Consider the following 72089-nt stretch of genomic DNA (forward strand, 5'->3'; position numbering starts at 1 on the left):
TGCGATGTTTTGAGGTTAATTTTTTTTTTGCAGTTTTTATGAGAAGTTATTATATTTTTTATGTGAAGTAAACTAGGTATTTGCACAGTTTGTTGGTTCAAGTTTGAAAGAAATTTTACATATGTGCATTTCTAAAAAATTTTATGCATAGTAACTCAAGTATTTGCGAGGTTTTGAAATTTTTGCAGTTTTTATGCAGAGTTATTATATTTTTTATGTGAAGTAACTCGGGTATTTGCGCATTTTGTCAGTTCGAGTTTGAAAGAAATTTTACATATTTTTATGTGTATTTAAATTTTTTATGCAAAGTTATTATATTTTTTATACGAATTAACTTAGGTATGTATGCAGTTTGTTGGTTCAAGTTTAAAAGAAATTTTACACATTTTTTATGCAAATTTAAAAAAATTTAATTCGAAGTAACTCAGGTATTTGTAATGTTTAGATATTCAAGTTTAAAAAATGTTCATCAAACAGATCTGGATTAAGTATTTTTATAGGAATCTTCAATGCCCTAGGTAACGTGCACAAGGAGATAAGGCCAAGGCCTATAAAAGGGGGTTCTCATTGTTAGCATAAGATTGAAATGCTCGTCGTCTCTCTCTCTAGTTGGACGTCACCTGTATCCAAGTTTGTGAGGATGAAGGAGAAGCTTCTGTATGTTGGAGTGAAGGGCGGTAGTTAAATATTGAGAGTGATGCCCTTGTGAGGTGTTGTTGCCACCTTTGAACTTGCATAATAAAGTTTAGGGGAAGTTAAACTTGTGCCCTGTGACTTTTCTCATACACAGTTTGATTTTCATAGTACGTTAGAGCATATACTTCCCCAATTTTCAGAGCGAGTTGGTTTGAACTATGTAGGCAGTCTACGACGAAAGAAAAAAAGAAAAAAGTTAACAAAAAAAGTAATACATTAGACAGGAGCTAGTTTGAATAGTCAGTTTCATTACAACTATTCTCAAACCAACCCTTTGCCTGGAATGTGCTAGTGCTTTTTGGTTAACTTTTTTCTGTCACCATAAACCGTCTACACAGTTTAAAGCAACTCGCTCTAAAAATTGAAAAAGTATCCACTCTAAGGTACAATGAAAATCAGACTGTGTATGAGAAGAGTTACGGGACAATGCAAGTTTAAAGAAGGCGGCAACATCACCTCACTGGGTCCTTGGAATGAACAAAATCAATTTGATTCATTGACAAATTAACGAAAAGAATGATTGTATGATCATGCTCATTTGTTAATGAATGAAATCAATTTGATTCATTATAATTTTGATTCACTGTGACTTTTTTGATTCACTGTCATTTTTTATTCATTGTTAATTTGATTCACGAAATCAATTTGATTCATTATAATTTTGATTCACTGTGACTTTTTTTATTCACTGTCATTTTTTTATTCATTGTTAATTTGATTCACTGTTAATTCTATCCATTTGTAAATTGGATTCAATGTTATTTTTTTATTTGCATAAAAATTGCAAACCTACAAAGTCCGCATAAACTTATGATTTATGAAATTTGCATAAAAAATGTGTGAACTTTCTTTTAAACTCGTGTATCTTCACATAAAAAATGTAAGCACTTGCATAAAAAAATGGCAAACTTTATTTTAAGCTCGAACCTCAAAACTTCGCAAATACTTGAGTTACTTCACATAAAAAATTTACTAAATTGCATAAAGAATCTACAAACTTTCTTTTAAATTTGAACATCGAAACATCGCAAATACCTGAGTTACTTCACATAAAAAATTTACTAAATTCGCATAATAAATCTATGAACTTTCTTTTAAACTCGAACTAACAAACTGCATAAATACTTGAGTTACTTCGTATAAAAAATTCAAAAATGTGCATAAAAAACTATAAAATTTATTTTAAACTCGAACCTTTAAACGTCACAAATAGTTGAGTTACCCCGCATAAAAAATTTACTAAATTTGCTTAAAATATATATGAGCAAACTTTCTTTTAAACTCGAACCTCCAAACATCGCAAATACCTGACTTACTTCACATAAAATATTATAGTCAATTTGCATAAAAAGTATGTGAAGTGTCTTTTAAACTCGAATTGACTCTTGGGCTCCCCTCTATATTATATAAACAGTAGCGGCCAAGACATTGCATGTTCTAGGGCTCACATTCTAGCATTATTATCACATAATCTAGGGTTTTCTTTGTTGTTCCCACCAAAATAATTCAACAATTATTTTTGGTGTTCTGATGACTTTTTTAGATATTATGGCGACTAAGAACCCTATATTCGTGAACTACGTCGTCCTTCAACCATTGTATCATAAAGTATGTGAACATCTTGAAACTTATAGAGAGGGGGTCACACCCTCACCGTCTTTGCCTTAACAATATCTAAAATAGAGGTTTTTAAACGTTTACTACAAAAAATGCAAGCTAAAATTTCTACCACTCCGTATGAAGCAACTGCAAACACTAGCTGAAAAAATGGATGAAGGATTTTTGTCACAATAATGCCTCCTATTTCTGATGCATCTAAGGAAGGGGCTCAACGAAAGAGCATTTGTTTGAGACATGCGCTCACTAGGAGGTTGTTGAAGATGTACCTGAGCTGCCTCTCAGCAAGGGGAGAACCTAGTTGCACAAGGTTAGATGCTTCTCAGTTAGGGTTGGAGGCAGTTGTGTAAGGAGAAAACACTTCTCAACAAGGGGAGAAGGCAACTCAACAAGGGCCGGAGACATCGCAGCAAGGGGTGAATGCCGAGAAGAAAGTGCAAGCTTCAAGGATTTTCTTAAGGAGTGAAAGAAGGTCCAATGCTCCTGGACCAACGCCACAAGCCGATGACATCCGCATTGGTTCCAAGCACGACAATGGTTCCAAGCTCTCCTGGAGGACATGAAGAAAATTCTTGATGGTATGCATTTCTAAAGTTTTTTTGAGATTTCACCGTGGAAGATCAGTCACCCCTCTTAGAGGTTGTGGTAAAGTTTTGGATAAAAAAACCAACACCTTCTGATTTGAAGATATGGAGACGATTATCACGTTGGAGGACGTGACATGAATCACCAGATTGAACTGTCATAGGGTGAAAGTGAGTGCCCAACGATGGAGAAATCATAAGTAGTTGGCTACCATGGTTTTCACAAAGACGAATGGTGCCTTTGAAGGAGAAAGGCTAAAGTTAGCATGATTGAGGAATTACCATAACCTCATAGCAGTGAGAAGGATGAAGAACAAACTACAGTGTGCTGGAAGGAAGATCGATCATACCTGGGAGAAGGATCTAAGAGCATTCTTGCTCTACTTCTTCAACACATGCCAATTCATTGTCAATAATGAAAAGTCAATCCATAGTTTCTATGTTAATCTGGTGGCAATCTTGGATCACGTCGATGAATATGCATAGGGGGCAGTTGCGCTTGTACACCTTTATGCCTCTTTGAATAACGTGAAGGTTGAAAAAGTAAACTTGACTGACATGTTGGTCTTGTTGGAGGTAGTTACTCCTTTATTGTACTTAAACTGTTGATTTAAGCTAAAATATTTTTTATGTAATTTATCATGTTGGTCATATTTTGTATTTTTTTATGTAATTTAATGTGTTGTTATGTGTTAATCCTTGTATGAATCCCTGTAGGTTTGGTTATGGGAACACATATCTATTGGAAGGCCCTTGAGAAACCAGGTTGTTCATGAATTTTCATGTCTCACAATGTATATATGTAATATTAACAAAGATGCACCTCATGGAAGGAAGTCTCACAATTTTCATGTCTCGTCATCATATGGGTTGTGGCCAATACTTCAAGAAATTGTAAAAGCTAACCGGGGCAGATGTAAGTATATTTTTTTGTTAACATGTCATACATGTTTTTAAGTTATGCAATATAGAACTAACCATGAATGAAACTTCATTACGTAGGTAAACTGGTGCCCCTATGAAGATACAAGTGAGGAGGAGGAGAACTGGGATATCGTTGTGCAAGCAAAGGCTATGATGAGAAAGGACATTTGTTTACATATGATAATGGACAAGCATCTTCAAGCGAAAATATTATTATTTTTGTTTGATAAAGCATCTTCAAAGCACACACAGATCTTCAAAACAAACATATTATATTCATTAAAAAGTGCCCAAAACTGTATGTAAGGAGGAAATTTTAAGGTCCATAGGTTGGAGACCACAAAGAACTCACCTTTCGATCTAACAAGAGAAGTCAATAAAAAGAATATCGCAACCTCGTCAAAATCACAGGAAAAGTCGTTGGAGATAAGAAAAACTCAAAATTTGTATGGAGGGGATTTTGGGGATCACAGGTTGGAGACTAGGAAGAACCCTAGATTTTGTTAAAGAAGCAAAAATTTTGATATGCTAGTTCCGGGTCAAAAATAACCCTAAGCGAAAATAACCCCGATCCAGACACAGTACCAACATCTCAAACGCTGAAAAAAGGAGCCTGTTTTAAATTTTAAAAGACATTCGCAGATTTTTTATGTGACATTATTTCATTTTTTATGCAAAGTAACTCAAGTATTTGTGCAGTTTCTTGGTTCAAATTTAAAAGAAATTTCACAAATTTTTATGCAAAGACTCAGGTATTTGTGATGTTTGGAAGTTCGCGTTTACAAGAAAGTTCACTCACACATATTTTATGCGACATTACATTTTTTATGCGAGATAATTCAAGTATTTGTGAGGTTTGTCGGTTCGAGTTAAAAAAAAACTGGATATTTTTTATGTGAGGTAACTCAATTATTTGCGATGTTTATCGGTTAGAGTTAAAAAAAATATTTGCAGATTTTTTATGTGATGTTATTACATTTTTTATGTGAGGTAATTTAACTATTTGTTATGTTTGTTAGTTTGAGTTAAAAAAAATCGTAGATTTTTTATGCAATATTATTATATTTTTTATGTGAAGTAACTCAAGTATTTACGATGTTTGACTATTAGAGTTAAAAAATAAATCTTAGAATTTTTATGCGATGTTATTACATTTTTTATGCGAGGTAACTCAAGTATTCTCGATATTTGTTGGTTTGAATTAAAAAATTTCTATTTTTAATGCAAATTTAAGAACTTTTTATGCGAAGTAACTCAAATATTTGCGATATGTCGGTTCTAGTTTAAAAGAAAGTTTGCTCGCATTTATTTTACAAAAATTTGGTAAATTTTTAATGCACGGTAACTTAGGTATTTATGAGGTTGTAGTTTTGATGGAGACGAAGGAAATTTACACTGAAAATGATATGTATGAGGGTTAAAAATGTCATAAAAATAACAATAATTGCAATTTTGGATAGCAGACAAATTTGCTAAATTTAAAAGCATTTCATGAAACATGTCATTTTTGCCATACAGTATTATCATTTTACGAATAAAAATTAAGGAACACAAATATTTTTGTCTTGATTGAAGAAAATGGTGGCACTGAACCAAATCGTAGATTGAATCATTGAAAACTATCTCTGGCATAAGAAAATTAGTACCATTGCAAGTACATTTTTAGTGAGTAGGTGGTAGCTACCTACCGTTAGCTTATCAGGCTTTTGAAGGGTTTTTTTCTTCATATTTTTCTTAAATATGACCATACAGTTGTGTTCTATGTGCTTGATTTTATAGGAATCAACTCTTGGAGCGATTCATATAGATAGGTATGTTTTATAAGGTTTAAAAAATCAATAGTCTAAGAATTTTATAAATATTCAAAGCATAAAAAAACATGATCCAAATGTCGTTTCCTAGCTAGTCAACCATGCCGAACACATCCGCAGCTACCACTTTTTCCATTTTTAGTAAATTGAACTGTTATAAATAATAAGATTAATAAAAAGATCAATAAAAAGATCATTACATATCGATTATCACGGTTAATTTACTTTAAAACAACATGCTCTAAACCAATAAATTCAAACATTATAAGATTAATTGCACCAAAATGTAATTATAAAAAGCTTTTCACATGCAACATTGTCTCTCTCAGAGAGAGAGAGAGAGAGAGAGAGAGAGAGGTGCATGATCGCTTTTAAACATGACCAAAATGAACTCGTGCAGAGCATCCATCGTGCGCGTGATGGACACTCTTGCTTGTTTATGCCGAACAAGAGCTTTAGCGGCAACAAAAAGTCAAAGGTCTTAGACCTTTACTAGAGACTTTTTTGGCTGCTAAAAGTTTTGTATACGACCTTTAGCAGCGACAAAAAGTCGCCACTAAAGGTCTTCTTTGGCGGAACCATGCGCGAAGCGTCCATCACACGTGGGATGGATGCTCTGCGCGAGTTCGTTTGGGTCATGTTTGAAAGTGTTGATGAGTGTTCATGCACCTATGAGTTTTCGTGTGTGTATATATATACACAAGACCTTTAGACTTTTTGTCGCCGCTAAAGCTCTTGTTCAGCAGAAACAAGCATGAAGCGTCCATCACGCGTGCAAACGTGATGGATGCTCCGCTCGAGTTCATTTTCGTCATGTTCAAAAGCGATCACACACCTACTTGTTGCTCATATATATATATATATATATACTAAATGGAACATGTTAAATATATGCATGTGCAGTTGCATCTGGTGGCGAAAATCCACACTAACATGTTTTAAGCTTTTTAATAATAACCATGATGTAAATAAATGATGATTATTAGAGGTAACTATTAACAGATTTTTGTTCGGTCCAATAAAGTCCGGACCAAGTCCAAGCACACAAGCACTAAGCTAACCTCATTTTATCATTTGTATCTTAAGTCTCGTCAGAAGCCCAAAGGGACTCTGCACACCTGGCTAGGTGAGTCGGCTTAAGGCGTTTACGCTGAACATCGACTCAGGGTGTGTACCTCACCAAAGGGATGGAGACTTTTTTTTCCTTTTTTTAAAAGGCAAGACGGGGTTAGGCAGATTCCTACCAATTATACAACTTTACCATTGGGTTTTGAACCTGCAACGTCCCAACATAAGGTGAAGTGGATTAGCTGCTCCTAACAGACAAGCGGAGTCTCCGTTGGTGATGGATGGAGAGACTTTTCTAGTGAGTAGAGAGTGGGTACTTCAAGGAGTTTTACATTGCGAATACCGGAACATGACCGTAGTCAACGTCATGAACATTGATATCTTTGTTATTTTGAAAATATCGCCATAGTATTGGTATTTCAAGGTCAGTCAATATTTTTTCAAGATTTTCAAAATATCTTCAGAACCTAAACTATCATGATTTTTTGTTGAGATATTATCGAGATTTTCAAACAACAAATTTTTTTATATTTATTTTTTTAAAATAATTTCTTTATTTTTTGCAAGAAAAATATTATAAAACCTATTATTTTCTATCTTTCTTATTATTCATAGCTTTTGAGATTTTCTCGAGGAAAATAAAATTTTAAAAACATCTCTGAAAAAAACCCTCACCGAAAAGTTACCTTGCAGGATACAGGTGATTTATTCTTGTTAATAAAAAGAAAAAGGACTTATGAGAAGGCAGAGTAAACTCTCTTTAAATCTTTAGAATATATTATCATGACCTAGAAATTGTTCAATCAACCTTGATGTATCCCAATTTAGAACTTTGAGGCCCACCATGCATGCCCATAGACAGTCAAGGCCCACCCATATACATGTTTTTGTGCAAACTAAATAATGAAATGGGCTTGGTCCTACCAATCTTAGCCCATTACAATCTTAGCCCATTATTTAGTTTTTGTGTAAACTAAATAATGAAATGGGCTTAGGATTATGATGAATGAGGTTACCAACTTACCATGACCTCACCACAGAAGTGGTATCCCATGTGGTAAGCGGGGTCCTGTGTCAAGCTGAAGGCCCAGGATCGAATCCCTCTGCCACATGAAGCGGCTGTTGTTCTGATAGGGGTCGGCCTAACCTCAGCTTGTCTTTAAAAAGAAAATACCATGACCTCTCACTAGGTAGACCCAGTCAACCTAGGCATGGTCTTCAGGGACCAAGCCCCACAAGTAGGGATTTAAGTGGTTCTGATTCGGATTGTTTGTGAGCTAAGCAGATTCTAATTGGGATTCCGATTCAGATGAAGAAAAGCTCTTACCAGTTTGCCTTTTTTTTTTTACATGTGATTCAAATAGTCATCAAACTTCGATATTTGGTAGCAAAAAAAATCAAAATCATATCTGTATCCGGCTATAATCGGATATGGTTTTGGTTTACCAAATGCAACTAAACGGAATCGTAATTCAGTTAAAATCTGATCGATTGACCCACAAGGGATCAAATATGCATTAAAAAGGGAAAAAAGAAAATAGAAAAGCGTAAATAAATGTGATGTTGAAGTTGTCCAAGTGTAGAGATGACATTTAACATTGCTTTTAACTCAAAATCATTTATTAGTATTATAAATGTCCATAAAAAAGGTATATTTTCCCCTTCCTCCTCCTTTCCAACAACTCCTCGGATCTCTCACATTTCCATTTATTTATTAACATTTAAAATGAAAGCTAAACAACAAAAAATATCCAATCAATCAATAATAATTAAACTAATAAAAAGCAGACTCATTTCGAGGAAGATGTGTAGTTATCAGTTTTAGAAAATGACCAATATACCCTTCATGACTTCAGTGAAGCCTTAAACTGATAAATTCGTTGACCAGTGATGCCCTCTACAATACCAATTAAGACCACGTCCTGTTCTCATTCACCTTCAACTTTTGGTTTAGATGATTTTTTTGGGTCTTTGGTCATGTTTCATGCTATACCAAAGTGTCTTGATGCAGGTTGGTCTGGGTTGAGTTGTTGGGGCTGGCAGGCACACAGAGACAGAGAGAGAGAGAGAGAGCCCACTGGAGCCCATAACATTGGTGTGTATATGTCCAAGGCCCATTAAAGACATGGATCAGATCCCTGATCAACAAAAATGAAGAAAAACCAAATTGAACTCCATCCAGATCAAACATCTTCAATGGAACAATGGATCTCCAAATGCCCAACTAAAGAACAAAAGAAGGACAATATGGTCAGTTCACAAAATCCCCATAAACAGAATCTGACATTCTGCAAAATCGTGAGGGGGCAATCCCGTCAATATGAAGCCACCCCAGATCCCACCTCCCTTAAAACACACAGAAGCAGACGTCCGCCAGGATCTGCTCCCTCCTCTCCCAAATGAAATGAACTACCACTACGATACCACCACCACCACCAAGCCAGTCTGTAGCTCGGACCAGAATCCACCGAACCTACCCAGCGAGCCCACTCTAGCCCACACATGAGAGACGACACCTCCTGGTTCGCCCACTGGGAGGAGGAGCTCCCCTCCCAGGATGAGCTCATGCCCCTCTCCCAAACCCTAATCACCCCCGACCTCGCTGCTGCCTTCGACATCTCCACCACCTCCCCATCTCGGCCTCTGCCTTCTCCGGCGGCCGCGCCGGAGACCCAGCCGGACGACGACTTCGAATCTTCGTCCGGAGCCGGTGACGAGCCCGCCCGCACACTGAAGCGGCCGCGCCTCGTCTGGACTCCCCAGCTGCACAAGCGATTCGTCGACGCCGTCGCCCATCTGGGCATCAAGAACGCCGTTCCCAAGACCATCATGCAGCTGATGAACGTCGACGGCCTCACCAGGGAGAACGTCGCCAGCCACCTCCAGAAGTACCGCCTCTACCTCAAGAGGACGCAGGGGTTGTCCGGCAGGGACGCCGGAGGTGGCGGAGCCCCCGCCGGCCCACCCTCTGCCTGCGATCACCTCTTCGCCTCCACCCCGATTCCGCCCCACCACCTTGCCCCCTTCTTGCCCGTCGGAATCCACCCCTCTGCTGCTGCTGCTCACCACCACCACTTCATCGGAGGGCCGTTGACGCCACCTTCTGCCGGGTTCCCGGGGGGGTTCGATCATAGGTACTTGGCTCGGCACCAGGCTGTCCATAGGGTGGTGCCACCGGGGGCGGGGGCAGGGGCGGGGGTAGTGATGGGGAAGATGAGGGAGTTCGGGGGCGAGGTGGATGAATTTGGGTCGGATTCTACCACGGGGACGCCCGCGAGAAAGATGCTGACTTTGTTCCCAACGGGAGATGATTGACGCTCGTTGGTGGTGTTGGTACCTTGGTTTGTTGATTGTAGTGTAAATTGAGTTCTGGCTTTTCTATTTTCTTTTTCTTCCTCTGAATCGGAGAAGGGAGGGCATTGGGTGTTGATGATCGGAGAGGAATTGTATTGGGCATTCGATTGGGGGAGTTTGGTACCGATGATTATGGGCAAATTGAGTTGGGTTTTCAATTAGGAGGGTAGGGGATTGATGAACAAAGGGTGATTAATTTGGTCTTTTGTTTAGGGAATTGAGTACTGATCGTCAGGGTGAAAGAGAGTCGGGCTCTGAATCAGATTCATGATTTTTTTCTTTATCTTGTTGTTGTTGTAGTTGTTCATAGAATCGTCTATCCCTTTGTGGGTGGATTTGAAAGATACGAAGTTGCTGATTAGTTGTTCCTAGTGCTTCTCTCTCTCTTGATTTATAGTCATCTTCACTGGTAAACTTGTTAGTTTAGCACTAAAGTGTTTCTATCAATTGAAAGTCGGTTGGCTTAGAGTTCATTTTTTATCATGAGCTGAAGAGATGGAAGTTGACTGTATGATGCTTTGTTTCTTAACATTGATTGAAATACTACCTACTTTTTTGTTGAATCAATTCAAGAAATGACCTAAGTTTCTGTTTAAAATTGCTTTCGGGAATTATTTGGATGTTTTGCTTTTAACTAGGAGAGGTCTGTTGAATGTGGATTATGTAAACTCTCTTTTTCCCTCAATTTTGTCACTTATGCGATGTAGTGTGCTTATTTTTCCCTTTCTTATTTGAAATGGTAGAACACTTTCAAGTTATTTCTCCTTTATTTATCTCTTGTTCCTTTTTCCTCCTTTGTCATGCTTATTGAATGCAGAACAAGCGGACAGTCTTCCGTGGAGAAGAGAACTGGGAACTTGAACTACTAGAGAATACCCAGCCCATGCCCATTTTCTGCGGTTAGCTGGTACACGACATATATGGGCATAAAAATCTGTAATACCTGTTTGGATTTAGTCACATCATAAATTTTTGATATGGGAACATATCAGTTGCAACCGTTCTGAGTATATATTTTCATGTTTAGGACTTTTGATGTTGTACATATCGAGGTAAGGTCCTTCATGCCTAATGACTGATGTATATGTGTGCTGACATCTACATGCACTTAGCCACGCAATCTGTGCATGTGTAATAGATATGCAGATAGACTATGGTGGAAATATGCAGGCATTCTGTATGTATGCCTGTAGGCGTGCAACCATGTCCCTAGTAGAGGTTTCCAGTAGAAGGTGATGGTGCTTCCATGTTTGGCTTTACTCGAGCTATTATTTATAATGTATGTTTAGTTTTAGCATTATCTTGGAATGTTCAGTGCATGAGATTCTAGAGGTGAAGTTTTAGAGTTTCATGCGTGCTTTTACATGCATTTAGCTATTGTATATTGTACTTTCATAGGTTGCTGCTGCCAATTTCATGAATAGGTGTTCCATATCTCTTTCTAAAAGCTTGGTTTTCAGATATATGTTTGTGGCAATCTTATACTTGAAAAATGCTGTTGTATTTTGTCCTTGAATATACATTGCCCTTGGATACGAAACAATGATGTTTGTGTGGTTGTGGTGTAACGAACACAAACAATTACTTAGTTTTGAGATGCCTATGGATGCTAGTTGAGAAGTCGGGAGTTAATGAAGCACTATTGAAGTTAGCAGGCTGAGAAGTGGATCTTTTGTCAGGCATTTTGCAAGTTTTAAATCTAATTTTTTCTTATTGCAAGAGCTTATGGTAGTTGCAGGCCTGAAGAAGTTGCACATTTTTTATTAGTTGAGCCTCTAGATGTGATTTAGAAGATCCTAGGATGGGAGACAGACACAAGGGTAGTGGATATAGTTAACATCTAGCTAAATAGGTGTGTTGAATCTTATTTGTTACCATAAGCTGGCTGGAATTAAGAATTCACATGTAAAAATGTATGAGAGAAACCGATCATAAAGCAGTAAGTTATCCTTTTCTGGCAAATTTGTGACCAAGCACAATTGTTGCATCTGGCATCAGCTTCTTCATTGTTCCAGTGAATAGAAAGTGGTTGGATAGGGAATACCACCATTATGAAAATCTGCATATGGTTTTTAGTTTAAAGCTTGTGGTAGTAAAATAAAGGCAAGTAAAGCAGTATGGCCGCAGCTGTATTTTTGGGTCTTGGTGATGGAGAAAGTAGAACGATATTTTTGCATAACATAATGACTCTGCTTTTAGCTGCAACGAAAGCTGGAAAAAGAATACTCATTGTGTTGAACTATTTCAATCTGGATTCTGGAGATTCCAGACATCTGTTATATTAGTTCGGGAACATATTTTGATGATAGATCATTAATCATGTAAAAGTGTTATAAGTAGGAATGGATTAATTCGAGGATGACAAATATGCTCATGTTAGCCAGCACTATTTTGTATTTTATCCAGAATTTTCAGAAAAGGCAGTCTCTGCCATGAAATTTCAGGTAAAACTGTATCAATAAATTGATGGCGCAGTAGAAAGCGAGCAGTAACCGGGATTCACCTCAACAGCTACAATGATAGAAGATGGAGAGTAGAAGAGGGATATGAAGGTATATGCCTTCTGTAGGTTTGCTTCAAGAGTGTTGTGTATTATCTTGTATATCTTTGTATACGTGTTGGGCATATATGTATACACTCTTGGATCCCCTACTGCCCAGTCTTGGCAGTTAAGCCATTGAGAGAAAAGCGGCACATGATCTTTATTAAAACAATTTTATAAAACAAAAATTTGATTTTGAATTATCTTTTTGGAAAAGGTCCGCAAAACTCATAACCGTGAGCGGGCCCACCCACGATTATGAGATACAAGAAGGATATGGATCATGGCCATATACCAACATCTCCCACTTGGCCATGAGACTGCTGGTTTGCTCCCACTTTCATGGGCTTCCCAACAAAAATTACGGATTTTCCATATCATGGTTTTCATCGTAATCTATTCACAGATATCTTAGCCCCATATGGGCTACGTGCTTAGTAAACAGTTCCTCTGAGATTCCTTTAGTCAAAGGGTCAGCCACCATATCTAATGTCGGCAAATAGTCAACATTTATCTCACCTTTCTCAATCATTTCATGTACATAATGATATTTCACCATTATGTGTTTACTTTTTGAGCTATCTAACTCCACTTTTCATTAATGAGATTGCTGCCTGATTATCACAATATAATTGAACAAGTTCTTTCACAATTTCCAACTTTAGGTCTTTTAGAAACCTGTTAATTCAGACAACAAAGGTTGTGGCTATATTACAAACGATGTACTCAGCCTCTTGAGTGTGCTGAGCTACACATCCTTGTTTCTTGCATGACCAAGCAACAACTCCACCTCTAAACAAAAAGATATAGCCAGAGGTAGACTTGCTATCATCTTTGAATCCAGCAAAGTCAACATCAGAATATCTGACCAATTCTAGCTCATCAGTCTGGAAACACAATTGTAGTCCTTTCGACCCTTTTAAATATCAGAATATTCTTTTAATGGCTTGCCAGTGAGGCCACCCAGGATTTTTCTGATATCGACTGACAAGACCTACTGCAAAACTTATATCATGTCTTGTACACAGCATCACGTACATCAAGCTGCCAACAACTTGAGCATAAGTTACGTTCAGCTTCTGTTGTCCCTCACCTGGACAATCACTCTTACTCAAATTAACTCCTTTAGCTACAGGAGTTCCAATCGGTTTGGAGTCGTGCATCCGAAATTTCTTTAAAATATAATTAATATATTTTTCTTGACTAAGACTAAGGATCTTAGACTTTCTGTCATGGGTGATTTTAATTCCTAAAATGTAGGATCCTTCACCCATATCTTTCATTTCAAAATTGGTGTTCAACCAATGCTTAGTCTTAGTTATCATGTCATTGTCATTTCCTGTCAATAATATGTCATCAACATACAGAGACAATGCAAAAATGACTCCCACTTTTCCAAACATATACACAGTGGTCTAATTGATTGGCTACATATCCAATATTTGTGATAGCTTTGTGAAAAAACAAATACCACTGTCTTGGTGATTGTTTTAGCCCGTACAAGGATTTTTTTTAACTTGTACACTTGTCTTTATCAATAATATATCTCTCAGGTTGTTCCATATATATTATTTCTTTTAAGTCACCATTCAGGAAGGCAGTTTTTACATCCATTTGCCATACATCTAAATCATAGAAAGCCGCTATGGAAAGAATTATCCTGATGGAGGCAAACTTAGCTAATGATGAATAGGTTTTTGTATAGTCAATACCTTCTTTTTGTGAGAAACCTTTTGTTACCAGTCTTGCTTTGAATTTATCAATTGTTCCATCAACTTTATACTTTTTCTTTAGAACCCATTTACAACCAACTGGTTTTCTTCCTTCAGGAAGGCCTGTTAATTCCCAAACTTGGTTCTTTTTAATGGATTCAATTTCTTCATCCATGACTTCATTTCAATCTGACGATTCATGTGAATTTATTGCATCATTGTATGTCAGATTATCAATCATTTCATCCAGGTCTACATAATAACAAAGCTCCTCAGTCAAATAAACATAGTAATCATCCAAATAGGATGGGGGAGCTCTAGACCTTTTATGACCACCCCGATTTTGAGAAGTAGAGGCACCGAAATCAGTTGGTTCATTGCCTAATTGATCTACAGATGGTTCATTGACTAACTGTTCATTTAGATCATCAAGATCATCCAGTAAATCAAATTGATCTTTCACTGGATAAGTGGATTTATTATTGAGTTCTTCTAAGAACTCTACGTCTCTACTCTCAATTAGTCTCATATGTTGATGGTATAATCTATAGCCTTTGGATCCTTTTGGGTATCCAATAAATATGCATCTTACAGATCTATTATCCAATTTATCCATCTTTGGATCTAAGATCTTCACATGTGCTACAGATCCCCATCTTCTGAGATGACACAAATCTGATTTCGAACCAATCCATCTTTCATAAGGGGTAGTTGGGACTACTTTGAAGGGCACTCTGTTCAATGTATACATAGTTGTGTTTACAGTTTCACCCCAAAATACCTTGAGTAATTGTGCCAACATGAATCTCACCATGTTCAAGAGGGTTCGATTACACCTCTCAGCAACACCATTTTGTTGTGGTGTTCTAGGCATTGTTCTTTGTCTATTTATTTCAAGATCCTTACAATATTCACAAAATTCATTTGAGGTGTATTCACCTCCTCTATCGGACCTTATTACTTTAATATATCTTTTGAGTTGTTTTTCGACTTCAATTTTATATTCCTTGAATTTTTCAAAAACCTCAGACTTTTGTCTGATTAGATACAAATATCTATATCTTGAAAAATCATCAATAAAAGTTATAAAATATAACATGCCACTATGAGTTTGGACTCTGAACGATCCACAAATATCTGTATGGATAATTTCTAATAAATCAGTAGCACGTATCACATTGGATGGAAAAGGTTTTCTTGCCATCTTACCATAAATACAGGACTCACATTTTTTAAAGTGAGTTTCATTAAAGGCAGGTATTATTCCTTGCTGTGCTAATTTCTTCATTTTCTTTATACTTATATGTCCTAGCCTTTTATGCCAGACCTCAGCATTAAATGCACAGTCAATATAAGCAGAAACAAATCCTTTATTGTCACATAACTTGAACATACTATGTTCTTTTACAAAATTTTCTTCGAAAAGGACCTTGCCATGCTTTCTTACTGTAACCTTACCAGGGACAAACCTGACTTAAAAACCTTTACCGGTCAAAGCTAATACAGACTAGGTTCCTCCTCATGGAGGGTACATACAAAGCCTCATTTAATAAAATACTAGTGCCTCCCACATTGAGTCTATAAGACCCAATACCCATTACATCAAAGTAGGAATGATTTCCCATATACACTTTATGTTCACCAGGACCAAGCTCTTTATTATCTACTGCCCCTTCTGTGGTCTTGGATATATGTCAGGTAGCTTCAGAATCTACCCACCATCCAGACAACTCTTCATTTGCAAATAAGCATTCAAACACTACACAGATGACTTCTTTGTTGTCATTTCTGCTCCTGTTGTTGTTGTTTCTCTCATTGTACCCATAGTTTCCATGGTTCCCATTGTTGGAGAACTTTGTCTTGCAGTTTTTCTGGATATGTCCCAACTTTCCGCATTTGTAACACTTCACTTGAGAACCGTTGTTCCCTTGAGGCCTTCGAAAACCTGCATTTTGACCTCTGTTTAACTTGCTATTTTTACTACCCTTTCTTTTAAACTGGTTGGCTTTAAAGGGTACTCGGCTATTGGAGGGCTTGTCCTGGGCTATCATTAGCTCTGATTTCTTATCTTTCGCCATATATTCTTGTTCAATGGCCAACTGAAGGGGTAGTTTGGTCAGGTTAAGGCTTTTGGAGTTTAGCCTAAGAGCAGTGGTTACCATCTTCCAGGAAGCTGGCAAACTATTCAAAATAGTGGATACATTCATCCTATTTGGTATAACATTACCTGCTATGGCTAGGTCTTTAGCCATTACCAACATCCGGTTGACATGATCAACTATATTATCGGACTCCTTCATTCTATATGAGTTGTACTGTTCAAGGAGCAATTGGATATGGACTTCAGATGTTGTATCATATTTGGCAAATATGGCATCCATCATTTCTTTTGCAGTTTTATAATCCTCAAAGACTCTAATTAAATCATCATCCATATATGTTAACATGATAGCACTAGTCATAAGGTCATCCTTTTTAAATTTGTCATATTTGTCTTTTTCCTCTTTAGTGGCAGTCTCCTTAGGTTGAATCATAGTTTTCTGGAGAACATACTCCAGGCCTTCTAGAGTCAAGGCCAAGGGAATCCTATGCTTCCAAATGGGAAAGTTGGTCTCATTTAGTTTATTGGTCTTAGCAAGCTCTGACGCACACACCCTACTCACCATTTTCTGAATATTAAATTTGTATTATTATAACAAGTTTAACAGAACAAAAAAAAATTAAATTAGTTTTACTTGAAGAAACCAAGATGGTTGATACTTAATGAAGCAAAATAATTCTTGAAGAGTAAAAATAAATAAATTATTAATAAGCTTTAATTTGGAAGAATGGTCCACGGCTAAAAAGATAAAATAAAACGTTTTCTGCTAAATTCTGAAGTTCAGAGGTACTGAAATGGAATTTCTCTATAAGTTTCAGTTTTTACAAGAAATTTTCTGACGCAAACCTCTTTTTGTAAAAACTGAAAACATAAAAGGTGGCGGCTTAAATAAAAACACAATTGAACCCCCTTTTTTAAAAAAGACTAACAATTTTTGGGGAAAATTGAAATTTTCTAAAAAAAGATAAAAACTCAATTTTTTCCGTTTTCTTATGCATATTTTCCGCGTCTCTCTCTCTCTCTCTCTTCAGAGGCTTCTTCACAAAGCTTCTCTGCGTTTCTCGAGGCTTCTTCACGAAGCTTCTCTACGTTTCTCGAGGCTTCTTCACGAAGCTTCACTGCCTTTTCTTTGCGTTTTTTTTAGGGTTTTGCAAAAAAAAAGAAATCACGGCTTAAGGAGATCGATCGTCAGAGTGATCGACGGTCGACCGACAATACCGGAAAAAAAATGGAGCAGAAAACACCGGTCGGTGTTCGAACGACTGAAAATACCGTCAAAAAAATGTTGTTGGGCCGATGACAATGCTTGCAGAGGGTGTTTCTGGCCGCTGCTATTCCCAGGTGCGATGAATCTCCGTCATAAGGCTGAAACCACTGGTCACAGTCGGCAGTCACAGGAGACCACCGAGGAGCAGATGATGTTCCTTGATTTCTGCTGAGAAAAAAAAAACGAAGACAAAAAAAATGGCCAAATCTGCCTCAAGCCTTCTTCTGTTCCTTTTTTTTTTACTCTTCTCCAGAGACTTCCTGCGGAAGATTCTCGGCTTCCTTCACCGGATGCAATCTACGACATTGGGAAGACGACATCCGAAGGACCTGATGCTAGGAGGGAGTTGTTCGCTGTGGTTGAATGCAAAAAAAAAAAAAACTGAAGTTCCTCCTTCCTCCTTTTTTTTAAAAAGGTCGATGTGGTTTAACGTCTGTAGATGAGGCAGAAACTGGCCGGAAGCCCAGTCTTCAAAGAAGACCCTGGTTGTAGTGCCTCTTTTGGGATTTGAGACGAAAGAGTCTAATGACTCTGTTTCGATGGTCTCCTCCCCTGTTATTTTATTTTTTATTTTTTTATTTTAGGAACAGTAAGACTCAGGGAATCTCTTGGTTAAAAAAAAGAACCAGATAGCTACACAGCAGAATCCGTTAAGGTATTTGACTATGCTAGCAATTATTATTATTATTATTTTTTAACTGATAAAGTTAAAGACTTCATCAAGCCTCGGTTTGTAGAGGCAAAGAACAGAAAGAATAAAAATATGTGCGCGTGTTTGTTTATGCACTGCCAAATAAGGGGCTTCTCTATTGAGCCCTGGCTTACTTGTATACGCTTAATCTGGTTGCTGGTGACTTGTTGAAACGGGTAACTGTGATTCACAACCGAGATAAGCGTTTGGAGCCTGATCACCACATGTCGGGAAGAGTACCACCGATTGAAAAAAGTCCCCTGCACCAACCTTAGCTCTGATACCACTGATGGCGCAGGAGAAAGCGAGCAATAACAGGGATTCACCTCAGCTTCTACAATGATAGAAGATGGAGAGTAGAAGAGGGATATAAAGGTATATGCCTTCTGTAGGTTTGCTTCAAGAGTGTTGTATCTTGTATATCTTTGTATACGTGCTGGGCATATATGTATACACTCTTGCATTCCCTAGTGCCCAGTCTTGGCAGTTAAGCCATTGACAGAAAAGCGGCACATGATCTTTATTAAAACAGTTTTATAAAACAGAAATTTGATTTTGAATTATCTTTTTGGAAAAGGTCTGCAAAACTCATAACCGTGAGCTGGCCCACCCACGATTATGAGATACAAGAAGGATATGGATCATGGCCATATACCAACATAAATTACCTATTCATTTTTGCCCAAACCTCGGTCATACCTGGCCTATGCCAGCTGAGTTTTTACATGGCAGGTCAAGTTCTTATTAATGTGTGTCTCAACCTAAAAATGAACCAAGCCACCACCGGACAGAGCTTAGTAGGCTTTGGTCAAGGCAGGTTCGGATCTACCTAAGAGCGTCACAGTCATATGTCCACACCATGGGGCCATTCCCCTAGCCCACTGCATAGAAATAAGCCAGCATTCATTTATTATCAATGGGCACCATCCGAATCCACAAAATGTTTGTGGTACTCGCAACCCAATGGGATGTCAAAAATCTGAAAAAGTGACAACTTATTTTATTTTTGTCTTTTCATGTTGCTGCTGTATGTACAATATTGTTGGGAAATCGTAGATGCAAGTTGCATCCGCTCAGTCTGACCTCATGTGTTCAATATGTTTTGTTTGGTAGGAAATGTAATGAGATATTGCGGAAATATAAAGAGTGCATACAAGCACATACAACAATGGATAAAAGAGAAAATATCACAAGTCCACGAAGGGACAATACAAGCACAAGCCTTTAAGAAGGCAACAATATACAAAGCCTCTTATTGAAAAGAGAGAGGAGCTCTCCAAGATAAGAATACACAAGGGGATCACCCCTATTTATACAAGAGAAGGAGGAGGAAAAAGGAGGGCCAAAGGGCCTCAAAAGGAGAGCCAAAAGGGGGCTCCCATAGAGTCGTTGGGAGCCCCCAACGGTCACATTTGTGACCGTTGGGGGCTCCAACGACTTCTATGTTGGAGCCCCTTTAGGTCCTCAAAAATAATAAAAAAAGAAATGAAAAAATAAAAAATAAAAATTACATTTGTTCAAAAAGGAAAAATAGTTGTTTTCTAAAACAACTGTGTAATTACAAAAATACCCCTATCGGGTATTGATGTAATAAACAGAATATATATATATATATATATGTATATATATATATATATATATATATATATAATAGGTACATTTTAACAGGAAATACACCTTGGATCATATTTTTCTTAGAAAAATATATGACCTTTTGGTTCTTGAAAATTTGGTACATTGTGGACCGATGATTTTGAAGCCCCCTTATTAGTTTGTGAAAAATAGAAAAACCAGTGGTTATTGGCTCTAGGTCTAGGACTTCAACAATCCTCGAAAGTTACAACATTAATCAACTTGAGCTCTTAAAGACCAAACTGATAGTAATTCACATTGTGCTATTGCCATTCAATTTAGATAACCTGGTGATGTTGCAGAATCTGTCATACAGCAGTACTTGTTTAGAAAACAGGTTGTTCTGGATGAGTTTACAGGTATTACATTTTCATAAAAAATGAAACATATGGATTTTACCTGCTAATGTATATGAAATAGTTATTTATTCTTGTATTACTATGAGTGCATGATTGCTCTCCACCCCATATTTTGGTCAGCAATCTCCATATTCTTGTGTATGTAATGGTGCTCTTTATATATCTGCGATGTTTGTCTGTGCTTAATCCATGTTTGTTTGTTTCTTCTAGCCTACCTGCTGATCTAGGGTGGATGGTTATCCAATTGGTTTTCACTCCCTGATAGGGGCCCTTGTGGTAAAAGCCATGTGCCCTTGTGCTTGAAGCACTGTGTGACTATGCCTCATTAAGTTGAGACTACAAATCGGAAAGGATTATGAAACTCTCACATTCTCTCACTCTGATGTGCATATTTTCTGACAGAAATTTTCTGTGAACCGATCCCTTCCCTGTGAAAACAGAGTCTGCTGTTTACTAATTTGACACTGCAGGGCAAAGATAATTTTGAGCCATTAATACAGAAAACATGGCTCGATGGCTTGAACCATAGTTTTATGCACCTTGATTCCTCATCGAAGAATTTAGACAGTTGTGAAAATGCCTGCGTTTTAAGGAAATGTTGCTTCGTGGATTGGGTTCTACCAGTTCCATTTTTGAATTGTTTTTATGTATATTTTCTTCCTTTCATTGATCATTCACTTGCTTCTTTTTTCCTTTTTCTCCTTGGGTATCGGTCTCCCTGCATGATTCTGCTATCTCCATATTCAGGGGCGTAGCTAGGATTCATGTGAGGGGGGGAGGGGGGGAGGGGGGGAGGGGGGGGCAAACAGGGGTGTAGCAAAAAAAACTTTATTTGTGCGATAGTCGAGGGTTTGGGGGCAGCGCCCCCGAATTTTTTTTTTTGAGATAAAATAAAAAATGGCTACAATTATTAATAAAAATCTATTTCATATGGACAAATCAAACTATTTGCTGCAGTCAGGGCTGGGCTAGGACTGGGCTGGGCTACAAAAATGGATAAAAATCTATTTCATATGGAATCAGGGCTGTGCTAGGACTGCTTTTAAAAAAAAAAAAATTTAACTGTTTCGGGAGGCAGGACTGGGCTACTGCGCCCCCCCCCCCCCCTAGCTACGCCTTTGTCCATATTGTTTCTGAAGGACTGACAAGAACGTTGCTTCATCACGGAACATGAAGCTCACCGAATTCTGGACTGCTCATTTTGGTGGTTTGATAATCCTGGTATTGCTCTGTAGAGCAGTTTGCAATTTTGCACAATATGCTCCTCTGTTTTTTCCTGCCTTCTATTCTTTCTACGTGTGTGTGTCTATATATATATATATATATATATATATATATGAAAACCTACAAAATACAAAACCTACCGGATGAAACATGATAGTGGATTTCCGGTGTTTTTTTTCGAAATTCCGACCCCCATAGATGTGTTTGGTACGATTGATTTACTAGAAATAGACACTTGGGTCATGCCTTTTAAATGAAAAAAATGGTATTTGGAGCCTCAAACATTTATGAAAATTGTAGGCTGTTGATTTTTTAAACCTTATAAAAATCTGACCATGCATCATAATCAAATGTTTTAATAAGTGATTCTTATACAAACAATCATATAGATCATATCTGTACGGCCAAAATTTTGAAAAAAAAAACATCAAAAATGCATGAAAATCCAATAGTATATTTCATTTAGTAGGTTTTAATTCCAACCCCCCCCCCCCCCCCCACACACACACACATGCAACTGGGTGTAATAATGGACGCCCAATCAGCAGTGGTCAAACACTGGCTGGAAAAACCGCTTTTAGAGGTTGTCGAAAACCGTTTTTAGTGGTGGTCGAAAACCACCCCTAAAGAGTTTTCTTTGTTTAAATCATCATCCACTGCTGATGCGCGTCCATTAACAGTGGACAACACATCGTCGACTGTTATGCCCATCTCTCTCTCTCTATATATATATACACATGCAGAGAGAGAGAGAGAGAGAGTAGTAACCTGATGTCTTATAAAATCAAGTGTCCAACCATCTTGATGCCTGGTGCAAAGGGTAGAACACTTTTTTTTTCAAATAATCTGCTTCTTTTAACTAAATTCCAAGGTACCACCTAATCGTGTGGGAGTACAGGTGTGGTTTTTTTCACATCCAAAAAAATACTCATGGTTCACTACCTAAAAGCTTGAAAAGTGAATAATTTTTGTAAGGTGGGTAGCAGTTTCCCTTGAAATTTAAGGTTTAAGTAGATATTTGGTAGGACCATGATAACATTTGAAGCATTGCAGTTGAAACTGCATGTCCTTTTATATTCTTTATTTAATAAATATATAGGTTGTGGTCTTATGAAGGAAAACAATGATCAAATTTGATTCAATGCGAGCCCTTTTATAAGTAATTGCATGTTTCTTTAGGCCACAAACATAGGTTGAATGATTGCCTTAAATGCCCCAACAGTCTTTTAACAGGACATCGTGCATTACTAAATGAGAGAGAGAGTACAAATGTGCCATAATTGCTAAAAGAGTATACTGTGTTAGGTATTTGATCTTCTAATCTTCACAAATATTGATGAATCATGACATAAAAAGTGTTAATGCTTGCTCTTTTCAGGTACAAGATTTTTCTGCAGAGTCATCTGGTTCCAGTCTCTCTTTTTGTTCCTTCTCGTAAAAAAGGCTGTCAGAAACAAAAGAGGGCGAGACACCTTTTAAATAGCACATATTCCCCTTTTGTGATCCACTAATTACAGTTAAATTTTTTTTTTAAAGGCGATCAAGGGTTTTGGCAAACCCCTACCAGTTATACAACTATACCATTGGGTTTTTGAACCTGCAACGTCCCAACACAAGGTGACATGCACTAGCTGCTCCTACCAGACAAGCTGAGCCCCCCGTTGCAGTTCTGATGCAACAAATGAGAGGTCAGGTGCAATGTCATTGCACACTTTACTGTGCTGCTGCACCTAATCACCCACCATCTGCTGTTTGGCCCCACAGTTGACAGACTGTAAATTTGAGGTCCTCTAACTCAAATCTGATAACGTCAAGATCCTCCCATCCAATGGACGAATGGATTTAAATGCACCCTTAGGGTACGTTTACAATGCTTCAAAGGGGTTTTCTCTACACGAAACTATGAGGGAAGCCTCTCTTCCAGACGTAATGAAGAAAAATGTGATACTAGTCGGCTGTTGGACACCTCTCTGATTCAGACGTGGGTCTGGGCCCTACAAAAGTTGACTGCTTGCAGCATTTGGGCTGTCTGATTCATACCTGATCTTGACTCGTACTGGGTCTGACAGGATCTGAGTTTGGAATGAAAGAAGGTTCGACTACTAATTCAGGTCAGATCTATAAGGCTCAATTAGTGTACAGACCGTGTATGGTTTATGAGATTTCATACCAACTTGGATTTGACCCGGGTTCCCATTAAGATCAGCAAAATTTCAATGTAAAAAGAATATACAAAAATATAATTTTATTGGGTATAGGCTGGATTCGGTTTATCTAAACCTAATTGGACCTGGTATGGTTTTGCCTATGGTAAGTTCAGTCAGGCCCAGATTCAGATCCGATACCAATGCCTCTTAGTCAGATCCTAGACCATACCGGACCATTTTTGTTGGGGTCCGATCCTTTGACACCCCTAGTTAGCATGTTTAGTGGGGCCCATCTGCACGATTCTTGGACTAATTTTTCTGTGCACCAAATCCAACTCAAATTATTTCATGGACTAATTTTCCACCTCCTAGAGTCAAGTGTTGGATCCATAAGTCAAGGAGGCGGTCTTGTTGGGTCCACATTTCTCAAAACTGGACCCCAACATCTGATCCCAAAACCTAACTGGACCCATTAGCAAATCCAACTGAACAGTTACCACCGGCAAGACTAGTGATCTGGTGACAACAACATTACTCAAAAAATCAAGATGAGCATTTTTTTTTTAAAGGCAAGCTGGGGTTAGTCTGACCCAACCGGTTATTATTCAATCGTACCACTAGGTTTTGAATCTCCCACCACAAGGAGACGTGCACTGACAGCTCCTATCAACCAAGCTGAGCATCTTTACTGGAACTATTTTTTTAATTAAACAAGAAATGGACCACCAAAGTGGTTACCTAAGTGGTCAGCAGGATCCTGTGTCAAGCTGAAGGCCCAGGATCGAAACCAGTTGGCTCATAGAGGTTACCCTTGCTTTATCACAGTTGGGGCATGCAAGGCTAGGTGTCATGTCCTCCACTCAGAGTTTTACCTTGCAGGGAGGCGTGTGGTTCTTGTTGGGTGTTTTTCTTCATCATTAAAAAAAACTAAATGAAAAAGAATGAATTTTACTAAAAAAAAGACCTGTACATGTGGTTGAGTTCTCAAAAAAGACCTGTACATGTGGATGAGTTCTTCTGAGGACTTGATTGTAAAATGCAACTCGAGTCAAACGGCTCAAGCTACATCTAACCTCGATGGTCCGTCCCGATCAAAAAATGAGTAGGATTTTAGTTTTACGAAAAATAACCCTATTGTATGGTAAAAATGACACATTTTCTGAAAGACCTTGAAATTTTAGATTCATTTGTTGTCTAAAATCATAAATACTATTATTTTTAAGACCTTTTTAGTATTCATACCTATCCCTTGCAATGCAAATTTCCTTCGTCTCCACCGAAAACACCTTAGTCGATGACAGCCACCTTAGCCGATGCTTAATTTCCATCACCCCGTTAAAAATCAGTCTCTGATGGATCCCCTGTTAGTGCGGGTATGACGGATTCCGTCATGATTGGAGGAGCCACCACTTGGCAGCAGAAAATGACTTGAGTTTTTTGATGAAAACTCGAACCTCAAAATCTTGCAAATACCTTTATTATCATGCATTAAAAATTTACCAAATTCACATAGAATAAGTGTAAGCAAACTTTCTTTTAACCTTGAACAACCAAACATATCAGATACTTGAGTTACCTCGCATAAAAAATGTAATAGCATCACATAAAAAATCTGAGATTTTTTTTAACTCAAACCGACAAACCTCGCAAATACTTGAGTTACCTTGCATAAACAATTTACGAAATTCACATAAAATACTTGAGTTTCTTTTCGTCTGGTGTTTGCGACTGTTTTTTACAGAGTGACAAGAATTTTAGCTTGCATTTTCTGTGGTAAACGTCTAAAAATCTCTATTTCAACCACTATTGAGGCAAAAATGGTGAAGGTGTGACCTTCTCTCTCCAAGTTTCAAGACGTTCACATACTTCATTATACAATAAAATAAAAACGACGTAGTTCACAGACACATGGTTCTTAGTAGCCATAATATCATAAAAAGGTTGCCAGAACGCAAGAAATAGTTGTCGCATTATTTTGGGGACTACAAAGAAATCCCTATATTATGCGAGAATAGCACTAGAATGTGAGCCCTAGAATATCTGATGTCTTGGCCGCTACTATTTATATAACAACGGAGCCCAAGAGTCAGTTTGAGTTTAAAAGACACTTCACGTATTTTTTATGTAAATTGTCTATATTCTTTTATGCGAAGTAAGTCAAGTATTTACGATGTTTGGAGGTTCAAGTTTAAAAGAAATTTTGCTTGCACATTTTATATGAATTTAGTAAATTTTTATGTGAGGTAACTCAACTATTTGCGAGATTTAGATATTTGAGTTTAAAATAAATTTTATAACTTTTTTATATGTATTTCTTTTTTTTTTATCCGAAGTAACTCAGGTATTTGTCCAATTTGAAAGTTTGAGTTTAAAAATAAATCACAATTTTTTATGCGATGTTATTAAATTTTTTATGCAAAGTAACTCAGGTATTTATGTAGTTTATCGGTTCGAGTTTAAAAAAAAATATATATATTTTTTATGTCAATTTAGGATTTTTTATGCGAAGTTACATAAGTATTTGCGATGTTTAGAGGTTCGAGAGTTTAAAAGAATGTTCTCTCGCACTTATTTTATGTAGATTTCATAAATTGTTTATATGAGGTAACTATTTATGAGGTTTGTCGGTTCGAGTTAAAAAAATTATAGATTTTTTATGCGATGTTATTATATTTTTTACGTGAGGTAACTCAAGTATTTTCAAGGTTTGTCAGTTCGAGTTAAAAAAATCATAAATTTTTTATGCGACATTATTATATTTTTTTTATTTATTGTAACTCAAGTATTTGTGAGGCTTGTCGGTTTGAGATAAAAAAAATTATAGATTTTTTATGCGACATTATTATATTTTTTATGCAAGGTAACTTAAGTATTTTTGAGGTTTGTTGGTTCGAATTAAGAAAAAATCAGCTTGCATTTTTTGTGGTAAACATCTAAAAATCTTTGTTGAAGCAAAGACGATGATGGTGTGGCCCTCTCTCTCTCTCTCTCTCTCTCTCTCTCCAAGTTTCAAGACGTTTACATACTTTACGGTACAATGGAAGAAGAACAATGTACTCCATGAACACAAGGTTCTCAGTCGCCATAATGTTGAAGAAAGGTCATCGAAACATCAAAAATAACTCCCACATTATTTTGGGGACCACATAGAAAACGCTGAATTATGCGAGAATATCATGATAATGCGAGTCCTAGAATATGCGATGTCTTGGTTGCTACTATTTATAGCCCAAGAGTCAGTTCAAGTTTAAAAGACTGTTCATATACTTTTTATGCGAATTGTCTATATTTTTTATACAAATTTAGTCAGGTATTTATGATGTTTGGAGGTTTGAGTTTAAAAGAAAGTTCGTTCACACATATTTTATATGAATTTAGTAAATTTTTTATGTGAGATAACTCATCTATTTGTGAGATTTAGATCTTTGAGTTAAAAAAATTGTTCATAGCTTTTTTATTGGTATTTTTGATTTTTTTATATGAAGTAATTCAGGTATTTATGCAATTTGGAGGTTCGAGTTTGAAAAAGAATTTGTAGATTTTTTATGTGACCTTATTATATTTTTTTTGCAAAATAACTCAAGTATTTACATAGTTTGTCGATTCAAGTAAAAAAAAACACAAATTTTTTATGCCAACCATCAACAAATTTTTATGCAAAGTAACTTGGGTATTTGCGATGTTTGGGGGTTCAAGATTTTAAAAGAAAGTTCCCTCACACTTATTTTATGTAAATTTCGTAAATTGCATATGCGAGGTAACTCAAGTATTTGTGAAGTTTGTCAGTTCGAGTTAAGAAAAAATTTCGCAGATTTTTTATGCGATATTATTACATTTTTATACGAGGTTAACTCAAGTAGATGCGAGGTTTGTCGGTTTGAGTTAAAAAAAATGTGATTTTTTTATGTGACGTTATTATATTTTTTATACGAAATAACTTAAGTATTTACGATGTTTGTCAGTTCGAGTATAAAAGAAAGTTCACTTACACTTATTTTATGCAAATTTAATAAATTTTTAATGTACGATAACTCAAGTATTTGCGATGTTTTGAGGTTTAAGTTTTTATCATAAAACTCAGGCCATTCTTCGTCGTAGGTGGTGACTCTTCAAGTCACGACAAAATCCGCAATACCACACCACCAGGGGGATCTATCGAAGACTGGTTTTTGACCGGCTAAGACGTTTTTACTAAAAACGAAGAAAATTCGTATATGAAAGAAATTCACAAAAAAAAGATAGGGGCATACATTAAAAAGATCCTAAAAATAACAGTATTTACTATTTTAAAGAAAAGATGAATTTCTTAAATTTCTTTTAGAAAACATGTCATTTTTGCTTACAATATTTTTTTGTCAGTTTTAAGTAATAATATTTAAATAATTTCAATCAATCAATAAAAAATTATTATTATTATTATTATTAATATTATTATTATTATTATTATTATTATTATTATTATCACCTCGTGTGGCCGTCAAAGCGTCCTTCCGTTGGAAAAAAGAAGAGGAAGGGTCGTTATAACTAGAAAATGATAGGAAAATTTTAGGGGTTTAGGGTTTGTTCTCCTCCTCCCAATGGCGTCCGAGCCCCTGGAATTCCTTCTTTCCGATCGGGGCTTCCTTGCCGAGAACCCGCTGGATCTCGAGTTCACTGAGTCTACGGTGGGGGAGCTATGGCTCGAAGACGACGGCGGCTTGGATTTCGATCTGGATGACCTCCTTGTGACCCCAGAGGACGATGTAGGGCTCTCAGAGAACGGTTTCTCTTCATCGTGGTTGGATTCAGGCGATTCAAAGCCCTCTACGGACTCCAATCCGGCGGTTTCTGGCTCCGACGCGCGCGATTCTTCGCGATCGGAGGTTTCTGCGGTAGGGAGTCCTCATGCGCCGTCGGATCTCGGCGGATCGACGGTCTCTGTGGTTTTTAAGTCGGAGAGCGCCTCGCCGTCGCCGGAATCCAGGTGCTCGAGCGAAGGAAGCTTCACAACGGGTTTCGGCGATGCGTTGGATCATACGGATGTGAATTCCGGGAATTCTCCATCTTCTTCGCCAGAATTATCTGGTATTGGAGGCGATCGAAGGGTCTTTGACTCTGTGGAGTCTGTTCCTCTGTTGGAGAATGATCCCGATAAGAGTGTCGGGAAAAGGAAGAAGGAGAAAGGAGAGGATTTGGTTTTGAATCCTCGAGCTAAATTTCGGAGGCCGGATTGCTCTGTGGAGGTGGATTCTTCTACGGCTTTCCGGCAGGTGGACGAAGAGGAGGAGAAGAGGAAGGATAGGCTCGTGCGGAACAGAGAAAGCGCTCAGCTTTCACGGCAACGGAAGAAGCACTATGTGGAGGAGTTGGAAGACAAGGTGAGGTCTATGAGTTCTACCATTGCAGAGTTGAATAGTAGGATCGCTTGCATGACAGCCGAAAATGCTTGTTTACGGCAACAGTTGGGAAGTGTGTACTCACAACCGAATGTCCAGCCACCACCACAATTTGCTCCGTTGAGTTTCCCCTGGATTCCTTGCTCGCCTTATGCTTTGAATCCTCAGAATGGAATTGCATTTCCTCCCGGATCCAAAGCTCCGTTAGTTCCAATCCCAAGGTTGAAGACACAGCAACCAATATCAGCACCAAAGGCAAGGAAATCGTCCTCAAAGGTGAATTCTAGCAAAATTGCTGAGAAGTCCGGGAAAGTCAGTAAGAAAGTCGCAAGCGTGACCTTGCTTTGTTTTTTCATTTTCTTGATGTATTCAGGCGGTCTGTTTTCAGTTTTCAGTTTCATGTATGGAAGAAACAAGGACACTATTCCTGGTAGATTAGATTACGTTGATTCTGAGTTTGAAAGTAGATTGAAAGGAAGAATCCTCACAGGTATTGAACATGTGAATGGAACAGAAGGTGGAGATGGTATGAATTACTTGAGAGAGGTATATATAAACAGATGTATGAGGACGGGGAGAGAGAATAGGCTAGATTTATCAGGACATTGTAAGAAGTGCAGTTCACTGCCGTTCTCTGGTTCTAATGGACATGTCCATCATGGGAATACTAATGACTCTCTGGTTGCTTCACTATATGTCCCACGGAATGACAAGCTTGTCCAGATTGATGGGCAGCTGATAATTCAATCTGTTCTTGCCAGTGAGAGATCCTTGGAGTCCTTAAAATCCACGTCCAGGGAAACTGTTGGCAAGGGCCCCATGCCTGTTGATGCAGAATCTGGAAAGAATGGTGTGGCAATCACCAGTGACATGCCACCAGCATTGCCTGTTCCAGTATCAGGAAAGGATAACGATGGACTTTCTAAACTTTATAGGAGTCCAGCTGAGCATCAGAGAGCTCTGGCTTCTAGTGCCGGTGATGATTATGTGGATAGCCAAAATACAGCTTCATCATTTGATGGACCACTCCAACAATGGTTCCGTGAAGGAATTGCAGGTACCGACAATTATCTTGTTGCAGTTGTTTCTACTTTATCTGTTTTCAAACAATATCGTTTTAATCTAGAGCTTCTCACCCCCAACCCCCCTTCTCCAAGCGACACACGCATGCACACACACATGCACACCCATCGAGAGAGAGAGAGAGAGAGAGAGAGAGAGAGAGAGAGAGAGAGAGAGAGAGAGAGGAGTATTTTAGGTTATTTTATGTAGTTTTCTTTTTATTATTTTGTATTTTTTTGTAGATTGAAATGCCCATTAGGGGCATTTCTGTCATTGTTTCTCTAGCCCTTAGCTAGGTCTAACGGCTAGTGGAGCCCTTCAGCTCTCTTCCTCTTGTATATATAGCCTCTTGTATATACAGGGGACTTCTCTTCTCCATTTTAGATTCTTTTCTTAAGCATTAAATCAATAAAATATTTATTTATTTTTTACTTGTATTTTCTTGCCCCTTTAGTGGCTGTGACTGTGCTGCTTGTTGTGATCTTGTATCAGCCCTTAGTGGCTCTTTTGTATTGCCTTAAGTGGCTTTGTGTTTGTGTGCTCTCTCTTGTAAGTGTGTAAGTGTAACCCTTGGTGGTCTTTATATTGAGCACACTCTTGTATTTGATTACATAGGTGGCACTGGCCACGGCATTGGGATAGTTCCCGTCAAAGGGATAGCCTTTTCTCCATCAGGGAAATTATCCATTGTATGCATAACAAAAATAATGTTTCTCCCAATATATGCCACAATTGTAGTATTCATTGTTATGCAAACTTGTAGAGGTTTTTCTGGTCCAGATTGTTCCTTTTACTTAACGTTATCTTGAGTTTTTTTTTTAAGAGAACGTAAAACAGATGTTAACTTGAGCTTAGTGAGGATCCCATTCAAGTTAAGAAGTTGCTAGTGCATGACAACACAAAATATCTGCCCACTTGTAGGACAGGGTGAAATCCAAATTGTTCACTAAATAATTTAATAAATTATATATATATATATATATATATAAAATCTGTTTGGCAACCAACTTTGAGTTTCATTTCCAGACTTGCAATAAAAACTTTTAGGCTGACTTTTAAGTTTGAATGAGATTTTTTTTTCAGTCATAGCTTCTGTTTTGCTTAAATGAGATCATTTTTCTATTTGCTCAATTAATGAAATGCAATTGGGGTTTCCTATGCGTCTCTTCCTATTTCATATGGTTCTCATGGTTTATTATGCTTCTCTACTTATCTTATATGATGGTTCTTTCTGTACTTTGTAAATAGTTGTGCATTTTGTATTAGTAAAATATGTCTTAGAATTTTGCTTTTTCTAGTAACTAAGCTCATTAGTGTGAAGCTAAACCCAATTGTATGTCTGCTACATTGATTTCTAATAGTTACAACTTTAAATTTCTATTAGTATTATGAAGCGCCTAGTCACATGTAACAAGCTTGATATAACCCATGAATCATATTAACCTTTTGTGTGATCTTATATCCTGCAAGTGCTGCAAAATGCACAATCCAGGCCTCCTTGATCTTTTGCCACATCAGCCCTGTGATAGTTTGGTTGAAATTTTTAAAAATTCTTTGTATATAGGAAGCAAGGGTTTTGATCCTTGAACTGGGAAGGTATAAATACATTTAATTAGTAGATCCACTTCTGACATGCATCAAGTGTGAAGATAATGACCTCTTGCTGACTTACGAATTAAGTTCATCTAGATATCCTTTCTCTTGAGCCTTTGTTCTTTTGGGTTTCTTTAAATTGGGGGGTGGCATGTATATAATTCATGATTGTGTTGTGATTATAGTCACCTATATTCTTTCGTAAAAAAAAAGGTGATCTCTATCAGTCTCAACAATATCTAAGAAAATGTTTTGCTTGGGGATCTGAAGCTGATCCAATAGCTTCCATGTAATCCGTGCATCTTAATCTGAAGATTTAGATTTTGTTTTGCTTTGCGTGGTCATTCACTTGGAAAAGATCTAAATTTGATATACACAACTCTTTAGAAACACTAGGGGTTCTAACTTCTGAGATACCGAGATACATCATCATGAAGCCTTATCCCAACTACATGGGGCTGGCTTTGTGGGTTCTGTTTGTCCATTCCTCTCTTGGAGAAGATATATATAATAGTGAACAAAATTCTAATGATAGTGGGTTTCCAGATATGTGGTATCTACAGTCAAGACACTTTATTTTCTTTTGAGTTATTTATTTGGCTGTCTAATTGCAATCCTAGACCATAAAGGAACATTTCATCCTTTTTTACTTGTATAGTTGTACAACATACCCCCACTAACAGCATATTTATATGGCTTGGTTTTGTAAAGCTTGGTTCCTTGACCAAAAGAAGCCTACATACAAGGTAGTCCGGAGCCACTAAGGTGTAGAAGGGCAGGGGAGTCCTTTACTTAAAGGACCTCGTTTACTAAGTGTCCTTTTGTTGATGAATCTTTCATCTGACATCTGAACTTACCTAAAACTTATGTGCACTTGGTCTAATTTTTTTGAGGGGAAGAAACCCACAAACAGGATTTGTAGGCTGCATCATTGACTTGAGTTTGAACTTTGTCAGGTTGGCTTATGTGATGATGTTACATTACGGGGACCTTAGAATCTATAAGGTGCTGTGGGTGAAATAATGATCAATGAAAGGTATCTAGTACGATAGTTAGGAGATTGGAGGGTTAGAGTTTGAAACTGCTAGAAGCTTTTTATGTATTCTGGCAATCCTTTTTCTCTGTTGATTATGGGTGAATAGGATGTGGAGGAAAACATTTTGTAGCTGTTGCTTCATTCATCTCAGTGGTGGGAGTTAAATGTACATACAATGAGCTCCTTTTGCAAGAAAGCTGTGGATCATCATGACGTGATGGACCAGATTTACCAGAAGCTTCTTAGATAGGTGGGAAGCACACTTCCCATAAACTCGCTTTGGAAGCGCGATACTCCTTACTTCCAAAATGTGATAGAAATCTTGATTCTCTCACGCTTCTCATATAACTTTCCACATACTTTGTCTATGTTTTCTATATGTCTTCTTGCGGTTCTTTTCATGTTTTCTATGTGCTTTCTCTCATGCTTCTCACTCACTTCTCATGTGCTTTCTTTAAATTGGTAATCATCATTTCGAGATTTTGATATAATGTAAACTCTTATACTAAAAATATGTGAAATTTAAAAATAGTTATTTTCAACAACAACAACAACAACAACAACGCCTTCATCCCAAACAATTGGGGTCGGCGATATGAACCAAAAAGAAAATCATTGTGGGTCCTCCACATGAATCCTTCTCCTCCAATCATTTCTATCAAATGTCATGTCCTCGGTGAGGTTCAAAGCATTCATATCCTTTCTTATCATCTCCATCCAAGTCTTCTTAGGCCTACCCCGACCTCTTTTAGCCTATGTCACATGGGTGCGGGTGCGGGTGCGGGTGCGGGTGCGACACGGGTGCGGCGCAATTTCAAATTTTTTGGACACGGGGACTCGGCTATATATATATATATATAACAATAATTCTAGTAAACAATTAAAATTAAGTAGCCAAAACTATATAAGATAAAAGGATATTATCATTGTACAGATATAATTTAAATTGACTTGTAATAGTAAACTTCAAGTCTGCAGTAAATTAAGTAGCCAAAACTATGACCTTAATTTTTTCGAAAGTTTCAATTTGGCACTCCCATTTCTTTATGGTAGTTCTTAAGCTAGCTTTTCTAATACTTGTGAAACTAGTATTTTTTTAAACTGGAAAAGCATTTATTTAGCTACCTCAAATGGTTGGGTTACCTTTTATCGTGTTTTATACATATTTTTACATAAGTTGTGAAACAGTCACACAGACTGTGCACACAGTCTGTGTAATGCAGTCTGTGACTGTGCATAGTCACACAGACTGTGCACAGTCACAGACTGTGTGCAGTGACTGTGCAGTTGCAGTTGCACAGTCTGTGACTGTGCAACTGCATTGCACAGTCTGGTTATATATTAAAAAAAAAGATATATAAAAAATGTTTTTTTTTGTCTTAAAAATGGACATTTTTGGACTCGGTCAAAGTTGATCGAGTCCAAAATGTGGACGGACTCGGCCTTGACTCGTTGACCGAGTCTGACTCGACGTTGACCGAGTCCGGGCCGAGTCCGAAGCCGCACCCGTGTCCGCACCCGTGTCGGGGCGTGTCGACTCGGGTGCGGCACCTCCCTAGCCGAGTCCGTGTGACATAGCTTTTAGCTAATATATTTTTCCATTTCTCTATCCTTCTAACCGGAGCATCATTAGGCCTTCACCGAATATGCCCAACCCATCGTAAACGATTCTCACTCATCTCATTTTCAATGGATGCAACACCTACCTTCTTACGTATTTCCTCGTTCTGAATCTTATCTTTTAGTGTATTTCCACACATCTATCGAAGCATACACATCTTAGTTACACTCATTTTTTGAAAATGATGTCTCTTGGCAGCCCAACATTCCGTACCATATAGTAAAGCAGGTCTAATTGTCGTCCTATAAAACTTTCCCTTCAACCGCAATGGCATTCTACGATCGCACAACACTCCAGTTGCACTTTTCCATTTCATCCACCCAACCTTAATCCTATGATTTACATCTCCATCAATTTCTCCATTCTTTTGAATGATAGATCCTAAATATTTGAAACAGTCATCCACCGCTATTTCTTGCTCACCAAGCTTCACTACACTCTCATCACTACTTCATTGCTTACTAAACTGACATTCCATATATTCTGTCTTACTCTTACTCAACGTAAAACCTCTTGCTTCCAAAGTCTGTCTCCATAATTCTAACTTAGCATTAACCCCAGCTCTAGAGTCATCAATCAAAACAATATCATCAGCAAACAACATACACCACGACACATTCTCTTGAATTGATCTCGTAAGTTCATCTATCACTATAGCAAAAAGGAAAGGGCTTAATGCAGATCCTCGATGTAACCCAACCGTTATAGTAAAATTGTTTGTCACCCCTCCACAAGTGCGGACATTGGTTACTACTCCTTCGTACATATCTTTAATTATACTAATGTACTTGAGAGAAATACCTATCTTCATCATTGTCCACCAGAGAACATCCCTAGGTACTCTATCGTATGCCTTCTCTAAATCAATAAAAACCATATGCAAATCTTTGTTCGCCTCTCTATATCTCTCAATAAGTTGTCTAAGAAGATGTACAACTTCCATAGTTGATCTTCCAGGCATAAAACCAAATTGCTTCTCCGATATCATGGCAATCTTTCTCAACCTATAATCAATCACCCTCTTCCAAAGTTTCATAGTATGACTCATGAGTTTTATACCACGATAGTTTGTGCAATCTTGTATATCACCCTTATTCTTATAGAGAGGCACCAAAGTACTCTTCCTCCACTCATTAGGCATCTTATTTGTCCGCCAAATCTTGTTAAAAAGATTTGCCAACCATACTAAACCTTTCTCACCCAAGCATTTCCAAGCCTCGATAGGTATACCATCTGGGCCAACTGCCTTTCTGGATTTCATATTCTTCAAAGCTTCTGCAATTTCTTTCTTTTGAATCTTGCGCACGAAGTCACGATTCATCTCATGAAAAGGAACAGAGAAGTCTCCAAGATCCTGGGCATGACTTCCATTAAATAGCTTATCAAAATAAGCTTTCCATCTCTCCTTAATCTCCTTATCTTTAACTAAAACCCTTTGCGCTTCATCTTTGATACATCTAACCATACCCAGATCCCTCGATTTTATATCTCTCATCTTTGCAAGCCTATAAATATCATTTTCGCCCTCCTTGGTATCCAACTTGTCATAGACCTCCTTATATACCTTATCCCTCGCGTGTCGAACTACTTTTTTAGCTTCCTTCTTTGCTACCATATACTTCTCCAAATTCTCATTATCCCGACTCTTAGATTTCTATAACACTCTCTTTTGACCTTAATAGTTAATTTGACATCTTCGTTCCACCATGATGTATCGTTACCTAGCGGTGCACCGCCTTTAGACTCACCCAAAACCTCCTTCGCCACCTTTCGCATGCAACCCGCTATCTTATTCCATATTGATTCTGCATCCTCCTCGAAATTAGCTTCCTTAGCTACCTGTTCTACAAACATTCCTTGTTTAGCTCCTTTCAGTGCCCACCACTTAATTCTAGGATCTATCCTATGTCTATCCCTTTTATGACATTTTCTAATTTTAAGATTTAAAATTAAGACTCTATGTTGTGTAGCTACACTTTCTCCCGGTATAACCTTACAATCGATGCAACAACCCCTATCTTTCTTTCTGAGTAGGAAAAAATCTATCAGACTTTTATTAATCCCACTTTTAAATGTTATTAGGTGAGACTCCCTTTTCCTAAACCACGTGTTGGCTAAAGATCAAATCATAGGACAAACGAAAATCTAAAATCCTTTCTCCACTTTCGTTTCTTTCTCCTATACCATAGCCTCCATGGATACTCTCAAATCCATCTCTACTAATGCCTACATGTCCATTAAGGTCTCCGGCGATGAAAATCTTTTCTCCATGAGATATCCCTTGTACTACTCCGTCTAAATCTTCCCAAAATTGCCGCTTAATGGAATCGTCTAAACCGACTTGAGGTGCATAAATAGTTATTTTATTTTAGTTTTATTCAATTGCTATTTCTCTTTCCATTCGATTCTAATATCACTTCTTTTTCAATTCTCATTTTACTTTCAAATTGCTTTGTCACTTCTTGCTTCCTATAATTTTTAAAATGCTGGCTACTCGTTGCTTCCGCTTCTCATATCGTTTCTTGCTTTTGCTTCCTCCTTGTGATGGACTATGAATTATGCCCCTGAAGGAGCAAATTTCCACTATAATAGGATTTATTAACCTCAGTGGTTTAGAATAATGAGTAACTGCTGGATGTGGAGGAAAATGTGTCAGCTTGTGGCTTAACCAACCTAGTAGCAGGCAGCTATACCGTATGAGATTGCTCTTTTGTCAGAGGCCCCATTGGTTGCATTATTGCAAGCGACAATGAAGCATAGTCCCAAGTGGCCAAGGCTATCTACTGGAAACTACATGGAGTAAATGGGTTCTTCACTTGAGATATGTACCTCGTGTGTGTGCTTGTGTGTGTGTGTGAGAGAGAGAGAGAGAGACAGTGAGAGAGAGACAGAGAGAGAGAGAGAGAGAGAGAGGCACAAAGGAAATATTAGCTGTACTATAGCATTGGTAGGAGAAACAGAAATGGTTAAACATGCTTATATCTTGAAGGTTTTGCAAAGATCAAAGCAGTACTGTTTCATTTATTAACATGAAGTATGCGACAAAGATAAATGATCCAGACATTTATTTATACTTTAAATTATGAATGTACAATGATGAAGATTGTTGGTTATGCATGCAACAAAGAAACAAGCAAAATCGCCCGATTCACCATCACCTAGAATGCTTTAAAGGTAATAGATGCTTTAAAGGTAACTCTGTTTGATCAGGATTAAGTGATTTTCTTGACCTTTTGTCTTTAAGTTCAGAAACTACTGGCGTTGCATGTCTGTTAGTCTGGTGCCGTAGTTGATGCTGATGCCTAGTTTTGAATATACGCGTATTGGCAGCTTCATTTCTCCATTTCTAACCATCACTTTTATTCCATCAGGACGAGTTTTAAGCTCAGGCACATGCAGGGAGGTTTTCCGGTTTGAAGTGTCTCCGGCAACAACCAAGAACCCAACCACAATAATTTCCTCTGCCTCATCAAGGGTATCTAGTTCTTCCACAAACCACAACCATGCCAATCACTCCAGCTCTGGCATGATAAAGAATAGAAGGTTCCTCTACCCAACGGCAATTCCGCTTCCAGGCAAAACACTTCATAACAGTACTTCAGATCACTCGAAGCATACTAACAAAGAAGGCACCTTTGCAGGGAGCAATTCGGCCTCCTCATCCATGGTTGTGTCTGTACTGCTGGACCCAAGAGAGACGGGGGACAATGGTAATATGATGCCTTCCCCAAAGCCTTTCTCCAGGATCCTTGTTGTTGTGCTGGTAGACGGTGTGAAGTATGTTACTTATTCCTGCATGCTTCCTTTTAAGAACTCGTCGCCTCACTTGTGATCACATAGGCAGCAGGCAGCATCGATTGATTGGAAATAGTACACTAAATGTAGGCCTTTTGTTGTCTAATATAGTATATGAATGTTGAGCACATCATCTTGAAGTAGAATGCAAGGGAATTTCTGATGACAAATTCATTTGTTGTTTACTCTTTTGTTTAGAAGTTATACATTGAAAGAATCTACAATCTCTTTGAGAATTTTCTGAGAGGTTGGCCATTGCTTATCATTAGCGCTTGCAACAAACAGGACTACAGTGTTCCCCTTTGCAGTGGCCTTTGCCAGATTGTGTGCGCCGGTGGATGCGTAAGGTGTCTCCAGCACGTATGTATAATACTGCAATTGCAAAATACAGTTTTTAGAGATCATGTTTCCTAATTAAAACACTCGCCTTATCCAGACCTGCTAGCTCTGTACTCATCTTAGATTGTCTACCAGAGTCTCCTGAGGGCTTGCCTGAGTTTATGGTACAATTCATAACCCAGTGCAGCTCATGCTGATTCCTGACTAAACTCTATACAGAATCAGTGTTTTCCTTGTCTTGTTTTGTGTATGGTACCCAATAATGGAGTAGGGTAATTGGAGAATGAGCCTCCATTGCTTGGGTAATATAATCAGACAAGATAAGGAGCAAATAACATTTCTCCCTATCTTTGGTCTGATGCTGGGTGAAACCAGCGTGCATTGACTCAACCTGGCTTGTTAGCTTAGATGAACAATGGGAGCTGAATGTGACATGGTGCTTACTGTTTGTCCATTGCGCTGCTCGACCGAGCTCTCAACGAGTTTATCAGGATCGAAGGTGTTGCCTGTGACGAATTGGCCGAGAGAGGCGATGAGTTTCTCCGGGCTGCCAATGTCTTCAATGGTGGCATTGGGCTTGTTGGTGAGGCCACCACCTGAACCTTGCCCTGTTTATTGTCTTCGAACTTGACCTCCACCCATGGCTCTGCACACTTGGGCTGGCAGTAGTTGCCGGATAAGATGTTTGCGACTCGCGTTTGCTTCCATGTTGGTGGGAGGATGAACTCATAGGGCTCCACATTCCCTGCAACCATGCAGACTCCATATTCTTAGCTTCAACTGTGGTCACAAATTTTGCTAAGATTTTGAAAATATCGTGATATTATCGGAAAATAATGACTGGCAGTGAAATCCCAAAGCAGCTTTGAGCCTTTGACCATTTAGCTAAATGGACCCAGTTGTGGCCGTAGTAACAGATATCGTGAGTTTCTTGAATACAACAGCTGTTTCAAAATATCATGATGTTGTGAAAATATCTCAATAACAACAAACAACAACAACTACGCCTTCATCCCAAAACAATTGGGGTCAGCGATATGAACCAAAAAAGAAATTCATTTTGGGTCTTCCACATGAATCCTTTTCCTCCAATCATTTCTATCCAACGCCATGTCCTCGGTGAGGTTCAAAGCATTCATATCCTTTCCTATCATCTCCATCCAAGTCTTCCTAGGCCTACCCCGACCTCTTTTAACTAATATATTTTCCCATTTTTCCAACCTTCTAACTGGAGCATCATTAGGCCTTCGCCGAATATGTCCAAACCACCGTAAACGATTCTCTCGCATCTTATTTTCAATGGGTGCAACACCTACCTTCTTACGTATCTCTTCGTTCCGAATCTTATCTTTTATTGTATTTCCACACATCCATCTAAGCATCCGCATCTCAGCTACACTCATTTTTTGAATATGATGTCTCTTGGCAGCCCAACATTCCGTACCATATAGTAAAGCGGGTCTAATAGTCGTCCTATAAAACTTTCCCTTCAACCGCAATGGCATTCTACGATCGCACAGCACTCCAGTAGCACTTTTCCATTTCATCCACCCAACCTTTATCCTATGATTTACATCTCCATCAATTTCTCCATACTTTTGAATGATGGATCCCAAATATTTGAAATAATCATTCACCGGTATATCTTGCTCACCAAGCTTCACTACACTCCCATCACTACTTCGTTGCTTACTAAACCGACATTCCATATATTCAGTCTTACTCTTACTCAACTTAAAACCTCTAGCTTCCAATGTCTGTCTCCATAATTCTAACTTAGCATTAACCCCAGCTCTAGACTCATCAATCAAAACAATATCATCAGCAAACAACATACACCACGGTACATTTTCTTGAATTGATCTCGTAAGCTCATCCATCACTATCGCAAATAGGAAAGGGCTTAAAGCAGATCCTTGATGTAACCCAACCGTTATCGAAAAATTGGTTGTCACCCCTCCACAAGTGCGGACATTGGTTACTACTACTTCATACATATCTTTAATTATACTAATGTACTTGAGAGAAACACCTTTCTTCATCATTGTCCACCAGAGAACGTCCCTAGGTACTCTATCGTATGCCTTCTCTAAATCAATAAAAACCATATGCAAATCTTTGTTCCTCTCTCTATATCTTTCAATAAGTTGTCTAAGAAGATGTATAGCTTCCATAGTTGATCTTCCAGGCATAAAACCAAATTGATTCTCCGATATCATGACAACCTTCCTCAACCTAGACTCAATCACCCTCTCTCAAAGTTTCATAGTATGACTCATGAGTTTTATACCACGATAGTTTGTGCAATCTTGTATATCACCCTTATTCTTATATAAAGGCACCAAAGTACTCTTCCTCCATTCATTAGGCATCTTATTTGTTCGCCAAATCAAGTTAAAAAGATTTGTCAACCATTCTAAACCTTTCTCTCCCAAGCATTTCCAAGCCTCGATAGGTATACCATCTGGGCCAACTGCCCTTCTTGATTTCATTTTCTTCAAAGCCTCTGCAATTTCTTTCTTTTGAATCTTGCGCATGAAGTCACGATTTATCTCATGAAAAAGAATGGAGAAGTCTCCATGATCTTGAGCATGACTATCATTAAATAGCTTATCAAAATAATCTTTCCATCTCTCCTTAATCTCCTCATCTTTGACTAAAACCCTTTGCGTTTCATCTTTGATACATCTAACCATACCCAAATCCTTCGATTTCCTATCTCTCATCTTTGCAAGCCTATAAATATCCTTCTCGCCTTCTTTGGTATCCAACTTGTCATAAACCTCCTTATATACCTTAGCCCTCGCGTTTCAAACAACTTTTTTAGCTTCCTTCTTTGCTATCATATACTTCTCCAAATTCTCATTATCACGACTCTTACTTAGATTTCTATAACACTCTCTTTTAACCTTAATAGCTAATTTGACATCCTCGTTCCACCATGATGTATCCTTACCTAGTGGTGCACCGCCTTTAGACTCACCCAATACCTCCTTAGCTACTTTTCTCATACCACCCGCTATCTTATTCCACATTGATTCTGAATCCTCCTCGAGAAACCAATCAACTTCCTTAACTACCTGCTCTACAAACATTCCTTGTTTAGCTCCTTTCAGTGCCCACCACTTAATTCTAGGATCTATCCTATGTCTATCCCTTTTGCGGCATTGTCTAATTCTAAGATCTAAAATTAAGACTCTATGTTGTGTAGCTACACTTTCTCCTGGTATAACCTTACAATCGATGCAACAACCCCTATCTCTCTTTCTAAGTAGGAAAAAATCTATCTGACTCGTATTAACCCCACTTTTAAATGTTACTAGGTGAGACTCCCTCTTCCTAAACCAAGTGTTTGCTAAGATCATATCATAGGACAAACAAAAATCTAAAATCCTTTCTCCACATTCATTTCTTTCTCCTATACCATAACCTCCATGGATATTCTCAAATCCATCCCTACTAATGCCTACATGTCCATTAAGGTCACCGCCGATGAAAAGCTTTTCTCCATAAGATGTCTCTTGTACTACTCCATCTAAATCTTCCCAAAATTGATGCTTAATGGAATCATCTAAACCTACTTGAGGTGCATAAACACTAATAATATTAATAATATCCGTACCTAATACTAATTTAATAAGTAAAATTCTATCACCCTTCCTACGGACCTCAACTACATTATCTATAAACTGACGACTCATAACAATCCCTACTCCATTCCTATTCCTATTTATTCCTGTATACCAAATCTTATATCCCCAAGGTTCTATCACTTTAGCTTTCTCACCTACCCATTTGGTCTCTTGAAGACATAAAATATCAATCTTTCTCCTACACATAACATCTACTAACTCTACCAACTTACCAGTTAAAGACCCTATGTTCCAAGTGGCTAACCTAATTTTATGGTCTTGGACTAACTTCTTTACCCCCACCCGTCCAACAAAGTGAGGGAACCCTTGCCTATTTGACACCACACCCGGGCGCCAGTGTGACGCGTCGCTTCTGGGCGACGACCTAGCAACCCTTGCACATTTATCACTGCCTCCGGGCCTAGAGAGTACAGCGCGTCGCTCAGTAGGGAACGCCCCAACGAAATTCTCATATTGGTTCATTTTCATAGGATATGACAAAGTTTTTATGCTGGCTGTCACAGGCCTACCGCAACCCTCCTCCTTTATCCGGGCTTGGGACCGGCAGTGTATAACTACACAGGCGGAGTTTGTGAAAATATCTCAATATTTTATTTTTATTTTTAGAACAATTTCCACTCTATCGCGACATTTTACATCGGCTATATATCAGAAAAAACGAAACAAATGGATCGAATCCAGTTAGGCATCAGATCCAGATCATTTTTTTTCATCTTAGATGTGGATTTCAAGATAAAACCCTAATGCGTTCCTATCGGGTTTGGATTTGCACGATCGGGTTCTTATTGGACTTGGATTCAGATAGACATTTTCTCTCGTATCCATATTTGATTCATATCTAATCCAATCCATTTGTGGTTTTTCACATACGAAACACATGTTTTAAACCTTTACCCGATCTAGTTACCATATAAAATTTGAATCCGGATCCAATTTTGCTACGTCAGATCTAGGTGGATTCGGATTTCTTGTCAAAATGTAGATTGGTTCAGATCAACCATCGGCCATCCAGCCCATACCCAATTCGTTTCCCACCCTTCAACTTCAACCATCAGCAGATTAGTGATTACAAAACCTTATGTTAGATTAAAAAAAGGGAAAAAATGAAAGTCATAATAGCAAAAAGACATGGGTATAAAAGACCTTTCTCACATGAGAGAGAGAGAGAGAGGCAATTACCGGCACGGAGAGCGGGGGTGTCTCTGGGGCTGGCTTTGAACACAACGAAGGAAGGGTCGGAAGAGGAAGGCGGAAGGTAGGAGCCCACCACCACCTCCCTGGCCTCCGAAGCTTCCGGAAGCTTCCACGTCGCCCAGAGGATCCCGACCCCCTTCAGAAGCTCCCTCCTGCAGATCTTCGAGCTCCAACCACGGCCATTCTCTCGCCGGAGCCCGCCGGATCGTGACGGTGGGGCGGTGCGTTGAGAGGGGAGAGGTGGAAGGGATGCATTTTTTCGAAATTTTCGAGGGCGAGATCGCGGGTGCAACCGGTGCTGCGGAGGCCGTCGCCATGACCATGAGAATTCCTTCCTTTTTTTGCCCTCTTTTGGGCGCAGTGGGTTTCGAGCTTCTTATCTTATCCGGAAATACGCCATCGATTGATGAGGAAAATCCGAAAATGACACCGACAGTTCTAATGTTTACAATGATACCGCTTCAACTGTCAACGGGTCGGGTTTGTACCAGATACCGGAACTGTAATTCCCGAGTCTAGGCACAAAAAGTTCCAACCCAAGCATTATGCGGAGTCCTTGTGGGCTAAATTCATGCTCTTTGAGAGTAACAAAAAGAAATTTTGTTTGTCTTTGACCGCCATTATTGCCTATCCCGTGCCCCTTTTCTTTTAGGACTTAAACTATGAAAGAACCTTATTTTACACTCCATGGACATCATGAATTTACGGAGGATCTCAATTTTAGAAAAAAAAATCCAAAATTTGGTACGAGCTGCTTTGCTTTTTCTTTTGATTTTGATTTTTTCTCATGTAGAAACCATTGTAGTATAAAGTGGGGGATTGGAGCCAAAAGATTGAGCAGGTACTAGTAATCATTCATATGGAACAAGCTAAATATAGTGACATACACAACTGTGAAAAACTTTTAGATACCTTAAAAGCTTGCTGCCCAAGAAACTTACAAAACGATGTGCTTCCTTCGTGCTTTCGCATTTTATAGAAACTCGCTTACCCCAATATGAAATGATTCATGTCAAAAGAATTTTTTTTATTATAATTTAATGTAAAAGCTGATGGGTGTTTCTTGGGGCAAAGGCATTAAAGATGCATCAAGTGTAAACCTGGTTTTTCTTTGTTTGGTTATTCCCTACTTCCTTTTACTGCTTCCTAATGTTTCATGCTTGGAGCATTAAGATTTTTTTTATACATGACGTCTTATTTCTTGCACCCGCTTCTTTCTCTTATAGCTATGGGTCATACATAATGTATACTCATTTCTTTTATCAAGATTTTCTCTCTCTCTCTCTATCTATATATATATATATATATATATATATATATATATATATATATATATATATATATTTTAAATTTAAGACATCGGGGATTCTTCTTTTTCATTATCTCAAGAGGAAGCAGATCAGGTCATGCTGAACATGAGCGTTTTTGCTCATGCCGACATCGTGGCCGTCTGTTTGCATTTTGGATGAATGCAGTGGCGGAGCCAGGGTTGGGCATGGGTGGGCGGTCGCCCACCCCAAAATTAGAAACCGAGTCGAAATATGATACGACTCGGGTCTTCTTCTTCATTCCCCACGATTTGGAGGTTGCATTCTTTCCTTGCGAATGCTTGTCGAAGAAGATCAGAGCAGGGTCGTGCAGGAGTGGAGATCACGCCTCCCTGCAATACAGAGTTGCTCTGCCTCGATGCTGTGGCGAGGAGCGTCCCCTCCGAGAGAGAGCTGAGGAGGCACCTCAGTTGGAAGACCTTCGGCTTGTTGCTGGATCACCACCGAGGAGGTGGCTCAACTACCGAAACAGGCTTTCAATCTCGATGTATGTTCTTCACCACCATGGAAGCTTCGTGCCACTGCGCCACCAACAGAGGTCGATGATCACCAGAGCCGGACCTGTAAGGAGGCCAATGAGGCTTTGGCCTCAGGGCCCCTGGGCCCAAAAAAAAATTAGGGGCCCATTGTTTAGGTAGTTTATATAAATATTTTATATATTTTTATTTAATATAATATAAATATTTGGAATATTATATTTGTTTAATGTGAATGCAAATTTTATTGTTATTTTGATTCTTTAAAAAAAATCGGAGGCGCTGCCCCCCGAACTCCTACTATTAATAGGGGGCCCATTTTTTCCCTCCGCCTCAGGCCCCATAAAACACAGGTACGGCTCTGATGATCACCTCCCGAAGTCTGCCCACCCAACAAAAAACTTCTGGCTCCACCACTGGATGAATGCCAGGTGGTTTTGTTGACTTTTTAGCTTTTTAAAATACAAATCGGATGGCCACAATGTAGGCATGAGCAAAAACACACATGTTCAGCATGATGATCTGCTTCCATCTAAAGATGGTTGAGTGATATCAATTGTCTTGTGTTTATAACTTTTGAAGATAATGATAGAATTTAGTGTTGGACACTAGGCCGTCACTATTACTTATAACGAGGCCTCCACTTAAAGTGCGTCAGACTTTTAAGTGATGGGTTAGAGCAGTCACTAAATGTTTACATTGTTGTAGTGAGATGATGCTAATGCTTTGCCCACAAGGGCTCCCCTTACTTGGTAGGGAGATAACATAATACTACAAATTTGAAACCACAAGGTATTGAATATTTTGGATTTAGTCCAACCTTGAGTGAACCGGTTTGACACAAGACATTCTTAATGAAGGGTATTAGTAGGGAGGAGTTTGACACAAGACACATGTGAATGTGAAGAGTTTACATCCATAAATGCCATGCATGTAACACACCACTCTTCTTTCACTGTAAATTGAGGCATGGTTGCTTGATCAGTGCAACCAAGGTACTCACTTTCTCTCATTTGGGTTCAGATCACCATCGACTTGATGGCCTGAACTCATCATGGGCGTCGATAGGATGAAGAAAACGCTAAGCACCCGCATCAATGCTCCTTTTGATCATTTCTATCATAACAACTACCGGTATGTGTTTTTATTTTTACATTCCTATTTTTAGGCCAACACAAGGGGCATCTGCTATGGACAGGAGGGACCTCAAGGGTTTTATCATCGTGAGGCCTGTCAAGTGCTAATAATAATAATAATAATGATGATGATGATGATGATGCTTTTGTTTTAGCAAAAAGCTCCAAACAATACATCAACGTGACAATGCTAGGGTCTGAACGTGTAAAAATTGGTTCTGTTAGCCAATCGAAACAGACCACAAGATCCGATTTGTGAATGGACTCCACATTGGTTTGGAAGTTTATAGACTAGACCACAGGCTAGACTTGAGTCTTGATCGCAGCTCTGATTAAGATATGAAACTTCTACTCTTAAAGCATTAAAAGAGTAGAGATTTTAGGGCGGGTCCGATATCTTAACAATCAGGATTTACCCGAAACTGCCCAAGTAACAAAATTAACCTGGTTGGGGTTCTGGTTCGGGTTATGCCAGATCAAGAAAATGGAAGCCCAGACTCAACCCATACAACTTAAATGATATCAATATACTTAAAAGTATAAACAAATTAATTAAATACTTGGGTCAAGCCAGGTTGGATATGATATCTAACAGTAATCATAGCTCAAACCTGACCTGCATATTACTTGGATTGAGTTTGGGTCAACACAGAAAAGATCCAAACCAGCATTTTATGCCCATAACTGGTATCTAGTTTCTAGTTGGTTCATGCACTCGACACAAACCCGACCTATTGAGAGCCCTAGTTATGTTCATATTGTTAATTTGCCAACAGTCCCGGATAGCAAACGCCCACAAGGGCTCCATTCTTCTGGTAGTGTTGATTAGTCAAAGTCACTGAGTTGACGAGACATCACAAGTTCAAAACCCACAGATGCACATCTTTTCATGTGAAGCAAAAGCTGAGTATACTCCCTATTGGAAATTGGGGGACCTGGGATTAGTCAATAAACTTGGTGAGCGAGGCAGTTTTCCCTTTAATTTTTTAAAGGTTAGTGGATAGAAAGTGTTAGCTGATATTCCATGAAAATGGTCGTGATAATATGTACATAATATATGTAATATAGTTATAATATATTACACATTTACAAACAGATACATGTATAAAATATAAAATATGTGATATACATTAATGAGCATACATGAGCTACGCCAAGCCGAGCACCTCATGTCCATGCTTGGCTCGTATATGATTTACAAGCTGCTGATAGCTCGGCTCACCACTCTCCCTTTACGAGTTTGAATGAGTTTTGCGCGAGCCGAATGAGCGGAGCTCACGAGCAGCTCGTTTCCTTTCCCAGCCATAGCCATGTCATTGGATCAACCAAATAGGTCTAGCTAATGTGAGGCTGTAGCTCACTTGAGATTCACAAATAATAATAGCAGGATTGACTAACTGTTTCCAACCTGAACATCTAAGTAGAATAGTGAAAGGGACAATGGAATCATGGAAATCTATTGTATTAAATGAGGATAGTGGGGCAATGAGAACCAGTTATTGAGCTAACATACTCCATTTGGAATAAACAATGTACCTTATTTATAAGAATACAAGAGAGAGAGAGAGAGAGAGAGAGAGAGAGAGAGAGAGAGAGAGAGAGAGAGGGAGGGAGTTGTTGCACAAGAAAAGAGAATTCACACCTTGGTGATTGCCAAGATTGACGCAAATTCTGCAAGTTTGTTGATTTTGAGCAAAAAGGACAGGACGTAAAGCTTAATATTTTGTTGTAATAAAACATGCAAGAATCGATGGACAGAGAAAATTGAAGGAGAAAAAAAGTTTTTATAGGAAAAAAAATAGTTGAATACAAATAAAATATGAATGTTGTACAAGATCATATTTGTCTTCTTGCATGAACAGACGAATATTCTGGCATCTTGGTTAGTGCAAAGATTGACGCGAAGCTGATTGAATCTCTAGAAAAGGACGAGACGCGGAAAAGTCTTAGAGAAAAAACACAAAGAGCTCAACGAACAGCTAAAGAAAAGAAAGGGAGCAGACTATATTTAAAGAAAGAAAGAAGACACAACTACACAAGTGAAATGATGGAAGGTCATGAATTCAAATATTTGGTTATTGCTCACAAGTGGAGAAAAGGTGACCAATTTTAACAATGTCTAATCATAGACTTCACTTTTCAAATTATATGGTGCGCTTATCTACGTTCCACACTGCTCCATACACGCAGAACAGATACGCCTCTAGCCTCTAATTAAGGAACTTAATTCCCTCGTAATCTTGTTACTTACCAAAACAAACAGACGCATCTCTCTCTCTCTCTCTCTCTCTCTCTCTCTCTCTCTCTATATATATATATATATATATATATATATATATATATATATATATATATATTAGTAGGTGCTTAATGGTTTTTTCTGCTCTTCCAGTATTTTTTTTTGCAGTTCCGACCCATAAATGTGTTGGGCATGGCCGATTTAAGGGAATCCACATATGGATCATGTGTCTTCGATGAAAAAATGATATTTGGAATCTCAAAATTTTATAAAGATTTTGGACCGTTGACTTTTTGAACTTTATAAAAATCCACCCATATGTCCGAATAGAACACCTCAAGCGCTGATCCCTATAAAATCAAGGACATAGATTACATCTGTATGGTCATAATTTAAAAATAAAATAAAAAAACCTGAAAAACCTATTAAACACCTATGCACTACTATATATATATATATATATATATATATATATATATATATATATATATAGAGAGAGAGAGAGAGAGAGAGAGAGAGAGCCGAAAGAAATTCAACATTATCATGAAGATCAACAAAATGTTAAACCCATGAACTGAACAAGAGCAAAAGCCAAAACAAATAAAAGAAAATACGAGAGAAAAAAAAGATTAGCCAGACAAAAGGGCTCATGCAGGTGCCGCTAGCCCAGAGGGCAGCAAAAGAGAGAGAGCATCAATAGGAGGGAGCGGGAGATCACTAAGATGCATATGCATGATCGCATAAACATTCACCAAGATTTTATGCAGCAGATTATGAATATTAACCAAAATTTGACAAAAATGAGCATCGTTGTGTGTCATCCAAACAAACCACCAAGAGGTAAGCAACCACGTTCGCCAGATCAACCTTCACCCTGTGCTACACCTAATACAAACCGAGCCCAAGATCATATCGAGCGCAAAAGACTTCTCCTTAACAAACACTTTTGAATGCCTCCAGGTCCTGCTAAAGAATTCCACAAATATTGGGCAAGACCAGAACAAGTGAAACATAGATTCTTCCATAGCTTGACAAAGCATGCACTAACTTAGGAGTTGAAGGCCCCACTTTTTTAAATGACTGTAGGTTTGAATCCTATCATACAAAATTAACCAAGCCAGAACTTGAGAATGGGGAAAAGGGCCCTTCGCCTAAAGAACATTCTCGGGCAACGAATCAGCTCTCGAGGAGAGAAACGATCTATAGACTTTGAAGGTGAGGAACTCCTCGCTTGGTGCTAGCGCCCAGTGCAACCACTAACCAAAATTTCCAGAGTCCTCAAAATGGTCTCTGAAGAAGGCTAAAGCCCTCAACCATGATTTATGCAAGTACGAGAACGCCTAACCCTGAGTTCCCAGACAAATCAGGATAAGAGCAAAAGCCCCATATTTAGCGAGAAGCAAACGAGCACAAGGGTTATCCAGTTGGTGGGCCAACTAACATTGCTTGGCAACAAGAACAATGATCTGCAATCTGGGCACAGGAATGCCTAAGTCAGCCATACGCCGAGATAAGACCATCGAACACCAACCAATCAAGTGACGCTTACCCTTGAGTTGACACCCAGACCATAGAAAACCTGTCAGCAAGTGCGTTAGTTGTTTCTCTACTCTCACATGCATCATAAACATAGGCATGAAAAATTCTAGAATAGTGAAAAGAACATGTTCGACTAAAGTCAGACGTCCAACAATGGAGAGATAAGACAACTGCCACAATAGTAATTTGCGCTTCACTTTTTGAAACGTCGGAGCCCATGCAACAGAAGAGAGATGCTTCACTTGTAATGGCAAGCCCAGGTACATCATAGGCAACTAAGAAATAATGCAATTAAAAATCCTCATCCCAGCTGCAACCATATTGGACTGAACATTGAACATAGTAAGAGAGCATTTGTTCTCATTCAGAGAAAGCCTGAATAGAGAGAGGAAGAACTGAAGGATAAGCTTGAACTTAAGCATCTGCTAAACATTTGCATGACAAAAAACGATTATATCATCAGCATAAGTAAGGATATGACTAAAGAAGTCTAAAACCTGCAAAGGATTAATGAAACGCAATGTTGCGGCTCGCTTAAGCAAGACCACAAGACCCTCAACAACCACAGGGAACAACAAAGGTGAAAGAGGGCACCCTTGCCGCAAACCCTGCCCCTGCTTGAATCGGTCTCCTCTAACACCATTGATATTTAACATGGTTTGGGCATTTGAGACTAGCTCCCTCACCCAATCAGAAAAATGACGACCAATACCGAAATTTGATAACATTTGAAATAAGAAGAGCTAATGCACGAAATCAAAAGCCTTATGAAAATCTAATTTAAGAACAAAATAAGGTTGACCGCTATGCTGCAAGGAATGAACAACCTCGAACGCCATGATGAACGAGTGTTGGATCCTCTTATTATGGATAAAGGTGAACTGAGAGTCTGAAAAAGTCTGGTGAGCCATCAATTTTGGCTTATTCGCCAAAACCTTGGCAAATATCCGATAGAGAGCACTCGTAACCGAGATCGGGCAGAACCGAGAAATATCAGTAGCCTCGTCATCTTTCAGAATAAGCGAAATAATAGCTACGTGAAATGATAAGACGGACTAGAGTTACGATAAAACTCATCAAATATGTTCACCATGTTCGATTTAACACAGTCCTAAAAGATTATAAAAAAGTAGTTATGAAACCCGTCAATACTGGGCACTTTTCAACCCGACATATTAATGACCCTAAAAATCTCATCTTTAGAGAACCTCTTTTGCATAGATCTGGTTTGCTCATGCTGAATTGACTGAACTAGGACATTACCAAAGACACCCTCTGCAGCTAACGAAGCAAAATATAAAGCCTTAAAATATAACGAGACTGTCAGATTAAGGTGTTGATTGAGATAGGGAACACCCTCAATGGAGATAGAAAGAACGACCTTCCTCCTATGATAATGAGAAGCATGTGAGTGAAGAAATTTAGTATTGTCATCACCAGGCATAAGCCATTTTACCCTAGACCTTTGATTTCAATGAACTAGTTTTTTAAGAGCATAGTTAACTCTAAGAACCTGGCCTGAAAACTGAGAAGCTGCAAATCAAAAAGAGAGAGAGTGTGGGGTAGCTGCTTTTAGTTGTTTTTACCGCTAGTGTATAGGGCTTGTGAAGACTTTTTTTTTTCAAGTTTTTCTCAAATTTTGTTATACAGTTGTGTCCTATATGCTTGATTTTATAGGGGCGGACTCTTCTATTGTCCAATTCCGACATGTTGGTAGGTTTTTAAAAGGATTGAGAATTGATGGTGTACAATTTTTATAAATATTCAATCTTAAAATTTACTTTTTTATAAAGAAAATCATCCATGTGTTATTTTTAAGCAAATTGACTATAATGTATCAGTGGGTTAGATTTGCCAAAAACACCCTTGTTTGCTCACAATAGGCACTTAACTTTGGTATGAGCCTACTCGTGTGTGTGTGTGTAGCCTCCTTTTGCTGGGTAAGGGCAATTTGTTAATGTCACCAAGTTGACGGGACACTCCTTGCTGCAAAATGACACATCTTTATCAAGTATGCTCTGAGTCTGGTTCATGTAATTCTTAAAGAATCTGTGTATGGTTTATCTTATGGTGGATCTGATTAGACCTAAATTTGAACCTGGTATCATTATCTCAAATCAGGTTTGGGTCTGGTTTTACTTGGATCAGAACTAAACCAGACCCATTGATACCCGCATAGGTTGTAATTTTCTCTTTGCATTAGTAAACCGGTAAGAGTCTACCAAACCCCAGCTTGCCTTTCGAAAAAAAAAAAACAAGAATGGTGGGGCTTATGAAAATCTCTAAATAAAACAAACAAATTACACAGTTTTAATATCATCATTAATCTACCTGACGATTTATTCAACAAGTTGAGAGAGAGAGAGAGAGAGAGAGAGAGAGAGAGAGAGAGAGAGAGAGAAGAACATTTATCATTCAACATTACCAAAATACATCCAACCGAATATTGGATGAGAGAGGAACATAAGAGTAAGACAGCCACCATCTAGATGGTGACTGTGCACAGTTCAGAGTACAAGTAGATCCAAACCCCCGTCTCTACTATGTAATTTAAGAGTCAGATACACATCAAACATAACCCGCTGACGTAGCCTTCCAAAATTGAATTTGATGCCCCTGAAAAGGATATCGTTTCTTTCAGTCCATATCACCCACCATGCTGAAAACAACCATACCCGCCACAATAATCTCCCTTTTTTTTGTTTCGTAAACTCATGGGACCAAACAAGAGGTCCCGAATCACAGAACTTGAACGCGTTTGAACCGGCGGTGCACCCCAAGTTTGAAAGAATAGGTCTAATACTACCGGGCAAAACCAAAATAGGTGAGTCGTGTCCTCTACCGCCTTCTCGCAAAGAACACACATGCTTGGAAACTGAAGCCCCCGTTTCTTGACATTAATCTGGGTTTGAACACGATCCAGAGCCACTAACCACTCCAATGCCTTTGCCCTTGGAGCGGGCCCCTTACCCCATATACAATCAATGGAAAACCAATCCATCTCGGATGGCAACAAGGAATAGTAAACTTGCTTAATTGAGAACCTATCTCCGCTTGCCATGGCCCAATGAAGCCACGGGCGGCCATGGCCAGGCCTAAGATCCCTGTCACTGAAGGAGCAAAGTGTTTTCCGCCACTCCAACCAGATGGACGAATGACACACTGAACTGGGCGTCGAAAGAAGGGAGTCAGGTAAGCTACCATATTTTTCCCTACCAAGAAGATGAAGATGTGGAAGCGACCCAAGCCCACTTCAAGACTAACACGATGCTCCTCTTTCTCAGAGCCGGAATCTCCAAGCCGCCTCGCTGCTTCGGGAGAATGATCTGCTGCCAAGAAACAAGTGAGTACTTTTTTTGAGACGCATTCCCAGACCAAAGAAAGTGCGAAAGCAAACGGTTAATCGTTCGTTCTACTGTCGTCGGTATAATGGACATGCTCATACGAAAATCTGGTAATCTGGCCAAAACATGGCGAATGAGCGTCAATCGTCCCGCAAGGATAAATATCGGGCCTTCCAAGACTGCAATCTCCCTTGCACTCGCTCTATAGTAGACGTCCAAGATGAAGTTCTCGACGGCTGCAGTGAGTGCAATGATAGACCCAAGAAATTAACAGGAAGGTCGGATATCGGGCAGTTGAAGATCCTTGCAGCAGCCGATTGGAGGAGAGGGTCAGCATTGAGTAAGACCAGAGCACACTTGCTCTCGTTCAGGCGAAGGCCAAAAATTGCAGCGAATATTTTAATAATGAAGCACAACCTAGACATTTGATTAACATTCGCATGACCAAATATTAAAGTATCATCTGCATATTGAAATGTGTGGAGAGAGAGAGAGAGAGAGAGAGAGAGAGAGAGAGAGAGAGAGAGAGAGAGAGAGATTATGTTTTCTTGCATAAGAAACGAAAATTCACATACAGGGGAGCATACCCCCACAAAGTTCATTATAATAAAGTTTAGGAACCACATACAGGAAAAAAAAAAGTAAAGTGTCGCTCTCAATCCTACACTGACATTTTTATATAAGACAAATCAGGCTTTCATTTTTTCATGCTTAGTGGTTACGGCCAAGATTGTCGCAATCCAGTGGAGGAGCCAGTATTCTAAACTGGGGTGGGCACATGTTTGTGGCAAATGTGTGTAAATCCAAATCTAGTAGAGAACCATCATATTAATAATACCATTCAGATTCAATTTGAGGTTCACATCCAAATATACACAGAAAATGCATCTAGTTAGCTATCTTATGATAACCGGATCCAAATCCAGTACTATCCTTTTTCCAATTGAATCTGAAATCTGAATGTGAATTCCACTTTGATAATGCCAGATTCAATAAAGGCTACATCCAAACTGAATGTATCACTTTTACATCTGAATGTGTGTAGATTTGTAGCGTAGGCTTGTAAATGGACTAGGTTTGGGTTGATCCAATAAGTGGATCTAATTTTGCACGTGGATCTTACGCTGAACACATGATAGTGTTATGGATCAAGATGTGATTCAACCCCCTCTGACACTGGATTTGCAAAATATTGGTCCAATATATTAGTTTTTTCATTGAATATGTAAAACGGGTTGGATCAGGCTGAGTTCTAAACATATTTATCTCCCAACTAAGATTTGAGTAAATCTCACACTATTCAACCAGAATCTGACCCATTTTGATAAATGCGCCTGATTTTAATGGACATCATTTATTCACGCTTTGGGTTTATGAGGCCATAATGGGCTTTGGATTGGGCCTGAGGGGGACGCATTTTGGATCAGGATGGGCACTGCCCACCTTGCCCCAAACCCTCTTTTGGGTTAGGATCTACTTGGCTTCACATCATTTATTGAAGTTCTATAAATGGGTAACACTATATATATATATATATATATAGAGAGAGAGAGAGAGGATCAACATTATCACTCATGAAGATCAACAAAATGTTGAACCCATGAACCGAACAAAATAGAAAAACAAAACTAAAATATAGAAAAACAAAAGCAAAAGAAACTGCAGCCAGCTAGCAACAAACAACAAAGCCAAGCTCAACCAGGATTCTCTGGATAAGAAGGAACCACCGATGAGTGAACGTTGTTCAGACGAAAGTAGAGGTCTCTAAGATGCATACGTAGAATCGCGTATACATCAACCAAGAATTTATGGACAAGATTATTAAGGATGACCGAAATTTGACAGAAAGTAGCATCATTGCGTGCCATTCAAACAAACCACCAAGTAGTAAGCAACCATATATATATATAGAGAGAGAGTAACTAATTGTAGAATTCAAATAAATGTACAAAATGAATTTTTACATTTAGATTGAATAGAAAATAAATAGACTGTCAATTCAATTATTATTCATTTGCTTCTAACGGTGGCAAAAATTTCCACAAAATTCACCAATACGTAAAAGCTTTCCATGATGAAAGCCGATACTAGCGAATCGTTGAGACTTTTATTACCCAAGCACATGGGATGTAATCATTCACTCGACATTCATGGGATATCAACTTCTCTAGTCTTGAATTGAGCTAGTGATCCACTCACGCAGCATCATTCCTATATCAAAATTATTTTTTTATTTGCTTTTTTAAGTGTTCAAGCTTGGCTCATTCTTGCTCCAGCCAAGCCAAGTTGGAGCTCCATAATCAGCTCGAGTTAAACAAGCCAAGTTCGAGTTGGTTTGTTCTTAAAAAAAAATCATTGTTTTATCACTGAAAGAAATTGAATTACAAAAATGTACATATAAAAATTATTTTTTACTACCTTACAAGCTTATAAGAGCCCAGCCGAGCTGAACTGACTACCTATTGTTCCATATTCAGCTCTTTCTTTTTACAATGAAAGAACCCTCACCGAGAACTAGGTCACTTAATGGGCCCATCTTTTTGCGAAGTAATACTCCAGGTTGAAGACACGATCACCCAACCTTACATGCTCCCGTGATAAAGCAACAGCAACCCTCATCCGCCAGCAGGATTCGATCTTAGGCCTTCAGCTTGACATATAACCTTGTTGATTGCAGGGGGGCCGGGGCCGGGGGCGGCGCACAACAAACTTCTTAAAGAATTTTTTTTATCCAAAAAATCAATTTCCTGCCTCTTTTGCTCCACTTGGTTAATTTTGACCATGGTCAATTTTGACGCTTGGGTTGTGCACCACAGCTTGGCTAGCTCGGTTTTGTTAAATAGTACAATAATCAAATTTCAAGGCTCCATCGAGCCCAAAGTAGGCTAGGGTTTGGTAAATTGTGCCTAAGTGGGGTTTTGGTCCTACTCCTACCATGCCATGATTTCTAGGACATTGGGTCACATGGAAAGAAGTAAAATTTTGATCCTTTTCCCTTCTTTTGTTTGTGTTGTGGTCCTTGTGGAGGGGAGAAGTGTGTGTGTGAGAGAGAGAGAGAGAGAGTGTGAGAGGGGGGGAAAGGGAAGGTCACATGGTCTGCTGCATATCTTTGAGAGTAGCGTGCTGTGCTTTTGTCTACTTCTGCTCTCGGTTTTTCACGGATTTATTATTTGTTAAAAAAAGACAAATTTTATTGCCCAAAAAATAAATGAAAAATCGGGGTCGGACCGTCGGAGCATGCAACGCGACAAATAAAGGGTTCGCTTGTCAGTATTTCATGAAGGACAGATCCAGACCGTACACGTTTCCGTCCTGACCGGGGCCCGTGACAGAGAAGGTAAGGAGATCTGCTTTCGCGTGCCCGATTTAAATGACGTCAATACCCTTCAAAAGTCAATGACTGTAATACCCCTGAGACTTTGTTGCCTCTCGTTTAGGCGGACCGTTTGAATTTTTGGGTAGAGGGATGATCAGATCCGGATCCGGTAATGATGCGCAAATATCGGTCTCGGGAAAATTTTTGATCAAAAAAGAGGAAAAAGAAAATCTTGTTGAGGAAATCATTGCAATATATTCGAAATTTTTTATTTCCTCAGGATCATTTTGGCAAAATAATATATGTAAATTACATGTTCGTAAAAATTATAGAAAATACAAAACAAAAATAGTAAATTTTTTCATGTCACTAATATCAGGATGAAATTTGATAATTTTATAATAAGAAAAATTTAAATGCATCACTGCTTAGATCTATGTTATAATTGAGATATCAACAACAACAATAAGGAAAAGGTTTGAATAGAGGAATCCAGAGCATTTTGTGATTTCAGATGTGTTGTTTTCAGCAAAGAGGGTGACTCATTATTTCGATGAATTATTTCTTGTAGCAAAAAAAAAATTCTGTAAACACTTATTCGAAATCTCACTTATCAAATTCTAGTGTGAAAGAATTGTCCATGATGAAATATGAAGAATTGACTATGACATATCTGACCCATGCGTAATATTATAAAACAAATATATACAAATTGTGACTGCTACTCTAAGTATTCGCAAATGAGTTTAAAAAAATATCTAAAAATATGAAATTTATATATTTGTACCATGCGGAAGTAAGGAACCATTGAAGTTTTTATTTTTTAATTTTGGATTGGAGATAGGAAAACCATATACCATATCCTCTTGTTGAGAGCTTATTGGATATGGAAGGACTAGGTCTAGCTAGATGGTAATTGGCTAGTCAGATGATCAACCAAATAATAAATTCACAAGGGGTGCAAGCTGTATGGGTTGGGGTTATACATGGTAAGTAGAAGTCCATCATGTCAGATTTTGTGGATATTACATTCCCTTAATAGGATGATCAAATCAGTGTTATTAGTATGAACATCAAATCAAAGATCTGAAAAAGGAATTGCAATCCAAATTAGAGATCAATTTGGGTCCAATTTGGTTGCGAGATTTACACGTGCACTCACTTGACCGACCTCCATTTTTCCACGGCAGCACTGGACCGACCTCCATTTTTCCTTTGTCCAGATCCGCAATATGACACATCTATATGCATATTGGGACGGGTCTATCAAAACTAGGGATGTCAATGGATCATATTTTATCTGATACCCTAACGAATCCAAGTTCATTTAGTCAAACCGAAACCATATCCGATTGGTATTGTTTTGGTTTTTTCTCCACCGAACCCAACGGATATGCAGATTTGATTAATATCTGAATCTCATTATGTGTAAAAAAACAGTTTTTTATGAGTTTTTCACCATCCAATTTCAAATCCATATTGGTTTAGGCAACATCCGATTAGTTGGATCAGGTATTAACCATATTTGATCCGAATCCAAACTGTTTACATCCCTAATCGAAACTCATTTTTACGTACACCCTTATAAAGACCTTTAGCCCCATGCCCCGACTTTAACTGATACACTCTGACTGTTTCCGGGTCCGGATCCAACTATGCGAATCATCATCTGTAACCTCAGGGATATGATTGCTATTTTCTAAATTAAGAAAGGTATTACCGGCAATTAATTCGTTATTGTTTCTTTAAAATTCCGTTATTTTTTACACACAGAGATTCGAGGTGGGTTTTTCTCCCTCGCCCCTCCTTCCCGGAAAATCACCGCTCGAAGGTTTTCCCGAAGATTTCCGGACGAACCCGAGATTCCGTTCAACGGAAATCTCCATTGCGTCGCTCAACATCGCAAATGACGTGTAACAGATCGGACAGATCCGGTGGCCGCCGGCTCACCTGGCTGGTGAAATCATGCTGGCCGGACACCTTGCCCGAGGCCCACCGGAAATTCGCGCATTTCCCGCCGGATAACCACCATCCCTCCTCCATCTACGTCCTCCCCGACGACCTCCTAACCGAGTGCCTCTCCCGCCTCTCCTCCTCCTCCCTCCGCCCGGCGTCCCTCGTCTGCCGTAAGTGGGCCGAGACTCTAGCCTCTCCGGCCTTTTATGACTACCGGCGCCGCCTTGGCGGCCTCCGACACATCCTCGCGGCGTTCTCCACCGGCCCTTCCGGCATCCTCCCGGCCACCCTCCCTCTATCCGCCCCCTCCGATTGGTCCCCCGCCCGCCCGCTCCCCGTCTCAGGCCTCACCCTCTCCCACCTCGCCGTCGTCGGCCGGGAGATCTACCTCCTGGGCCGGACTCCCTCCGCCGCCGCCGTCACCCTCCGGTACGACCCGTGGTCCGGATCCGTCTCGTGCCGATCCGCGATGCGCCAACCCCGGAAGCGTTTCGCCGCCTCCTTCGTCGCCGGGAAGCTCTACGTCGCCGGCGGAGCCGTCCGCACTCCCGGCGGTGGCCGCGAACCGGTGAACTCCGTGGAGGAATACGACCCGGAAACCGACATGTGGCGAGACGTATCGGTTTCAGCAACGTCACGGTACGGATGCCAGGGCGCGTCGGTCGGGGCCCTCTTCTTCGTGCTCGGTGGAGTGAGGATCGTGGGGTCCGCGGGTCCCAGGAGGAGGGAAGGCTACGTGTACGAATCAACGATGGACACGTTCGACGCCGTCTCGATGACGTGGCGGAGGAGGCGCGCGGTGGTCCCCATCGGGGGCTGCGTGGTGGCGTCATGTGGGGCCGGGGCCTTCGTCTACGTACTGGCTAGCCACGCCGTGGGCGTGTCATTCTGGCGGTACGACTCGAGGAAGGACGAGTGGCGGAGGGAGCCCAACCCGGCGCTGGCGGAGGGCGTGGCGCCACCGGTTCGGGTAGACAATGCTGTCCGCTTTGCCCTCATCTCGGCCTGGAACCGGGTGGTGCTCGTCCAGACCGGCGGGAGCATCGACGACCTGTGGCGCCGGAGCGGCCGGGGTGGCCGTGGTTCACCAGAAGGCCTGGTCCTCGTCTACGACTGCGAGGCTGGTGAGTGGAGCCGCGCACCGGACCTGCCGGCCGCGGTCAAAGGCGCGGTTTGCGGGTGCGTGTACTGTTGAGTGAAGGACAGCTATGATTTTGGTGTTCAAATGTTTTTATTTTTTATTAAGACAAGGTTCATGGGAATTTTTCTTTTGTTTATTGATTGGATGTGGTTCTAATTGTTGTTTATTCGGGTGCGGATCGGATCTAGCTGGCTTCGGCTTTCCTTTGATTTGGGGATGAATGGTCCTGATTGAAAGTTGGTGTGTATCTTCTGTTGGGTAGTGGATCTGTGCTGTAGCTGAATTGGAGTGGTGGTGGAACATTGGCCTCTTTGGGCTCAATGAGTTTGTTAGTGGGGTTGTGAATAGGTATGGTTCGATTGGGGTTGATCCAAACCCAGATCTATCAAAGGTGAGGCCAATATGGATATGGGTTGAGTGTACATATTGGACCGCGCGCTGATGCAAGCAGATGTATCTAAAAAAAAGAAAAGAGAAAGACCATTGAAGACTGAAAGAGGCAGATTGTAACACGAAGTTGTAGCTTTAAATAGGAAGAAATGGAAAAACAAGTTGTAATGCTTACCCGTGTTTAACTGGGATAAAGCTTGGTGTTGGTGATGGTGATGATATGTTATGCTTGATTGGATCATTAATATTCAACGCATTCATATTTATATTCAGATTTTCTATATTCTATTTACTTTTTTTTAGTGATGTTACCTTGCATGCAAAGGCAAGCTGGATACAGATTCAGGTTGAATTTATGTAAATATTTATGTTGTTCCCATCTGTATCGGTATCTTCCATCATATATTATTTTGATAGTGTTCACATTATGTGCAGCAAGATAGATGTGATTTTCATCTCGAGAAATCTTGGGATAGATGTAATGTATCTGCATGCTAAGTATGCAGCGCTGCTGCACCAAAAATGACCTTTTTATTTTACAGCACATTAATCATACAGGCTCTCAGAGTGCTACACTAAACCAAAACCGTTCTTTTGCATTATATGACTATGTAATGTATTTAATGCAAAATCTGCACTAGTTTTATCCAGGCTTACCTCTTTTTCTATTTTTTTTCCTTCACTCTTATTTAATTTATGGTAATTAGCTTCTTTCCTCTTCTAAGGTGAGAGAAAAGTAACTACATTGTATCACTAACTTGAAAGTGATTCATGATGAATCACCGTACCGATATGTTTGGCTAGGCCAAGGAAAGGAACCCCATCGCCAACGGGTAGGCTCATCGTCGGTAAAACCCTTGTGATCTCCCCTGCCCACCAGAGATTACACCCAGCTTTGACCTTGTCAGCCCTTAAGGGTTTTGAACTCATGACGTCCCAATGAGTCGCCCCTATCGGATGATGGGAGACCTCACCTCGTGCAATTCACTGTACCAATCTATGTCAACCAAGTATTAAAGCAAAGATACAGTGCTTTATAGCAAAACAAAGAGTGCAGCTCACATGTGATTCATAAAGGATTCTTTGTACCAATTGACATCTTAAAGCATAAGGTACAATGATCTACAGCAAAACAAAAAGTGCAGCCCACATATGACCATTTTATGGCAATGCTTAGCTTTCACGTCTAGGTAAACTAAGCTAAAAGTTCTACTTGCTCACATGGGCTCCGCACCCCTAACTAGGGGAAGCTTGATTTGTGTTGAGGTGAAGGGACATCCCGAGTTCGAAACCTGGAGGAGCATTCCATGCACAAGCCCGCTGATTATTAGTTTGGACAGGAGCATTCCAGATGAGCAGGAGTAGCCATTGAGTTTTACATCAAGGAAGCTGGAACAAGGTGTGATCACATTGCACCTCTCCTCTTGACGATCAAAATAATCATTGGCTTCTCCTCGACAAACAAAAAAGAAAAAAGTGTTAATTTAGGTTTAGGTTCAAATCTCATGGGCGTCACTGCTTGGTGACTTTCTAGGGTCGAGGGGTAAGCCCTCGGAGTTTTACACCGACATAGACAGAGACCGTTAGTATGGCGGGCAGTCTGAGCCAGTGCGGCTAGGTCTTTGTGTCTGGAGCAGTTTCTCCGAGTAAAAAAAAGTTAATTTAGGTATAACCTAAGGCGTATGCTGAGATGGATGTGTGGAAATACAATAAAAGATAAGATTCGGAATGAGGAGATACGAAAGAAGGTAGGCGTTGCACCCATTGAAAATAAGATAAGAGAGAATCGTTTACGGTGGTCTGGACATATTCGGCGAAGGCCTAATGATGCTCCAGTTAGAATGATGGAGAAATGGGAAAATATATTAGTTAAAAGAGGTCATGGTAGGCCTAAGAAGACATGGATGGAGGTGATAGGAAAGTATATGAATGCTTTGAACCTCACCGAGGATATGACATTGGATAGAAATAATTGGACGAGAAGGATTCATGTGGGAGACCTAGAATGATTTTCTTTTTTGGTTCATATCGCCGACCCCAATTGTTTTGGGATGAAGGCGTAGAACCTAAGGTGTCCAACTTAAACCACCAAGGTGGTATCCCATGTGGTAAGCGGGGGTCCTGTGTCAAGCTGAAGGCCCAGGATTGAATCTGGCCCCACATGCGGCAGCTGTTATTCTGGTAGGGGTCCGCCTAATCCCAGCTTGCCTATCAAAAAAAAGGAATCAATATGCATATATGGTATTGCTAAGTGATGTATGCCATAATTATGTTTTATCTTCGACTAAATGGTTGATTGCCAGCCTAATTTTGGGTCAGGCCCAGGCTGTAAAATGCAGCCCAAACCCGATTAAACTCGGGTCTGGCCCGACTCAATTACTCAATCATGCCCGAAACCGATCCGGCCCATGTGAGAAATGCCCAAGCCCCGACGAACTCAGCCCGTTAACTAGGTCGGGCCTAAATAGCCTGGCCCGATTATGAATATAATTGGTTCGGGCTCTGTGACAAATATCACGATTTATAAAAATCTCACATTAATATTGTGAGAAATTGCCTGAAAGTTTAAAATGGCAATTTCTCATGAGATTTTCAAATCGTGATAAATATCATGATATTTACGTTTTTAGCAGATATTTATCATGAAAACCCCCGAGATTTTTATTTATATTTTCTTATAAAAATTATTTGCTTATATTTTTAATTTATTTTTTGTTGCCAAGATTTTGAGGAAAAAAACATGATATTTACGAAAAATTTCAAAATCTTTTGAGTTTTTGACTGCCGATATTTTGTAACTTTTGTCACTATGGGTTTGGGTGTGTCAGGCCCTTATTGGGCCCAAATCAGACCGGCCCAATGGCCACCCTACCTACTACATGAGTTGCATAGGTCAGGCATCAAAATTAGAATTGTGTTGCTTTAATTGCATCTTTAATATTTCTTTGTTTTGGCAAATTTTAAAAATAAGATAGCATTTGCTACCCTTGTGGGCAAAAAAACCCCTTGTTGAAACTCATAGGGCCAGGTTGTTTTGACCATATCTAACCTCATGGATCCATGGATTGACGATCAACAGATGCACTGCAAAAAATATGCCTTGGTAATTGATTGGATGACAGGACTTCATCAGCTATTTTAGCATACTAGGACAATTACTCGATTAGCCCAAACGAAGTGCAGCATTTTTAGCTATCGATTAAGTAGACAATAATTAATATTATAGGTTCTCCCTCGATGCTGGTTATATAGGATGAAATCGACCTTTATCACAAACAGGTGACTATGATTCTTACTGTTTTCAAGATTTTCTTCAAAGAAACCAAAAAAGAAAAATTTAAACTTGGTTATATCAAATTCACCCTTACATTTGTGTACTCTCTCTCTAATAGACTTGGAAGTAAGGGTGTCAACGGGTCGGATTTTTGGGTATGGTATTGGGTTATAAGAGAAACCATACCTGGACCTGTTTAGAACTACTTGAAAGAGACCCGGACCATAGCTGGTAAAATAATATTTTTTATCATTTTTACATTGAAAATTGTGGGTCTTAATTAGAACTCGGGCCAGGTCCGCGTCTAGCATAAAATTTCACAAACTATACATGAATTCATGTATTAATCAGACCTTCAGGTCCAGACCAGGGTCTTAATCAAATCTTCTTATTTGTCACCGTACCCGGACCCTATAGGGTTTGGTCTGGGTCGGGTCCGGGTAAACCCTGTTGATTGACACCCCTACTTGGAAGGTGAAGGGATTTACTCGGGAGATGTGAAGGTGGTGTCTACCAATCCTTGCATCATGGCCTTAGTCTTGACACAAACTTGCTAGAGCTTCAGTGGCGTTGGAGTAATTGTCCATATGAATTTTCTTTCTGTCCGAGGGATGGTGATAAAAAACCTAGACAGCCCAAAACCAGCTTGTTAGATTGTTACCTAAGAAACTAATTTTTGGCTTGTTTACTTCACAAACTTGTACGATCAAACATACACATATTAATTAGGACCCTTCTAAAATCGTAGTTTTGGGTGGTTTTTTCTTGATTTGTGGCGGTTGATGTGTTGACCATAGTTTGCTTACTACAAAACATATATTTGATTAAGGTATTTTTTATGCTCAAATATGTTCTTTAATTTAGAGAGAGAAAAAACAACCGATATCACATTAAAACTAGGGATTGCAGTGGACCGAGGTGGGGGTAGGGGAGAAGGTCTCCACCCCCGCCCTCTCTCAAAATCTTGTTAAGGTGGCGCAGCGGAAGGTCCTCAGGTGGTGGCGGCAACAGAGAGGTTGAGGTGGGGCAGCAGAGAGTGAAAAGAGAAAAGAAAGAGTAGAGGATAGTTTGAAGCTTGGAGGTTTGCTTCGAAGGCTTAACTGTGTGTTGTATTGCATATCACCATAGGGGTCGAGTCCCGTGTTTATATATATAGCCTTCAGATTCCCTCTCTCGGCTCAGCAGACGGTTGAGAGATCGGTGAGTCTAATGTATTTGATAAACTAGAGTTTGAAATTTAAATAAAAAGGTTGATTTGTAAAACAGACTTAGCTTATCCATGAGCAGACCTACTCATGGATAAGCACAACGTGCAACGCATGACCACACACACCAACATCTCCTACTTGGACATGAGACTGCTCAGTTTGCTCCCACTATTGTAGGCTTCCTTTAATTGATTATGGATTTTTCGTTAAGGATTTTCTTTGTAATCATATATATCTTAATCCCATTCGGGCAACATGCTTGGTAAACAAGTCTTTTGCAATACCCTTAGTTAAGAGATCCACTACCATATCCAATGTAGGAAGGTAGTCGATAGTTATTTCATTGTTTTCAATCATATCATGTATGTAGTGGTATTTCACCATTATATGCTTCCTCTTGGAGCTATCAACTCCACTTTTCATTAGAGCAATAACAGCTTGATTATCACAGTATATCTGTACAGGCTCACCTAATATTTCTATCTTTAAATCTTTAATGAACCTGCTGATCCATACTGCAAATGTCGCGGTTGCATTACACGTGATATACTCATCCTCTTGAGTATGCTGAGCCACACAACCCTGTTTCTTACAAGACCACGCAACAACTCCTCCTCCAAAAAGGAAGATATAGCCAGAAGTAGATTTGTTGTCCTCTTTGCACCCTGCAAAGTCAGCATCAGAGTATTCAATCAAATCAAGGTTGTCAGCTTCAAAACTCAGTTGCAAGCCTTTAGAACCTTTTAGGTATCAAAAAATTTTCTTTATGGCTTGCCAGTGAGGTCATCCTAGATTACTTTGATATCTGCTAACAAGACCTACGGTGAAGCTTATGTCAGGTCTTGTGCATAGCATCACATACATTAGGCTTCCAACAACCTGATCATAAGGAATTTCAAGATTTGGTTGGCCCTCACGAGGACAATCGCTTTTGCTTAAGTTTATATCTTTTGTAACAGAAGTTCTAATAGGTTTGGAGTCATGCATTTTGTATTTCTTAAGAATATAGTCAATGTACATTTCTTGGCTTAAACAACGAGTCCGTGAATCTATGTTTCGGGTGATTTTAATTCCTAAAATATAGGAAACTTCACCCATATCTTTCATTTCAAAGTTGGTATATAACCATTTCTTTGTATTGACTATCTTGTCATTATCATTCTTAGTCAACAGAATGTCATCAACATATAATGACAAGATACAAAAAAGACTCCCACTTTTTCATACATATACACAGTGGTCTAATTGATTTGGTTAATATTCAATCTTTATTATGGCTTTGTGAAAAGCCAAATATCACTATCTTGGCGATTGCTTTAATCCGTACAAGAATTTTTTCAACTTGTATACTTTATCATCATTTATCGTATAACCTTCTGGCTAAGTCATATATATGTCTTCTTTTAGGTCACTGTTTAGGAAGACAGTCTTTACATCCAATTTTCATATGTCCAGATCATGATGAGCAGCTATGGATAATATTATCCTGATGGATGTAAATTTAGCAACTGACAAATAGGTTTCCGTATAATCAATTCCCTCCTTTTGAAAAAAACCTTTCGCTACTGGTCTTGCTTTAAATTTATCTATAAATCCATCAGCTTTATATTTTTTCTTAAGAACCAATTTACAACCAACTGGTTTTCTTTCCTTAGGAAGATCAGTTAAGTCTCAGACTTGGTTCTTTTCAATGGATTCAATTTCTTCATCCATAGCTCTTTTCCATTCTTATGTCTCCTTTGAATTAATTGCATCAACATATGAGAGATTATCGGTCAACTCATCAAGATCTACAGAATAGCAGAATTCCTCACATAAATACGCATAGTAGTCATCCAAGTAGGATGGAGGAGCTCTAGATCTTTTACGACCACTTAGTCCTTGAGAGATAGAGGGTTCAGAATCAGTTGGTTCATTGTCTGATTGTTCCATAACTGGTTCATTACCTAGCTGTTATACAGTTGGTTCATTACCTAACTATTCATTTTGATCATCATGATCATCTAGCAAATCAAAGGGATCCTCAGTTGGATCACCGAATTCATTGCTGAGATTTTCCAGAAACTCAACATCTCTACCCTCTATCAGTCCCATACTCTGGTGATACAATATGTAGCCTTTTGACCCTTTTGGATAACCAATAAAGATATGTCTAGCTGATCTGTTATCCAATTTATCCATAGTTGGATCTAAGATTTTTACATGAGCTACAGATCTCTTTAGATGATTTAAGTCTGGTTTCATACCAGTCCATCTTTCATATAGAGTCTTTGGGACAACCTTACAAGGTACTCTATTTAATGTATACATAGTTGTATTTACAGCTTCACCCCAAAAAACTTTGGGTAGATGAGCACCTGCTAACATGGATCTTACCATGTTCAGGAGAGTTCTGTTACACCTTTCAACAACACCATTTTGTTGCGGTGTCCTTGGTACGATTCTTTTCCTATTAATACCAAGATCTTTGCAATAATTGCTGAACTCATTTAAGGTGTATTCACTACCTGTATCAGATCTCATAATTTTAATATTTCTACCAAGTTGCCTTTCAACTTTATTTTTGTATTCTTTGAATTTCTCAAGTGCTTCTGATTTATTTCTCATGAAATACAAGTATTCATATCTTGAGAAATCATCAACAAATGTTATAAAATATAACATGCCACTATGAGTTTGGAATCTAAAAGGTCTACAAATGTCCATATGGATTATTTCTAATAGCTTAGTGGCTCAAATAACATTATGTGGAAAGGATTTTCTTGCCAACTTTCCAAAAATACAAGATTCACATTTTTCAAAGTGAGATTCATTGAAGTTAGAAATTAGTCCTTGTTGTGCCAAAATTTTCATTTTTTTAGATTTATATGCCCAAGTCTTTTATGCCATGCATTTACATCAATCACTAAGGCATAATCAATATACGAGGAAAAGTTCTCTTTATTTTCAGATAATTTAAACATACCATGTTCTTTGTCAAAATTATCCTCAAACAGGATTATACCATGTTTCTCCATAGTGACCTTCTCAGGGACAAATCATACCTCAAAACCTTTCTCAGTCAAAGCTGGTAGAGACATTAGGTTTCTCCTCATTGAAGGGATATAAAGTACATCTTTCAGTAACACACTAGTCCCTCTCACATTGAGTCTATAGGACCCAACTCCTAGAACACCACTATAAGAGTTGTTGCCCATGTAGACCTCGTGTTCGCCTGGTCCAAGCTCTTTGAGATCCACAACTCCATCAGTGGATTTGGCTATATGTTGAGTAGCCCCAGAGTCCACCCACCACCCTGAGAGTTCTTCATTCGCAAAGTGACATTTAGATACAACACATATGACTTCTTTTGCGTCATGCTTTTTGCTTGAATTGTTGTTGTATCTCCCACCATTCCAGTTGCTCCTATTATTGGAAAATTTTATCTTGCAGTTCTTCTGGATGTGTCCCATCTTGCCGCACTCGAAGCACTTGACTTGTGAGCCTTTGTGGCCTTGAGGTTTGAAACCTGCACTTTGTTCTTTATGAAACTTGTCATTACCCTTCTTTTTAAAGTTATTTTGCTTAACGGGTACTTGGCTATGAGATGGTGTGTCTTGAACCACCATCAATTCAGACTTCTTCTCCTTAGCCATGTGTTCTTGTTCTATGGCTAATTGCAAGGGCAGCTCAGTCAAGTTTAAATTTTTTGAATTTAATCCTAACGCAGTGATCAACATTTTTCATGAATGTGGGAGGCTATTCAGTACGGTGAACACCTGTATTCTATTTGGAATTACATTTCTAGCAATGGCTAGGTCTTTAGCCATGACCAACATCCTATTAACGTGATCTATCACACTGTCACTCTCTTTCATCCTATATGAGTTGTATTTTTTGAGTAACAATTGAATGTGGACTTCAGATGTGGTATCATATTTGGTGGCGATGGCCTCCATCATTTCCTTAGAGGTTTTATAATCTTTAAAGGCTCTGATCAAATCATCGTCCATGTAGGTGAGCATGATGATTCTTGTCATCAGATCATCTTTTTGAAATTTTCCGAATTTGATTACTTCTTCTTGAGATGATTTGTCATTCAGTTTTTCTGTAGACATACTAAGGACATATTCCAGTCCTTCCAGGGTTATAGTTAAAGGGATTCACATTTTCCAGACAGAAAAGTTGGTTCTGTTTAGCTTGTATGTTTTCGTAAATTCAGAAGCACAGACCCGACTAGCCATTTTATACTAACCAATTTTAATTTAATTTATTTATGGCAAGTTAGCACAAAAGAACAAAAAACAAAAGGAAAATCTTGTCAGACTAAACAAGTTTCTTTATTTTAAATAGATTTATTTTTGGTCTTATACAGAATTTAACCAAGTTTTTTTTTTAATTTAATAAGAGCAAGGGGTTTTTTGAAAATTTAAAAATTATTCTCGGTATTAAATGGAAAATATAACTATTTCTGTTAATTTTTCAGAATTTTAACAGTCGCAGACCCTTTTTAGCAAATACTTTTGAAAAGGTATGTGGGTTATAGAATATTTTATTTTAACCCTCTTTATAAAATACGTAAAACATCCAGGGACAATGGGTCTTTTTACCCCTCTAGCTATTTAAACCCCAAACAGGTTGAAACCAACTCAAAAGGGCGTCAGGTTTTCTCTCTTTTCTTCGCCAGAGCTCCAGAAAAATGGGAAACCTATTTTTTTGGCTGATCTACGATGATGATAGCTTGACTTTGCGGTTGGGTTTGATGTTTTCGTTGCAGACTCCCTCTGACACAGGGCCGAGGCCTCTTTCTACGACGGGGCTTCCTTGGAAGATGAAACAATCAGAAAATTTTCTTGCCATTCTCTGGTGGCGATGGGCCGACTTCCTATTTGGGTTTGTTTTCCTTGACGCAGGCTTTCCCTGCGCTCAAACCCGAGGCCAAACCATTTTTTTTCTGATGGTTTAGAGTTTTTCCCTTTCCCTGTTTTTTGCTTTTCAATTCTGTGTTTGTGATTTTCTTTTCCAGTCAGAAAACATTAGTAAAACAGGCGAGAGACCTTATACCTCTAATAGATCGGTGCTGTCGAAAAGAATGGCAGGCGACTGATGTCTTTCCAGCGACAAAACCTATATATATATATATATATATATATATATATATATATATATATATATATATATATATATATATTGGTCTGTCTCTCTGTTTTCCCTCCTTTTTGTTTTCTTTTGGTGTACAGAGACGAACAAGTAAGTATCATCTTTGTTTTCTGGTTTGATTTTCAGAGATAGCCAGTATATAAAAATATGCAGTTCTCTGTTTTCCTGGTTGGGGTTTTCAGAGGCAGACAAAATAAACAGAAGTCTTTGTTTTCCCAGTTGGGGTTTTCAGAGCCACGCCAAAATAAACAGAGGTCTCTGTTTTAGAGACAAAAAATGGGAAGCTTAAAGACCAGTAAGAAGAGCAACAACTCTTACCTTTCCCTCCTTTTTTTTCTTGTGTTTGTTTCTTCTTTGCAGGTTGAAGGCCCTAGGTGTTGATGAGTGTCATCGAACCTTAGTTCTGATACCACCGTTGAGGTGGCGCAACGGAAGGTTCTCAGGTGGTGGCGACAACAAAGAGTGAAGAGGGAAAAGAAAGAGAAGAGGATAGTTTGAAGCTTATAGGTTTGCTTTGAAGGCTTCACGGTGTGCTGTATTGCATATCATCATAGGGGTAGAGTCTCGTGTTTATATAGTCTTCAAATTCCCTCTCTCGGCTCAGCAGACGGTTGAGAGAATATCAGTGACTCAAATGTATTTGATAAACTAGAGTTTGAAATTTAAATAAAAAGGTTGATTTGTAAAAGAGACTTAGCTTATCCATGAGCAGACCTACCATGGATAAGTACAACGTGCAGCGCGTGGCCACATGCACCAACAAATCCTACCCTCCATCCACACACGGGTTTTGATTTTAATCTGTATCCTCGCCTCCATCTCAGTTTCATGTCCTCCATTCTCCATGCAAATGGGGCAAAACAGGGCAATGTGGGGATGAAGATGGGGTGGTAGAAAGAGTAAGTCCATCTTCGCATGGGTTTTAATTTTAACCTTCATCCCTGTTTCATGTCCTCCATCTTCGGTCCAAACAGAGCAAGGTGGGCCGGGCCCCCCTTTCCCTCGGTGCATTGTCATTCCTAATTAAAACTTAATAATATGATATTCAAATTTTTTCTCAAAGACAATTCATTTTAAAGAATAATTTTTACAATATATAAGCAATAATAAGCACATGTGTTAGTTCAGATCGAGGAAAAGACACCTGAAACCATGATTTTTCAAGGGTCCTAACAAGCGACCTAATTTTTTTAAGAGTAGAGTATCCTTGTTCCCTTATCTTTTATATTTACACTACTACTCAAAGACGGATGATAGAGCAAAATTGTAAACATATTACATTTCTTTAATGACTTTAGTTGTGGTGTTGGTGTAGATGTTTTTTTAAATTTGTTCTAATTTTGTCATATTGATTAGAAGAGCCATTGTCACAAACATCAACTTCATTATTTGAAAATAATGAGCTTAATAAGGGGTTAAAATGTTGATATTTTTTTATAGTTTCATATACCTAAATTCACCACATGTAAAATAGGTGATTCTTTACATTTTTAGGTTAGCTGACATGGGTGGTAGGCAGCTACCACCTATCACACACACACACACACACACGAAAGGGCGTAACAGTGGATGCCCTTTCGCCGAATTTAAAAAATGTGCAGTTTATGGGCTTTACTTTAGCAACGGTCTTGACCACCGCTAAAGACACGGGCAAAAGGTTATCATTTTGATGTGATTTTCAAGCAACTGCCAGCCGTTCATCTGGACATGGCGCCAAGGTACTTGAATAGACTGTTCTGTTGTAGCTTTCATAGCTGAAATTATTCTATTAGAATTGCCTTAATAGCACAAGATTTTCATGCTTTGTTAGAAATTATATCATTAATCTGTTGTTAAGAACTACGATCAAGGTTGATTTGGCAAAAATTATTGTCTGAAACATATCAAATTAGAAATACATTAGAAACCCCATATTCATGTTTTTCTTTGGCAAATTTTTCTGGTTATCAAATCTTGATATGCTTTTTGTAGGAAAAATTGTATGCTACAACTATTTGCCGGCAAAAATGCCTCTAGATCTCCATGATCGAGGTTGTTTTGATCCAATCGGACTTAAGAGATGGATTCAATATGTCAAAAAATTGGGGATCGACTTTTGAATCATATTTTTCCAATTACAAAACATGATTCTATGACCAGGAACGTATCGTTCATAGTAGAGTTGTTGATTTTTGAAGCCTTATAAAAACCTGCCTACGTTTCATAA

The 72089-nt window shown here is 38.8% G+C and overlaps 2 protein-coding genes and 2 pseudogenes across 3 annotated transcripts; 3 read left to right on the forward strand and 1 right to left on the reverse strand.

Moving 5' to 3' along the window:
• Positions 1–9088: 9088 nt before the first annotated feature.
• Positions 9089–10015, forward strand: LOC149819713 (transcription factor MYBC1 pseudogene; annotated as a pseudogene).
• Positions 10016–28283: 18268 nt separating this feature from the next.
• Positions 28284–38631, forward strand: LOC149819714 (bZIP transcription factor 17-like). The gene is made up of 2 exons (XM_089982837.1): positions 28284–30161; positions 37788–38631. The coding sequence occupies exons 1-2, from the start codon at positions 28307–28309 to the stop codon at positions 38246–38248; spliced, it is 2316 nt and encodes a 771-aa protein (XP_089838963.1). The 5' UTR covers positions 28284–28306; the 3' UTR covers positions 38249–38631.
• On the reverse strand, positions 38371–43941 carry LOC149819715 (psbP domain-containing protein 6, chloroplastic-like; annotated as a pseudogene). The gene is made up of 4 exons (XR_016426720.1): positions 43893–43941; positions 43383–43772; positions 38995–39295; positions 38371–38583 (listed from the first exon to the last, which is right to left on the reverse strand). The product of XR_016426720.1 is annotated as a psbP domain-containing protein 6, chloroplastic-like (transcript).
• A 14740-nt stretch (positions 43942–58681) lies between these two features.
• Positions 58682–59926, forward strand: LOC149819716 (F-box/kelch-repeat protein At5g26960-like). Its single transcript, XM_089983473.1, has one exon. The coding sequence runs from the start codon at positions 58682–58684 to the stop codon at positions 59924–59926; it is 1245 nt and encodes a 414-aa protein (XP_089839599.1).
• The last annotated feature ends 12163 nt before the right edge of the window (positions 59927–72089 follow it).

This window comes from Nuphar pumila, chromosome 12 (assembly GCF_984573655.1).
Source record: "Nuphar pumila chromosome 12, dmNupPumi1.hap1.1, whole genome shotgun sequence".
Taxonomy (NCBI): Eukaryota; Viridiplantae; Streptophyta; class Magnoliopsida; order Nymphaeales; family Nymphaeaceae; genus Nuphar; species Nuphar pumila.

Excerpts from the sequence above, each read along its gene's own strand:
- LOC149819716 (XM_089983473.1), top strand. The coding sequence starts at position 58,682 with ATGACGTGTAACAGATCGGACAGATCCGGTGGCCGCCGGCTCACCTGG.
- LOC149819714 (XM_089982837.1), top strand. The coding sequence starts at position 28,307 with ATGGCGTCCGAGCCCCTGGAATTCCTTCTTTCCGATCGGGGCTTCCTT. Across the intron at positions 30,162-37,787 it reads GTTCCGTGAAGGAATTGCAG|GACGAGTTTTAAGCTCAGGC; the intron begins GTACCGACAATT and ends TTATTCCATCAG.